General features: G+C 43.7%; 1 protein-coding gene across 1 annotated transcript; it reads left to right on the forward strand.

Moving 5' to 3' along the window:
* The first annotated feature begins 25,143 nt into the window (after positions 1-25,143).
* Positions 25,144-54,087, forward strand: LOC147701340 (mucin-6-like). Its single transcript, XM_086930047.1, has 4 exons — positions 25,144-25,240; positions 30,311-30,368; positions 34,358-34,393; positions 53,264-54,087. Exons 2-4 carry the CDS (start codon positions 30,329-30,331, stop codon positions 53,956-53,958), a joined length of 771 nt encoding a protein of 256 aa, XP_086786173.1. The 5' UTR covers positions 25,144-25,240; positions 30,311-30,328; the 3' UTR covers positions 53,959-54,087.
* The last annotated feature ends 18,002 nt before the right edge of the window (positions 54,088-72,089 follow it).

Raw genomic sequence — 72,089 nt, forward strand, 5'->3', positions numbered from 1 at the left:
ATCGGTAGAATTCGGTAATTAAAAATCGGTAAATCTATTTTACCTACATCTGGGCCTAGATGTATTCTGGAAGCCGCATGTCTCGCACCAAAAGAGATACATTTGGACAAAGAACTACATGTACATTTATAAAATCTTTTTAATTAGAGATGAGAGTTACCTTCCCCTTCCTTTCTGGAACATGTAGAAGTGACTGTGAATATATGATTAGGTATATTCGAGTTTATATTTAGGTGTTCTTTTTGCTTGTCCTTTAAGAATCCTTGCCTGTAATTGGTAAATGTCCCTTCTTCGTCTCTCATTATCATTTGTTATTTTCTCCCCTGTGCAGTGCCTAACATCACTCCACTTTTGTCTTAATGAGTTCGCTCTTGAAGACTTCTTTTTTTTCATTTTTCTCATCCACACATTGTTGCCTGCTTTCCTTGTGTCTTTTGAGATCACTTTATTTTTTTGCATTTTTTGACAACGTTTGAGATTTGAAAGGGATTATGGGTAACAGTAACTGGTGAGAACCACACAAGTCACCTCATTCTGGTTTCCCCTGGGTGTCTTGTTTTCAAATATGTATAGGTCTTTCACGTTTCCCTATGTCCTGGCTAAGCTAGGGTTCAAAATCCACAGCTGGGCACTTTGCATAAAAAATTGTAAGTTTTCACTGTAAAAACATTATGCATCCACGTTGAGTTTGGGCCATTTCCTGCCGCAGGAACAAGGCCAACCCACTTATGATTCCAGAACTTTCCATTACAGAAATTTGAGGGAAATATGTTTTTTTGATAAATTTTGAGATTTGCAATGGATTCTGGGTAACAGAACCTAGTGAGAGCCACACAAGTCATCCCATCCTGGCTTCCCTTTGGTGTCTAGTTTAAAAAAAGTGTATAGGTTTGCTAGGTTTTCCTAGGTTCCAGCTGAGCTAGGGATCAAAATCCACAGCTAGGAGCATTGCAAAAAAAGGGTCTATTTTCAATGGAAGAATTTGATGTGTCCATATTGCATTTTGGCCGTTTTGTGTTGTGGACACTAGGCCCACCCACACAACTGGGGTAGTGTTTTTATCAGTAGACTTAGGGGAAGACAGAATAGTGAAACAAATGTTGTTACGAATTGACTTTCTTTGCATTTATGCCTTCCAAATGTAGGGCAATTTGTAAAAAAAGGAAGTCATTTTGAAAATTGACCTCTAATTCACATGCTTGTATGGGTACCCACAATTTTGTAGATTTGCCAAAAAAACTCTTCTTATAAACTCTATATTTTGTTACCATCTCAAAAATATATTGGTTTTCATGGTGCCTATTTTTCACACTTTATATTTTACCAAATTAAATGTGATACACCTGCTACACAATGAAAAGCCAATGCATGACACAGCCATGTTATTGGCTCTCGGTTCCACGGGTTCTTGTTGAACCTACAAGTCCTATATATCAACACAACCGGAAGGATTCAGCAGATGTAACAGCATATTGCTTTAAAGATTCTGTCATATTTGAAAGATGTTATAGGTGAAAACGTTGACATAAATGGTTGGGTTTTTTAAAACTCAATTTCAATATTTTCTATTTTAACTGTTAGTTTCTATAAAAAAATCCTTGAAGGATCTATACAATTGACACCTTGCTGAATTCAGAATTGTGTCTATTTTTCAGAAATGTATAGCTTTCCAGGATCCATTTTATTTGCATACCCATTTCTACCACTAACTGAAAGGAAGTTGAAAGCACAAAAAAATAGGAAAAATAGGCTATGGCCTACTAAAATGCCAAAACTGTATAGAAAATGTAGATGTTCTGACAAAAGTATGCCTGTTCCTGAAACCTGAGAAGGTGGTAATTTCAGCAGCACAAACTCTTTCTTGACGCCATTTGCAGGGAAAAACTAGACACTTTATTCATCTGCAATGTGTCCCTATTAAAAAAAACAACTAAATGTTGCTGTATTTTGGCTAATTTCTGAGTTCCCTCCAGGTGAATCTATAAACTCTGGGTACCTTTCAAATCATCAGCGTGTTAGAAAAAAAGGGCACACATTTGATGTTGATACCTTATGTGGACAAAACGTTACAGGACCTAAGCACAAACTACCCCAAATAGCCAGAAAAAGGCTTTGCTCTGGGTTCGGGGGGGGGGGGGGGGGTCGCAGTGAAGAAGTTAATGAAATATACCTATAAATGCTTAAACCTCAAGTGTGAACTACTCTTCATTTTCATACATTAAATGACAGAGTGTCACACAAATTAATAACATCTCCCTTGCATAACTAATTAACGGTATGTTATGGGCCTTTTGCTGGATTTCAAGCTTATTGTTTTCATACTACAAGGTAATAAGCAGCATAACTGTGTTGTCATATAGAGACACAAAGTCAAAATATGCCCTGTTCTGTGCCTTCCATGAGGATATATTACACAAGAAAAACACTTTTGGCCTGTGTGTTAGCTTTACCTGATGCCCTATTTTAGGGCTTTTTTCTCCCAAAGCCACCCGTGTAACAAACACAGTGTTATATTGAATCAGGTGACCTCTGACCCTGCTTAAGGTCCGAGTCACTCACCTACTGCCGATCTGACTGTGGTCTGATTTTTGTTTTTTGTCTCCCTCCTGCCTGCTTGTATTCTGTATTTTGTTTTTCAGTCTGCCAAAAGCCGTTGTAGCCCACCTGCCCCCGCCACCCCCCTTTCTCTGCTCTCTTCGACCTGTTGTTTCACGCCACTGTCCCCGTGGCCACGTCTCCTCGCGGCCCTGCTCCCACCTCCCAGCTGCTCCTCCCTACCTCCACTCCTCATAAGTCAGCCGCTGCCTGACGGTAGGGGTTACCTCTGACTCTGCTTAAGGGCTGAGTGGTTCCCCTGCCGCCGCTCTGACTGTGGTCTGATTTCTGTTTTTTGTCTCCCTCCTGCCTGCTTATATTCTGTATTTTGTTTTTCAGGCTGCCGAAAGCCATTGTAGCCCACCTGCCCCACCAACCCCCCTTTCTCTTCTCTCTTCGACCTGTTGTTTCCCACCGCTGTCCCCATGACCACGCCCCCTCACCACCTGCTCCCGCCTCCCAGCTGCTCCTCCCTCCTATGCCGACAACACCCAGCTCATCCTCTCCCTCACCAAGGACCCGCACTCCGCCAAAACCAACCTCCAAGAAGGAATGAAGGCCATCGCCGATTGGATGAGGAACAGCCGTCTGAAACTAAACTCAGACAAGGTGGAGGTCCTCATCCTAGGTTCCACCCCCTCTGCTTGGTATGACTCCTGGTGGCCGACCGCACCGGAAGCAGCTCCAACTCCCACAAACCACGCATGCAACCTAGGATTCATCCTTGACTCTTCCCTCTCCATGTCGAAGCAGGTCAACCCCACCTCCTCCTCCTGCTACAACCCCCTCAGCATGCTTCGCAGGATCTACAAGTAGATCCCGACCGAAACAAGAAGAACAGTGACCCAAGCCTTCATCAGCAGCAGACTAGACTACGGCAATGCACTCTATGCAGGAATCCCAGTCAAACACCTGCGACGACTACAACGCATTCAGAACGCCTCAGCCCGACTGATCTTCAACGTCCTCCGCCGCAGCCACATCTCCCACCACCTCAGAGACCTGCACTAAGGGTGGGCGTAAAATCCGTTTCACGGGCGAATTCACGGGCAAATTTGCGGATTTTCCGCGATTTCGCGATCCGCGAATCTCGCGAAATCGCGGTAAAATCCGCGAATCAGCGGGCACGAATTTTCAGCCAAGCAAGGGTTGCAGCAGCAGGTGCAAAAGTTGAAGCTAATTTCTTGTAACCTTTTACAAAAGGGTTACAAACAAATTAACTTCAACTTGGACACCTGCTGCTAATTGCTTCCTGGTGCCTCGTTGCCTACTTGCAACTATTCTCTGACCCTGCTCTGACCCTTGAAGCAGGGTCAGAGAATAGTTACAAGTAGGCAACGAGGCACCTGTCCAAGGAATTAAACCTCATCAAGACGCACTTACAGATATAAAAAACAGGAAGAAGGGAGAGGATGGCAAATACACCCATTTTGAGTTGTCAGGAGGGGTTAAACTAAAAGAGACCTTTACAGCACAATTTTCATATGCATTTTGCTAAAAATAAAAAGCTATATGTTCTGTAGGGCGAACTCAGGAATCTGGCCCTTCAGAGATCCGGCCTCTCTTTCTTTCTCTCGTTCTCTCTCTCCCTCTCTCTTTCCCTCTCTTTCTCTCTCTATCTATCTATCTATCTATCTATCTATCTATCTATCTATCTATCTATCTATCTATCTATCTATCTATCTATCTATCTATCTATCTATCTATCTATCTATCTATCTATCTATCTATCTATCTATCTACCTCTCCCATAAACGACTGCATGGGTAACTTTGCTATGCAAGCGGCTCGCGAAGACGCAAAAAGCCCCGCGAACAAGCAAAAAACCCCGCGAACACGCAAAAAACACCGCGAACACGCAAAAAAACAAAAATCCACAAATTCGCACAAATTCGCTTAACCTGCACTGGCTACCCATCAACAAGAGGATCACCTTCAAACTCCTCACCCACGCACACAAAGCACTCCACATTACCGGACCAGCATACCTGAACGACAGAATCAACTTCTACATCCCCGCCCGCCAGCTCTGCTCTGCCAGCCTAGCCCTTGCCACCGTCCCGCACACCCAACGAATGACCTCCGGCGGCAGATCCTTCTCCTTCCTCGAACACCCTCCCCATTCATCTACGGCAGACACAGGACCTGTTCACATTCAGAAGGCTCCTCAAGACCTGGCTCTTCAAGCAGAAGAAGCAGCGCCTTGAGACCCTCACGGGTAAGTAGCGCGCTTTACAAATTCACTGATTGATATATCTAAGTTTACCTGCCAGAACCAAGTGGTTGTTTGAAACCAACTGGTATATTGATTGAACAGCAGTTACTGCAACAGACTGAAGGGTTGATTTAAATATTGTTACTCCCTTTTCTTCCTCATATGCTTTTTATTATGTTTTGTGTGATACTTTGTGAACATTTGAAAACTGCTTTATAGCTACATGCAGACAGAGGAGAGCTGGTGATGTAATGGCTACAGCTGCCGACCTTGGAGTGGGGGAGCTAGGTTTGAGTTTCGGCTTCAGCTCAACATTATTGGGTTCAGGGTAAAGCACTTATTTTTTCCTCATATTTAAAAAAATAAATGTGTCCTTGTGCCTGCAATGTGGGTGGGGGTTGTGTTGTTCATAGAAATTGTAGAATGCCAAGAACATAATGTGGGCTCTTGTCCATGTGCTCTTCTCCTCCACTCATGCTGCAAATGTTTTGTGGGTTCTAGAGATTTGATTTGGTGTATGTCCCTTTATTTTGTGCAACACACAATATTCATTCATTTAAAACTTTATTTCAGTCTCCAAACCGTGAAAGTGCAAAGGACATTAAATACATTTTTTTAATAGTTACATAAAATAATTTCTTTAGAAATCGTAAATCAGTTCATGAAGACCTTTTACAAGAAATGTAGACCATATCAAAACTATACAATTTAAAAGCTTCGAAAATGATTGGGGGAGGTAAAAACAACAAAAGCCACTGGTGTCGTAGCATTCATGGCCGTAGGACCCACTGTGCTATCTAATCTTTCCATATGCACATACAGAGACCCGGGCCTAATTCCCAGAAGTACTCTGAGATGAAAGTCTAACTTTACGAATTTCAGTATTCACAAAGGGCTGTTACGAGTTCTAAAGTTAGACTTTTGGTCTAAATTGAGACGAAGTCTAACTTAGACCAAAAGTTTAACTTTACCAGTAATAAAGTTAGACTTTTTGTTAGACCAAGGGCCCAATGTAGGTGGCTCATTACCGGTCCGTAAACCCGAAATTTGTTAAATTTCAGGCTTACCGACCGCTATTGAGCCATATTTGAGAGATATTTGGTTGCTTTGCACTTTGCACTTTTCCTTTCCTGAGGCGGAAAGCCGGGAAAGTAGGCCTGCAAGCTGTCACTCTTTGATTTTAAAAACTGCTTTTAATGTATCTTTATTTGCTCTCTTGATCCCTGGCACTTACCCCTCTACTTTGTTTTAGCTGGGTGATTCCCGAGCAGCCGATTACTTGCTACTGCGGGTTACTCGGGGGAGGGGGGGTGAGCCCCCATATTGCTGCGAGGTCCATCTGACCCTCCCACCCTCTCCCTGTTTCCGGTATAAATGTCTGGCATATCCCGTCCACGCCCACATGGGCCCAGGGGTCACAATCCCTGGTCAATTTCCATAGTCTAGACTTAGCTATGATGCAGAGCAATTGCACGCTTTAAGACCTCTACCTGAGCAGGTGGCCACTACCTTCAATTTGTTGGATCAGTTCCCTCAGTCATGCCCTCATTGCGCATTTTTCTTGGATATTCCGCAACTATGTAGCCGCTTTGCCCCTCGGATTACCTCTGTTAATTTACCCCAGTTTACGTTTTTAGTTTAATTTGTCGCTCACTTCATAAACACAAACACGAGATTTTTGACATACTCGTGGATGAACTGCCGGATGCACTATTCCTTATGGAGACTTGGCTTCATGAGGGCTCCAGTCCCGATATTGCGGAAGCATTGCCTGCTAGTTATGCCATAGTTAGGTGTGATCGATCAAAGAAAACTGGGGGTGGCATTAAAAATTATATTTAAAAATGTCTTTCAATGTCAACTTGACCAAGTTATTATAGGCAATAGCGAGGCAGCATCTTTTAAGATTACTCTTCATTCCAGGATCACCCTTAGTGGGTTATTGGTGTATCGCCCTCCCGGCCCTGTGAATGCCTGGACGGCTTTACTCTCTGACTACATAGTTTCAGTTCTTACTACATCTAGTAACTTTATGGTAGTCGGGGACTTTAATATCCACTTGGAGGATCTTAAGAATAGTGTTAGCAGCAATCTTATTGCTGACTTAGAATCCATGAACATCATTCTTCAGAATCAGGGCCCCACTCGCTGTGGCGGTCATTTTCTTGACCCCATTTTTTCTAACATCTCTCAGTTACATTGCTCACCAGCCTTGCCTATTCTTTGGTCTGACCATTACTTAATCAAATTTTCTTATTGTGCCACCGGAGCTATGCCTCAATATAGTGCCCCAATTAGTGTCAATAAAAGAGACTGGAAAAAGTTGGATATTACTTCTCTTAACAAGTCACTTGCTAAACATCTTCCTACTGACCTGCCTAACTCCATGGAGATAGAAACTGCGGCGAGTATTGTCAACTTATGGCTCTTTGAAGCCATTGATACCTGTCTTCCGGCTGTTTCTAAGGAAGTGAAACCTCACAAAACCCCTGCCCCTTGGTATAATGTGTCTTTAAAAACCAATAGGTCTCGTTGCAAAAAATTGGAACGCGTTTGGAGAAGGGAGTACTGTCCAACGGCGGGCCTTACCTATAAAAGTGAACTGAAACGCTACCACAAAGCCTGCGCTTTGGCCAGGGCCAACTACGCATCCACCATTATATCTGAAGTGGTCAACAAGTCCAAAGTACTTTTCAAGGTGGTTAAAAACCTCGCTGGCTCGGAGACTATAGCCAAGCCTCCTCCTTTATCGAACACCGAGTGTGATGCACTTGCTCAATTTTTTATCTCCAAAATTGACACCATATACAAGGATATTTCCGTTCAAAGAAACACCAAATCTTCTATTAGTCTTGGAGAATTTACCGACCTGTTGTCCCCACCCTCTGCCTCACTTCTGTCCTGGCCCACCCTTCATCCCTCTACTCTTCGTGTACTTTTGGGGAAAGTCAAATCGGGCTCTCCTTGCGATCCCTTGCCCATCCCAGTTCTGTGTCTTTTGGACACTCCTCAGCTTTCTATGATTTGCACTTTACTTAATCAATCCCTTAGCACTGCTACTGTCCCTGGTTGTTGGAAGCACGCTATGGTTACCCCCCCTATTAAAAAAACCTAAGGCAGACCCCAAGGTCCCTTCCAACTTCCGTCCCATTTCCCTGTTGCCTGTGTTTTCCAAAATTTTGGAAAGACACATTCACCAGCACTTGTCCCAGTTTGTGACTACCCATAACCTTGTACATTTTTCCCAGTACGGTTTCCGTCCCGGTTTTTCTACCGAGATCACCCTTTTGGGGGTCACAGAAAACCTGCGTTTTCTATTGGATCGTGGTGACACCGTTGCACTGATATTGCTTGATCTCAGTGCAGCATTTGACACTGTGTCCCACAAGATTCTTCTTGGTTCCCTTGCAGCCATTGGGATTGATGGTAAAGCCCTGCAGTGGTTAACATCTTTTCTGACGGACCGGACTTTTCAAATCATTTCACATTTGTCTAAATGTAAAACCTATCTTTCTCCTCACGGTGTTCCCCTGGGTTCTATCCTTAGTCCTCTTCTTTTTAATCTTTATGTTGCCCCCTTGGCCCTTATTGCACAACGGTCTGGGTGACTTTATTTACTTATGCCGATGATTCCCAAATTGTTTTTTCCCTCTCCCAATTGGACCCTACTTCGACCTCCCCCCTGCAGGTCGGCCTCAGTGAAATATCTGACTGGATGAACCTCAACCTACTCAAACTTAACGGGAGTAAGACTGAGGTTTTGGTGCTTGGGAATAAACCTGAACTCTGGAATCTCAGGCATTGGCCAGATGTGATGGGTCCACTTCCCACCCCTTCAGAGCATGTGCAAAACTTAGGTGTTATCATTGACAACACATTGTCTATGAAATGTCAAGCCAACAAGGTGGTGGCTACTTGTTTCACCATTCTGCGGTGGCTCCGAAAAATATTCTGGATGCTTCCATCAGTTACGCAGAAGTCTGTTGGGAATGCCTTGGTGACCTCTAGGATGGGCTATGATAACATTCTCTACCTGGGGTCCACCAGGGCGGTCGAACGTCGACTTCAATTGGGGCAAAATGCGGCCGAGCGCCTCCTTTGCGGCTGTCGTAAAATGGACCATATCACCACACGCCTCCGCGAGCTTCATTGGCTCAGAGTCAAAAGTCGCGTGAAGTTTAAAGCTTTATGCTTCATGCATGAGATCAGAGCGGGGGTTGCACCTGTGTACCTTCAGTCTCTTGTCAAGAGTAATACTCCCCCGCGCATTCTTCGCTCTTCTTCTCAGCATCTCTTTTCCGTACCGAAGTACTGACTCTCGAAAATCAGAGGTGGTGCCTTTGCAAACTTGGGGCCAAGACTCTGGAATTCTCTCCCCCTCGAGATTCGAGTGGAGAACTGTCATGCACGCTTCCGCCGAGCCGTTAAAACCTGGCTCTTTAATCAATAATCCTGACTGGTGAGTGCAGGGTTGCTTCTGCCTTTCTTGCGCTGGGAAACCCTTACGGGTAGCTGTCACGCTTTATAAAATCAAGAAATAAAATATAATAAAATATATTTGCTATGTAGGTGATGATTCAGTAAATACTGAATCGGTATTTACTGATTCTCTATTTACTGAATCAATATTTACCAATTCGGTATTTACCAAATCGGTAAATGGCATGTAAGAAGCACATTTAAGAGTGCTTATGTGCTTTAAAGATTCGTTATTTACCACCAACTATAAGTTGGTCGTAAATACCGAATGCCTTTGAAAATGCAAATCTGTGCATTTTCAGCTGCCATGTGACAGACATACATGCCCTTAGGGCGTGTATGTGTGCCACATGTGCACACAAGCACGATTCAGGGGTGCAACAGGGTGTCAAAGTGACACCCTGCCACCCTTCAATGTGTTCCCCCTTTTACCGAATCAGTATTTGCCACTGGATTCAAGCAAGCCGGGCTGAAGACGGCTAGAATGCCAGAAAACGGTCCTCGGAAGCTTGTTTCCGGTCCAGGGAAGACATGGCTTGGCAGTTCGGGCTGGACTGTTCCCATGAGGCACAGGGTCAGACTGATTTTCATATAGCCATGTCTGAACTGGGGTGGCAGAGTGGGCTAAAGAACGGTGATGGATTAAACCCAGATCTTTTGATTGGGTGTGAGTGTTTGATTGATTCAGATACTCCCTCCATCACCACCCCTTTTTCTACCGCTTTTGGCCGCCATAAGCGTGGCAGGGTATGCTCAGACGTGAGTCCCTTGCTCACTTTGCCACTGGATTCAAGCAAGCCGGGCTGAAGACGGCTGGAATGCCAGAAACCGGTCCTCGGAAGCTTGTTTCCGGTCCAGGGAAGACATGGCTAGGCAGTTCGGGCTGGACTGTTCCCATGAGGCACAGGGTCAGACTGATTTGCATATAGTCCTGTCTGAACTGTGGAGTACCAGGTTTTTATGGACCCGGCGGTGCCAGGGGAACACACCTGAAAACTCCGAGTCCTTCCTGTTTCAGACTACAGAAACACAGAGTCTTCTTGGTGAAGTCAATGATCGTATTTATTGGCTGCAGTCAGTAACAGGTATCCTAGAAGTACAACGGCATGTATGTTCTCAGGAGACTGCTCGAAATTACAAAGCCAGCCTTCTCTTTTTATACAAAATAATAAGCTTCAGGCAAGCATTCCTTATTTTACAGTTGACCATACACATATTTTCACTACAAAGGAAAAGCAGAGTCATGATGACAAGCCCACATTTCTGTTCGTCCAGCTCATAATTAATTACCCGGAAAGGTCCAGTATTTCCATCAGATATCGACGGACCCCTAATAAAATCGGGCACCTCCTCCTCGTAAAGCAAGTCATAAAGCAAGAAACAGGGACAGGTGTGTGCAAGATTAGGCATGGTTTGTGTGCGATGAAAGGTTTATGATATGTTGTGCCTTTATACGAATCTAGCTCGGCCGCTGGGAAAGGACCTGGCCGAACAGGTTTGGCTCCGGGCAGTGGAGTCAGCTTGCCCAGGTCACAGAGGAGTCAACAAAGGTGTACGTGTCCTTCAGATCGAATTCGGCCTTAGTCATTTGGCTATGTGAGGGCAATCACAAAATGGCTGCTGCTCACAAAATGGAACCCGTGGGTTCAGGAAGAAAACTTTGATTTCAGGGTGACTCCGTCACTCGAACACGACGAAAATGTTTATACATAGTAGTTAAGTCATTACCGGTCTGCTGATATCAAAATCGTCACGATAGGACGATGTTTTATGACACAAGTTCAGTGGTTCGGTACCACAGACACCCGAGTCCAGAATTTTCAGTACCACAACTGGGGTGGCAGAGTGGGCTAAAGAACGGTGATGGATTAAACCCAGATCTTTTGACTGGGTGTGAGTGTTTGAATGATTCAGATGCTCCATCCATCACCACCCACTTTTGTACCACATGTGCACACAAGCACGATTCAGGGGTGCCACAGGGTGTCAAAGTGACACCCTGCCACCCTTCAATGTGTTCCCCCTTTTACCGAATCGGTATTTACCGATTCCGTAATTCACATTCATTCCTATGGGCCTCCAGTGCCATAGGAATGAATGGGAATTACCGAATTGGTAAATACCGATTTGGTATTTACCAAATCTTACCGATTCGGTAATACTTACCAAATAAATACCTACATCCCATTTACCGATTCTAAAATACCGAATCGGTAAAATTCTGTATTTTAGAATCGTAAATCTCCATTACCTACATCTGGCCCCAAAAGTCTAACTTTAGTAGTAGTAAAGTTAGACTTTTGGTCTAAGTTAGACTTTTGGTCTAAACTTAGACCAAAATTCTAACTTTAGAACTCGTAAATACTCTTTGTGAATACCGAAAGTCATAAAGTTAGGCTTTTGTCCCAAATTAATTCTGTGAATTTATGGTGCTTGGTGGACAAAATAAATCATACCTTTGGAGCTGATAAGTGAAGTGTCAAAGTGGGCCTTGAGGTTTTTCTTCTGATTCCCAACTTTGGCCTAGTAATGCGACTGAACAGGCAAACAATGGTCTTCTGTCAGATTTAGGAATGCGCAAGGCTGCACCATGCTCTCTCGTTCCTAGCTGCTTGCAAATAGGTGTTAGCCATCTTCCACTTGGGCAGGAATATGGTTGGCAAGCAAAGAGAACATGGGCGGTTGATTCATTGGGAGCTGATCAGTTTCAGCAACACTTAGATTGGGCTGTGTTGCACGACCAGGAGTTTGTAAATGAATTCAGAGGGAGTGTGCCAAGCCTAGACTGAATGCATAATTTGCTATCAGTTAGTAACTGAAGTAGGTCAAGGTGCCCTTCCAGTGAGCTAGTTATTTTGAAATCAACAAATTCTGCAGTTAGCCTACCCATCTTGGTATTCCTAATTTCATTCTGGGCTACCCAATCCCAATACATAGCTATATGTCAAGGTTTTCTGGGTCTATTCAACCACAGGAGTTCAGGCGGTGCAGGGGGCGAAGGCGTGCAGCCACTTGGTCCTTTAATTATTTGCATGGGGTACGAAGAGTATTTCAGGTGTATTCTACTGTTGGTGCTGACACCCTGCTACATTGTCACACCACTACAAACCATATAATTACACTACACACAACACAGTTCACCTCCAGATAATGACACTACACATAATTATACTACAACCTACATTTCACACAACATATTTATACTGCACATATATCTACGAAATTCCAAGACATATACTTTACAGTCCACATAAACAATTTCCACTTCACAACATGCCACATAATTCCACACCATATAATACTACTCCACACTATGCCACATAATACCACTGCAAACTCTGCCACATAATTCAACACCACACAAATCAATGCCACACAATTCTGCACCACACAACATAATTACACTCCACATAATACCATTAAGCACCACATAATTACACTACACATGATTACACTCTACTCAATACAACATAAATACACCCCACATAAATGCACTCTATGCCACATACCAGCAATACTCATAAATGCACTGTACACCATGGCATGTAATTCAAATAAACTTAATGTCACTAAACACCATAACATTCCACACCACACAATTCAACTCCACTTATTTCAAATACACAACACATAATTCCACACCAAACCACATATAACAAATACACAACACAATTCAACAACACACAACATAAGTCCAATACACACTGCATATTTCCTCATCATGCCAAAAAATTTAACACACCACATAAATTAAATCCACAACATGCCACTAAACAACACACAATACAATTCCACATAATTATGCATAATTGCCTGCATAACACACATTCTCACTGTACATAATTGCAATATACTTAGTACAATTTAATTTCTATCCACACAATTCCACGCCACACAAATTGAACAGCTTTTCCCAAATGTTGTTCATTGTAAAGTTTCCAAAACACACTAGTAGTTTTCTGCATTATCCTCCCTAACGTGAGAATGCCGGGATCACTTCTCAGTGAGCTGACAGTCACCCAATGACAATATGCGCATTCTTCAGAAGTCAGACTAAGACATCCTTAGATCTGAGCTCAGTGCTATAAATTGGTGGCGATAGTGGCTGTCATTTAGAGTGCTTAGAATTGACAGAAGTGAGAAATTTAGCACTATGCATACCATACGCCTCATTTTCATAGGTGCTTGTCTATAGCCACATTCATTTAGCAAGGATATGACTTAAATAGTGGCCGGTTGCTTGGATGTAGCCTTATGGTTAATGCTGTTGACCTTGAAACTGAGGACCCGGGTTCGAGTCTCGGCAACGACGCTCGACATTCTGTGATTCTGGGCAAATCATTGAATCTTCCCATGCCTAACAAAAAAAGAATGTGTTTAAGGGAGCACTGTAATACAAGGAATGACCATATTGGTCGTACAATTAGTATTTGAGCTCCACAGTTCTGGCAAGAGTCCTGATAATAGCGCTTGAGAAATCTACGACCAATGAATTGGGTACGGTAATGTTGGGTAATTAAAATACAAGGAGGCTCATTCAAATCATCAAAAATATATATATATATATATATCGTAATGCCTCGTTTGGATTTAACAATACCACAAGATTTATGATAAGCCCATCATAGTGACTCAGAAAGGTTACATGGAAGTAGCTGTAGTACTACGTCTCCTGAGGACGAACTCAGGTAGTGTTAGGGAAGATTATAGCATAGGAAATTAAAACACAGAAGTTCTCAAACCGGCACTCCCATGTGCCGAGGAACAGGACAAGTGGCTTCGGTTAGGAACGGCCCTAATAGAGAGAGCCAAGTGCAGTGACTGGTTCCAACGCTGCCTCAATAATTCAGGACCACATGCCGTTAAGAGGCCCTCTATGCGAAGAAGGGGCACCCCGTGGAGACACATGAGGGTAGAGGAGCTAGTGAGCACTTATTCCCTTTTTATATTCTGTGTTAACTGTAATTCATAAGTCCCAAACCGATATAGCACGGTATAAAAGGGGCCGGCACAGGAGGGAAGCAAGGAAACCAGGAGGTAGCTGGTAAAACGGTAAGAGTTCCCAGACTTTAAAATATATGTTGGGAGGTGCCACAATACGGTAAATGATATCAGACTAATGTTCTCCAGCTTGTACAAGTTGATCAATTTTACGGTGTATGGCCATTGGGTTAAGGACCGTGCAAGAGGATTTGGTTTAATCCCAGAATCACACAGAACCATTAGAGGTTACATCGCTGAGGGAAGAGTGAAATGGCAAAAACCTTTGCCCAGTCATACCGGCAACATAGCGCTGGTGAGGACACTTGCCAGTTGCCAGCATAAGCTAAGCACGATTTCAACAATGCTGAAGATGAGCTAAGCTACGCGGTGCACGCTACAGTGATACTGCTGGAGGGTAGATTAAGGTTTTCAGTCTACAGCTAAAGCCTCAGAGAGGTGAAAACGAGAGAAAGGGGGTACCACTAGGCCATTGTGTTAAAGGACTAGGAGCAAGGTAAACTCGCATTATAGTGTCACTCAGAGAGAATAAGCTCCTCCGCTTTGACATGCCTTGACTACAAAGGGCCTCGGGTCTAGGGCCAGTAAGCCCAGCCAGACACAATGGGTGCTGCTGGGAAGCAAGCACCAGGCTCCAGACATTAGACAGCAGTATTTCTCGAGGACGGGTTAAGATACCCTGCCCCCCCCTATGATCTGGGGGGAGTAAGAGCAACCAGGACAGGGGTCCAGTCAACAAATAGCACACCAGGATCCGATGGCGGTAGTCTAAGTTAGTCTGGGCTGAATAGAAGAGTATGGTGCCACAGGAGAAGTCAAGTGACCTGAAGACCTCCGGTTTGTGGGCAAGATGGAGTACAACTGTCAGAGGAAGGCAGGCATGTACTCTGGAGCAACCTGTGGGGTGTCATGGCTCTAGCAGGTTGCAGATAAAAAGGTAAGAGTAAGGAGGGGGGTGCGGCAGGAAGACGTAAGCCTCCCTGATGGCGTGGCGGAGAGCTACAGGGATATTGGTTGGTAAGGAGGCACACCGAAGGGCAGTGTGACGGAATAGGACCACTCACCTTCGGATGCCTCACGGCGGGGCGATTTGACCTTCAAAGAGGGGGTAGCAGATGGAGACGGCGCTCGCAGCCCAGCCCACTCCAGATGGCAGGGCACAAAAAAATCCAACAAGGTAGCGAGTCGTGGCCTGACTCCGGGGACAGAAGCTACCCCAGCGCAAAGAGAGCGCAAATCCAACTGTACAAAGAGATGACCCAGAAAGGAAAAGAAACAAGACAAGCATCCAAATGAGCTAACCAACGTACTGTCAGTCCAATTTGCAAATTGGTGATGTACATATGATTTATGACAGATATTACTCATGACAAATGCATATGATTTATGATGCAAATATGACAGTTATACGACAATGATTTATGTCCACGGCATGCAAATAATGCCAAAGTATATCCATGTATTCCTAATAAAAGTGCGGCCAACCAATGACCACTACAAACACAAATGCATGTTGGCATGTTCATTCGAAAGAATACAGTGGGGAAATGTAGCATGTACTCTGGAGTGGGAACAGTGCGGGGGTTATACCCCTCTGCACAGCACCGCATAATACAAGCCTGTGCACAGAGCCTCCGTCATGGAGACCCTCACTCACACCTGATCGTTGGCAGAGACAGGGCAGTATTGTATTATGTCTCTTTCCTACATTGAGCAGTGTCTGGCGAATGTCATTAGCTTTATTTGACATGTCAGGATAATTTTCTAGGGTCCAGGATGGCTATAGCAGCTATGCACTCCTTGTAAGAAATATTGCAGCCATCTTTACCATTCAATCCGTTTAGCTGAATAGAGATGACATAATATGTTATTGACCCAGAAGAATAAAGTTATAATTCTGGATTCCCCACTTGATGTATGCCATTGGGTGATCCTGTGCAAGCCACATTATTCCTTTATGCCCTGTTTCATGGGTAGGATTCGAAACCCTTCCAAAGGTGTAGAATCAGCTATACTTGTGGACAATGAACTTGGTCCTTCCATGGGAGAGGCAGCACAAGAACACTGTACTTCTCGGGGAGTCCAGGGCAGCTCAGTGAAGGAATGTAGTTGTGCAGGTTGGTAAAAAAGGAAATATTCACATAGCATAATGTTTCAGTACCCAATCAGATAGAAATATGTGCTGCTAAGTAATGTATCCATGGTGGGTATATATAGTGCACCCCCCTTGAAATGGGCGTATGTAAGTTTAAAAAAGCCTGCCTGTGCCTTACCTGATGAACTGCCTGACTTCCGTGAGTTCACAAGTCAAGTCCGGCTACTGCCCTACTCCAGACATGAACCATTGAACCATTGAACTGGCTGCTGCAGGCATGACAATAATGCTAATCGGATTCAGACACTGCCTGACTCGAGTGACGTAGTGTAAGGTGGCTTCCTGCTACCATCCACACCGATTGGTCCTGCATGCGGGGGAAGAAGCCATAGGTTGAGTTTGCTTAGAAAGATTCCTTGGCTTCACGGATGCCACACCCTTTCACAACTCGCCACAGGGGTTGGTCTGATTGACGTGGAGAGTTAGCGATCCCGGACTTGTATTTAAATTGCCCAGGGCTAACTTTACCTCCATACCATCAAGAGGTGGAGACTGTGCCTTGCAGCTAGCTCTTTGCCAAGCTGATGACAACACAGTCTTCGGGGCTGTGAGGTTGTCAGCCGACAAATACTTAGGCTTCTTTGGGCCTGCTCATGTGTCACGTGAGTGACATTGTCGACAATAGTCACTGGACAATGGTGGCAGTGCCGGTGAGTGGGGCAGGCAGTGCCCCGTGTTCTAATAGTGAGAAGACTAAAATAAAGCGTGTATTTTTTTCTGAAAACAAATATGAACATTGCCATTGCTTATTGTGGAATGTGATGGGGCTTAGCCTCGACGCCCTCAGAGAGAAACCACCCCTGTATGTATGCAAATAGTATTGGCAATAATAGTGCTGTGATGCAGGCTCTGGATCAGAACAGTGGTCAAGCAATACTGCACCCGAACACGGAACTCAGAGGAAATTGGCCAAGTCTTTTTGGTAACTACGTGGAATTCTGTGGAGTGGAACTCAATGAGCTCCACCAAGGCCTAAATCATTCAAATTCAGCACTAACCAACAGGAGGTGGAATTAAAATGCCCTACAAAGAAGTGGAAAATCAACAAAATGTTGCCTGCAAAACTGTTGTATATATTATGTTTTGCCCTTGTGGCAATTAGTACATAGGATCTACCATCTGCCCTGTAAAAAAGTGCATATTTGGGCACATGAGTGCAATCACTAATGATGACAGAAACTATAGTACTGCCAGACATTTTATTAAAACACATGAAGGGGATTGGAAAAAAAAGTACAGTACTTTGCCATTGATTTGACACCCAAAAAAGTAACAGGAGGCAATGGAACATTATTTCTTAGAAGATTAGAGTCTAGGGGCCGGATGTAGGTCGTTCGGTAACGGCCGAAAATCTGTATTTTCGGCCGTTACCGACCGAGATTCACAAAATGGTATGTAGGGCCACATATTTTACAGATTCGGTAAATTTACCGATCGGTAAATTTACCGAATCTGTAAAATACCGAATCGGTATTTTTACCGATTCGGTAACAATGAGATGTAGGTGGGACTCTTCTGAGTCCCACAAGCCTTACAGAATTGGTATTTTACCATGAAATCCAACTTCATGGTAAAATACCGATTCCGGTGTGCATGCACATGTGTGCATGCACACCTGTGCCATATGACAGGCAGACCTGCCCTAAGGGCAGGTATGCCTGCCACATGGCCCCCGAATCTTTTTTGGGGGTGCTAGAGGGTGTCAAAGTGACACCCCCTGCACCCTTGTCAAAATCGATATTTACCGATTCCGTAAATACAGACCGGTAATGCCCCATTCATTCCTAAGCCCATAGGAATGAATGGGGCATTACCGGTTGGTATTTACCGAATCGGTAAATACAGATATTTACTGATTCGGTAAAAGGAACATCTGGATGTTCCTACATATCCACCCCTTAGATTTACCGATTTTTAATTACCGAATCGGTAGAATTCGGTAATTAAAAATCGGTAAATCTATTTTACCTACATCTGGGCCTAGATGTATTCTGGAAGCCGCATGTCTCGCACCAAAAGAGATAAATTTGGACGAAGAACTACATGTACATTTATAAAATCTTTTTAATTAGAGATGAGAGTTACCTTCCCCTTCCTTTCTGGAAAATGTAGAAGTGACTGTGAATATATGATTAGGTATATTCGAGTTTTGATTGTTTATATTTAGGTGTTCTTTTTGCTTGTCCTTTAAGAATCCTTGCCTGTAATTGGTAAATGTCCCTTCTTCGTCTCTTATTATCATTTGTTATTTTCTCTCCTGTGCAGTGCCTAACATCACTCCACTTTTGTCTTAATGAGTTCGCTTTTGAAGACTTCTTTTTTTTCATTTTTCTCATCCACACATTGTTGCCTGCTTTCCTTGTGTCTTTTGAGATCACTTTATTTTTTGCATTTTTTGACAACGTTTGAGATTTGAAAGGGATTATGGGTAACAGTAACTGGTGAGAACCACACAAGTCACCTCATTCTGGTTTCCCCTGGGTGTCTTGTTTTCAAAAATGTATAGGTCTTTCACGTTTCCCTATGTCCTGGCTGAGCTAGGGTTCAAAATCCACAGCTGGGCACTTTGCATAAAAAATTGTAAGTTTTCACTGTAAAAACATTGTGCATCCAGGTTGAGTTTGGGCCATTTCCTGCCGCAGGAACAAGGCCAACCCACTTATGATTCCAGAACTTTCCATTACAGAAATTTGAGGGAAATATGTTTTTTTGATCAATTTTGAGATTTGCATTGGATTCTGGGTAACATAACCTAGTAAGAGCCACACAAGTCATCCCATCCTGGCTTCCCTTTGGTGTCTAGTTTAAAAAAAGTGTATAGGTTTGCTAGGTTTTCCTAGGTTCCAGCTGAGCTAGGGATCAAAATCCACAGCTAGGAGCATTGCAAAAAAAGGGTCTATTTTCAATGGAAGAATTTAATGTGTTCATATTGCGTTTTTGAATGATTTGTGTTGTGAACACTAGGCCCACCCACACAACTGGGGTAGTGTTTTTATCAGTAGACTTAGGGGAAGACAGAATAGTGAAACAAATGTTGTTACAAATTGACTTTCTTTGCATTTATGCCTTCCAAATGTAGGGCAATTTGTAAAAAAAGGAAGTCATTTTGAAAATTGACCTCTAATTCACATGCTTGTATGGGTACCCACAATTTTGTAGATTTGCCAAAAAAAACTCTTCTTATAAACTCTATATTTTGTTACCATCTCAAAAATATATTGGTTTTCATGGTGCCTATTTTTCACACTTTATATTTTACGAAATTATATGTGATACACCTGCTACACAATGAAAAGCCAATGCATGACGCAGCTATGTTATTGGCTCTCGGTTCCACGGGTTCTTGTTGAACCTAAAAGTCCTATATATCACCACAACCGGAAGGATTCAGCAGATGTAACAGCATATTGCTTTAAAGATTCTGTCATATTTGAAAGAAGTTATAGGTGAAAACGTTGACATAAATGGTTGGGTTTTTTAAAACTCAATTTCAATATTTTCTATTTTTAACTGTTAGTTTCTATAAAAAAATCCTTGAAGGACCTATACAATTGACACCTTGCTGAATTCAGAATTGTGTCTATTTTTCAGAAATGTATAGCTTTCCAGGATCCATTTTATTTGCATACCCATTTCTACCACTAACTGAAAGGAAGTTGAAAGCACAAAAAAATAGGAAAAATAGGCTATGGCCTAGTAAAATGCAAAAACTGTATAGAAAATGTAGATGTTCTGACAAAAGTATGCCTGTTCCTGAAACCTGAGAAGGTGGTAATTTCAGCAGCACAAACTCTTTCTTGATGCCATTTGCAGGGAAAAACTAGACACTTTATTCATCTGCAATTTGTCCCTATTAAAAAAAACAACTAAATGTTGCTGTATTTTGGCTAATTTCTGAGTTCCCTCCAGGTGAATCTACAAACTCTGGGTACCTTTCAAATCATCAGCGTGTTAGAAAAAAAGGGCACACATTTGATGTTGATACCTTATGTGGACAAAACGTTACAGGACCTAAGCACAAACTACCCCAAATAGCCAGAAAAAGGCTTTGCTCTGGGTTCGGGGGGGAGGGGGGTTAGCAGTGAAGAAGTTAATGAAATATACCTATAAATGCTTAAACCTCAAGTGTGAACTACTCTTCATTTTCATACATTAAATGACAGTGTCACACAAATTAATAACATCTCCCTTGCATAACTAATTAACGGTATGTTATGGGCCTTTTGCTGGATTTCAAGCTTATTGTTTTCATACTACAAGGTAATAAGCAGCGTAACTGTGATGTCATATAGAGACACAAAGTCAAAATACGCCCATTTCTGTGCCTTCCGTGAGGATATATTACACAAGAAAAACACTTTTGGCTTTGTGTTCGCTTTACCGAGGATATATTATGCAAGAAAAACACTTTTGGCTTGTGTGTTAGCTTTACCTGATGCCCTATTTTAGGGCTTTTTTCGAACAAAGCCACCCGTGTAACAAACACAGTGTTATATTGAACCATCTAAGTCTACCTGCCAGAACCAAGGGGTTGTTTGAAACCAACTGTTATATTGATTGGACAGCAGCTACAGCAACAGACTGAAGGGTTGATTTAAATAGTGTTACTCCCTATTCTTCCTCCTATTCATTTTATTATGTTTTGTGTGATACTTTGTGAACATTTGAAAACTGCTTTATAGCTACATGCAAAGAGAGGAGAGCTGGTGATATAATGGCTACAGCTGCTGACCTTGGACTGGGGGAGCCAGGTTTGAGTTTCGGCTTCAGCTCAACATTATTGGGTTCAGGGTAAAGCCCTTATTATGTCCTCATGTTTAAAAAAAAAAATGTGTCCTTGTGCCTGCAATGTTGGTGAGGGTTGTGTTGTCCATAGAAATTGACGAATGCCAGGAACATAATGTGGGCTCTTGTCCATGTGCTCTTCTCCTCCACTCATGCTGCAAATGTTTTAGGGGTTCTAGAGATTTGATTTGGTGTATGTCCCTTTATTTTGGGCAACACACAATATTCATTCATTTAAAACTTTATTTCAGTCTCCGAACCGTGAACGTGCAAAGGACAGTAAATACATTATTTACATAGTTACGTAAAATAATTTCTTTAGAAATCGTAAGTCAGTTCATGAAGATCTTTTACAAGAAATGTAGACCATATCAAAACTATACAAGTTAAAAGCATCACAAATGATTGGGGGAGGTAAAAACAACCAAAGCCACTGGTGTCGTAGCATTCATGGCAGTAGGACCCACTGTGCTATCTAATCTTTCCATATGCACATACAGAGTCCCGGGCCTGATAGTCTGAGATGAAAGTCTAACTTTACGAATTACAGTATTCACAAAGGGCATGACGAGTTGTAAAGTTAGAATTTTGGTCTAAATTGAGACGAAGTCTAACTTAGACCAAATGTATCACTTTACTACTAATAAAGTTAGACTTTTGATCTAAGTTTAGACCAAGGGTCCGATATAGATGGCTAATTACCGGTCAGTAAACCCGAAAATCTGTAAATTTCAGGCTTACCGACCGTATTGAGCCATTTGCTATGTAGGTGATGATTCGGTAAATACCAAATCAGTATTTACCGATTCTGTATTTTCCAAATCATTATTTACCGATTCAGTAAATGGCATGTAGGAAGCAGATTTAAAAGTGCTTATGTGCTTTAAGGATTAGTTATTTACCACCAACTATAAGTTGGTGCTAAATCCCGAATGCCTTTGAAAATGCAAATCTGTGCATTTTCAACTGTTCCATGTGGCAGACATACACGTGCACGCAAGCACGATTCAGGATGTGCAACAGGGTGTCAAAGTGACACCCTGCCACCCTTCAATGTGTTCCCCCTTTTACCGAATCGGTATTTACCGATTCAGTAATTCACATTCACTCTTATGGGCCTCCAGGCCCAAAGGAATGAATGGGAAGGTGAATACCGATTCGGTATTTAACAAATCGTACCAACTCAGTAATACTTACTGAATAAATACCTACATCCCATTTACCAATTCTAAAATACCAACTCGGTAAAATTTGGTATTTCAGAATCGGTAAATCTTCATTACCTACATCTGGCCCCAAAAGTCTAACTTTAGTAGTAGTAAAATTAGACTTTTGGTCTAAGTTAGACTTTGGGTGTAAATTTAGATCAAAATTCTAACCTTAGAACTCGTAAATGCTCTTTGTGAATACCGAAAGTCACAAAGTTAGACTTTCGTCTCAAATTACTTCTGTGAATCTTTGGTGCTTGGTGGACCTAAAATAAATCACTGATAAGTGAAGTGTCAAAGTTGGCCTTGAGGTTTTTCTTCTGATTCCCCAACTTTGGCCTAGTAATGCGACTGCACAGGCAAACAATGGTCTTACGTCAGATTTAAGAATGTGCAAGGCTGCACCATGCTCTCTAGTTCCTAGCTACTTGCAAATAGGCGTTAGCCATCTTCCACTTGGGCGGGAATATGGTTGGCAAGCAAAGAGAACATGGGCGGTTGATTCATTGGGAGCTGATCAGTTTAGGCAACACTTAGATTGGGCTGTGTTGCACGACCAGGAGTTTGTAAGTGAATTCAGAAGGAGTGTGCCAAGCCTAAACTGAATGCGCAATTTTCTATCAGTTAGTAACTGTAGTAGGTCAAGGTGCCCTTCCAGTGAGCTAGTCATTTTGAAATCAACAAATTCTGCAGTTAGCCAACCCATCTTGGTATTCCTGATTTCATTCTGGCCTACCCAATCCCAGTACATGGCTATATGTTAAGGTTTTCTGGGTCTATTCAACCGCGGGAGTTCAGACGGTGCAGGGGGTGTAGGTGTGCAGCCACTTGGTCTTTTAATGAATTGCGTGGGGCACGAAGAGTATTTCTTGGTTCTGACACTCTGCTACATATTCACACCACTACAAACCATATAATTGCACTACACACAACACAGTTCACCTCCAGATAATGACACTACACGTAATTGTACTACAACCTACATTTCACACAACAGATTTATACTGCACATATATCCATGAAAATACAAGACATATACATTACAGTCCACATAAACAATTTCCACTGCACAACATGCCACATAATTCCACACCGTATGATTCTACTCCACACTATGCCACATAATACGACTGCAAACTCTGCCACATAATTCCACACCACACAAAGCAATGCCACACAATTCTGCACCACACAACATAATTACACTCCACATAATACCATTAAGCACCACATAATTACACTACACATGATTACACTCTACTCAATACAACATAAATACACCCCACATAAATGCACTCTATGCCACATACCAGCAATACACATAAATGCACTATACACCATGGTATGTAATTCAAATAAGCTTAATGGCACTAAACACCATAACATTCCACACCACAGAATTCAACTCTACACATCTCAAATACACACCACATAATTCCACACTAAACCACATATTACAAATACACAAAACAATTCAACAACACACCACATAAGTCCAATACACACTGCATATTTTCTCATCATGCCACAAAATTTAACACAACACATAAATTAAATATGCAACATGCCACTACACAACACACAGTACCATTCCACATAATTATGTATAATTGCCTGCAAAACACACATTCTCACTGTACATAATTCCAATATACTTAGTAAAATGTAATTTCTATCCACACAATTCCACGCCACACAATTTCACAACAAACAATTCCAATACAACACATCTCTCCCCTGCACTCCTACTAACACTGGCATCTCTACCCCACACAGCCACTGCCCCTGTCATCTTTCTCTCTTACACTCCCACTACCCACTCTCATCTCACAATGCCAATGTCCCCTCTCATGCCTCCCTCCCAGTACCTGTTTCCTCTGTATATTGCCTGCTCACACATGCTACCTTCCTGTACCTTCTCACACTGTCCCCTAGTCCATCTCTCAGCCCCACTTGGTTCCCTTTCCAATTGCCCTTCTATCTCTCTAATGCACTATTCACACCTCTCTAATGTGGTTAACTTCAGGTCTTGAAGCACAGTTTCTATCCCATGACTTTTAAAAGTGTTTATCCCTCTTACCCACATTCTCCTGCTCTTCTTAGGGTGACTTCTGAGTACACAAACCTCCCTCTTTATGTGTCTATGGCCTGCTCCCTCTGTCTTTCTATCTTTTTCACACACTATTTCTGTTCCTCTGTCCCAAATCCAATAACCACTTTCTACACAATCTACATATCACTAATTTTTCCTTTCTATTTGCTGCAGGTCTATTCACCATGCCACATAATTCCACTATACAAATACACACCACACATTTCCAAAACTAAAAATTCCAATACAACCCACAAAAATAAACTCCACAACACATACATTCACCACACTCAAAAACAAAACACATTGCTAACATCATTATCATTTACAGCAACAATAGCTCCTAATCTCACTAATGTGAGCCCCATTGAACTGCAAATGTTTGTTTACAATGTTCCTTGTAAACAGACATTTCCTAATTCTTTCACTGGAGAAGAAAGATATGTGAGGGAGCAAGGGAATAAGAAAGATAAAATATGAGCAGCAGGCTCAGTGACTCAGAGCTGGGTAAATTAATAAAAACAACAAATGGGTGCCTCCCTCTATCTTAGCGTGAGAACATTTTATCACACCCTGTGAGCCATGAATATGAAGTACTCTCATCATGCCCCAGGTGCATTAAGTGGTATTTAAAGCCCAGCGCTTTGGAAGAGTGCTCAATCCCAGAAGAGCGGCGAAGGAGCATATTTGTGCCACACAACTGAGAGCAGGTAGGTTTCCTTTCATAATACTTTTACTGCTATAAAGATGGAAGGTTTTATCAATTGTACACATTTGTTTCTCACTTTCAGGACAAAATGAAGCAACATGCCTACAACTTGAATGATTTCACCACAAATGTTTTCCCGCTTCTGCCTTATTTTAGCTTCCCCTTAAAACTCCATGTCAATACTTCCATTTGATTCGCCTTCTAGTTTCTTCAGCTGTCTTTTTAAAACTCCAAGATCATTTCCTTTCCTCAATGCCAAGTCTTCATGTTCCATGTCTCCTCTACATGCATCTCTCATCATGCTCCTTATCCATCTGCTATATCTTCACCATTTCTTCTGTGTCTCCTCACTACTACCTTCAACCACTTACATATCTTTCTTCGCCAGACTGCTTTATTCATAATTATCCAGGCATCTTCTCCTGCAGGGTAGTTTATACTCCCCAACTATATTCACCCTGCAAATCTCAATCACCTTTATCTTTCTTTACTGACTATGCTGTGTTTGTCTCTTCCCAAAGTTCTCTCACAACCGTCTTCTCTCCACTCCACATCTGTATCAGCTTTATTGCCTTCTCTTGCAGTATTTACTTCATCCACGTTTTCTCACTCTTCACCTACTCATATTTCAGAAGACTTGGCCAGAGCAATCTTAGCAGTTAAATATAAGTGACCTTCCTTCTCATTCTTTCCAAAATCTAGGATTCTAAATTTCATAACACATTTTAATCCAAACATACTTGTAAGTTTCACTTAATGAGATGCATTGTCTAATCTTGTTTTACCACACCACTGCAGTCCACCTCTTTTATTTCTACCTGACTTCATCTTCCAGCTGCTTTATACTATCACCACTACTTTCTTCATCCATGTTACATTGGAAAATCATCTCTCAATTAAAAGTTCCCTCTTACCTTTAAAGTCATAGAGGGGGGGTTACTAAGAATTCACACAACACAGTGCAGCAAGGCAAGTTGCTGCACTGTCTTTCGTAAATGGGAAATATATTTGATGCTATTCATCTATATCCCAGCGCAGGCAAACTTGTGACTGGCTAGCACTAGTACAGACAACCTTTCTCCATGCTGCAAGAGGGCTGGCATTATGGGCAGAACTGTTTATCTTCAGGCAGTTATACCTTCCTGCACAAAAACATTCCAAAGAAGCATATTCCTCTTTCCATGCTTGATGCATCATGCATTTAAAAAAGGAAAAAATCAGAAGACATAAACATATTTTCCTCATTATGTCTCTCTGTGGTAGGTGCACTGATTTCATGCAATTCCAGCTGTACAAACATTAGTGAATCAGGAATTACATTAAATCCATGGGTGGAAGCGCACGAACAACCATGCTCCATCCATGCCTCCCCTGCCAGAAAAAAAGTTACGTTGATCACCAACAGAAGGATATTACAAAAATGAATTGTTGGAATGTGGTTTATTAGTAGGGGTAAGTAACTATCTACCACTAGTAATAAGGCCACAATCATAATATAAGGTCCAGTCAAAGTCTCAATAAATCATTCTGTTGCTCGACCCTTGGTAGCTGGCTACGAGCAGGCTAGTTTAACTTAGGAGTCAGTTTTGTAAAGCATTTAAAAGCACCAATACATTAAATAAGTAAGACACACACAACAAAAATCCAACCTCAATTTATAACAATAGGAAATATGTTTATGATTAAAATGACCAATGTAGGGAACCGGAGATATGAATGTTTAAACAATAAACACTTCCTAGTGCCTAAAAGCTGAAAGTGCCAACTTTGCACATCTTGTCTCGCTAGACCCGGGCAAAGTCAAAGTTTCAGACCAACCGCGACGGAGTTCGGGTCAGATACAATAAGCGGTAGGCCCCGCTCAAGTTTTTACCTTCTGACTTTAGTCACTTTTTTGGAGTTTTTTCTCTGGAGAGCCAGTCAGGCTCAAGTTGACGTCAGCGGCTTGGCTCAGTGCAAGGGCTCAGTGAAATCCTCGAAGCCTTGCGCTCCTGGAGCTTTGAGTGGGATGGAGCTGAAATCCAGGCTGGGTCATGGTTCAACGTCAGCGGCTTAACTCTTTCTTTTTGCCCAAAATTCTCCAAAGTTCTCTAAACATATGGATCTACTTCCAGAAGGACTTTGGGATTCCAAAGGGCCTACAACACTTTTCAATGCCCCAGGTCAAATGCTTGAAAGTCTTGCTGAAGGTGGTCAGCTGAGTTCTCCTTGCTGGAGATGATGCACGTGGAGCTCTTATCCTGTTGCTTTCAGAGAGTCTACTCGGTCTCTTTTTAAAGCAATGCAAAGTACTTATGGCTGTAGTTCCCAAAGTGCGCAGGAGGTGCTGTCATTCAGAGTGCAGTCAACTTAGTGCAGGCCAGGGTTCTAGCACGGCAGCCCTTCTTCTTCTTGCAGTTTCAGACAGGGATCTCAGTTGCTGGGCAGCTCTCCCATATTCATCCAGTGATCTTAGATGACAAGCAGGGGGAACCCCTGACCAATGGGGTACAGGGTGACACTCAGATGTATGACATCTTCATCCAAAGTGTGGCACATTCTGGTCCCAGAAAGCACTATTCTTTCAAAATCCAAGATGGATAAACTCTCTGCTGAAGGTTAGGATCTGGCTAAGCGAACCTACTGACATGGCTAAGTTTCCCTGACATTCCCCTTCTAGTCCCGCTGCAAATTCAATTACTACCTGTCTGGGGGTGCAGGATGTGGGGTGAACCTGTGCTTTGGCCATGTCATTCCCTCCAAGACAACCAGTTTGGCTACCCGGCCCCCTTCCTGCCTTTTGCTCTGCAGCTTGCAAATATCCTACCACAAAATGTCCTTTCTCTCTATGCAGGCCACTTCACTTCTCATCAGAGCAGTTTGGCTCAGCCTGCCCAAGGCTGATCAATCAGGGGAAGTTATTGGAAGGTTGGATTTTAGCACAACAGAAAAGCAAGTTCTATAACTTCTTTTCTGTGATAGTTATAATAAATCTAAACCTTGGCAAGTTTTTGGATTTATAATATAATTTCCATACTTTGACCTTTGTTTTAGCTCACTTCTATCAATAGTTACACTTCATTAAATTATTCCCATGTCAGCTGATGGAGCCATTGCGCTACAATGGTTCAAATGGCATATAAAATATCTATTATAATGTATGTGCTTATACTTATAAGGCACCCCATCCCTGGGACACCTAGGGGAGACCTTTGGAATAATGTATGTGTAAAAATAAGGTAGTTTAAGACTTGCATAGTACCTTTAATTCTAAACTCTAATTTGCACATAATGTAATTATTTAAAGCAGCCTGCAAAGTAAGGCTGCCTTTAAAATGACAGAAGGCTACACAGCAGGGCAGACTTAAGTACATTGCATGTGCTGGGCCTCTATACCTACATGCCCTACTGTATACTATAGAAGTACAGGTAGGTTGTAAGTACAAAATGCATTAATACATAATTACCATGTACTTTTAATCAGATCACAGGCTCAGGGTCTGGTTAGCCGAGCCCATGGCACAATCAGAGTCAGAAAAACAGCAGCTAGTAGTTAGGATGGGAAACAGCATTTACAGCGTGGAGGGAACCACGAGTTCCATTATCACACAAGTATTACCATCCTTGCATTCATAACACATTTGCCTAGAAAACTCATATGAGTGGTAAAGACAGTCATTGCTCTAGATTTAGAGCGTTAGGCAGGGGGTAGGAGGTGTTGGAGACTTGGAAGGACTACCTCCAATTAATTCCTGCAAATGGAAGGAACAGGAAGGATCGGGAAGTGGCTTGGTGATTCGGCCGGGGGCTGCGTTTCATGGATCGATGCGGGGGACTTGTGTCGTGACTTGTGTTAGGGCTGGTTTTAGGGCCCAGGGTTGGGGGGACGCTGGTGTGTTTTTTAAGGCTGGGGTCGTGGTCATTAGTAGGGCTGGGGGCTGGTTTATAGCACTCAGGGCAGGGATCTGGGGCGCATATAGGGTTGAGTTTGGTTTCGGTTTTAGGACTGAAGGCTGGTTTCAGGGCCCAGGGAGGGGGTTGGGGTTTTTAGGGCGGGGACCTGGGTCATTTTTAGGCCTAGGTAAGGGGTTATAGGGCTCGAGCGGGGGCTAGGGTTTACTCCTTATCACACATATGCCTGTACAAGTCATACCTTTATAACTAAATTACTTGTAAAGGCATGCTTGGTAAAGGCATGTGTGGTAAGGATGAAGTTGTGGTAAAGACAGCGTTGTTAAGGCATGAATATAATCACATGTGTGGTTCTGTCATACAACCAGTCAATCTTGTGGCAAGCAGTGGGGAAGGGGCACTTAAAAAAAGCCCTGGTTTCCATAGGAATCAGAAGATGAATACTGTGTTTTAAGTAGAACACTTATAAGGCATGAGGAACAATATATTGCAGGGAATATGCTTGATTTAAATGTTTAAATAAGTCATTCGTATTTTTACAATGTAATGAAAAAACTGTCAATATGTTTACCTGTAATAAAGCACACACAATCTTCTGAAACAAAAAAGCTACGAAGAAGCAAATACACATTTCATAGTGTTAGTAAACGAAATACATCAAAGAACACTCACTGTCTCCGAATTGCAAACTGCCCAGCATGTCACTCCAGCAATCTTACAAAAGGAGTACTTGAGCCACAACACCAAAACCGAAAGGGAACACACATTGTACAATTTCATCATCCACAAAATGGGATGGACTAGATAGATACCAATAAATGGCACGCATGGAAAACACATGAAATGGTACGATTCAAAGAAACTTTCCATGTACTTATTGTACTTTTTTACATTTTATGATATGAGGAGCTAAAAGGTTAAAGCTATCTCTAGCCAGACCTAAACAGGACACCCCTGGAGGAGAGAAATTGCTGGAACAGTAGGATGCATACACATCCAGTACTATAGTACAATAATGCACTAAACGCAATCTGTTTTAAAACTGCAAGAGTGAGAGTCAAGGGAGAGATGGGAAGTTGCAATCATGAGTGAAAAGCTGCATAGTGAGCTACATCAAGTGACCGACACAATAAAATCCCCAACATACCGAACGTCCTAAACTTTCTTCTCTCTCTTGCAGGACAGCTTGATTTTCAAAATGGCGAATAGAAGTTGTTTCCTCCTTGTGCTGGTAACAGGTGAGTTAACACCACATTGACAGGCAGATCCTAGAGAAATACGTCAATGAACCAATTAGTATTTGGAGCATGTTTACTCCCATCCTTTGCTCCTCGTGAGTTGTCAGAGGGGCGTAAAAACTAAAATATCAACAAAGGACACAGGGCCAGATGAATCAATGCATTTTGCGATCGCAAATGGGCCGATTCACAGAATCGGCCCGTTTGCGAATGCAAAAATGCGTTTTCAAATGTATCAAGCGTCAAGAAATCGGAATATGAATAATCGCATTTATTTACTACTACCTAAATTGCAAATGCATTTAGGGAATCGCAAATTGTGATTCCCTAAATGATATTCCTGTAGCCATCGCTATTTGCGACATTCCCTTAAGGAATCGCAAATTACGATTTACTTGAAAAATGCACTTTTTGGCATTTTTCAAAGTGCATTGTGGCACACATCTATGTCCTTAGGGAATGTTTGTGCACCACATGTGCACACATGCACATTTCAGGGGTACAACAGGGTGTCCTTTAGGAACCCTTGAACCCTTGAAATTGTGTGCACAATTTGCGAGTACCTATTGGTTGCTCCCACATTGCGCACAGAATTCACATTCCTTCCTCTTGGCCCATAGGAATGAAACGTATTTGCGACTCGCAATTTGTGAGTGGCAAATACGGAATGCGTAGAAATCACAAAAATTCTTGTGATTCCTATCTACATCGCTCTTTAATAGCGATTCTTTAAAAGTAGCTATTAAGGACTAGCTATCTGCTACAATGATACATCTGCCTCACAACCTCTTAAATGGGCTTAATTTAGAATAACTAAACATTTTGCATAATTGAAATTATGCCTACGTTTACAGATTAGGGTAGAAAAGAAGTTGTGATGTCAGAGACAAGCCAGTTCATTGAGGATATATTTTTTTCTGTAATTTACAGTTTTCACATTGTCTCATATTTTTTTACAATGGTAAAGTCAATGTCACTTTGCACATATGCAATAACCACCTTAGGTTAGTTACCATTTTCAGTTAAGGTTTTCAACAGCTTGATCCAAAGAGATGGCCAGTTGTGTATAGTGGAAAGATGAGAACAGGATCCTTCTCTTAGACAGGCCCGTCTGACTTTAAGAACTATGTGCAGACCTGGGACGAAGAGAGAATGGTCCTAATTTGAGAGCAAAAAGTGAATGTCTTTTGAAGATAAATGAGAATTTCCTTGTTGACCCCATAATGGGATAGAAAAGGGCTTTGTAGAGGATACATTTTTGTTACTGACAGCAAAATACAGTTAGCCTATTGATGGGAAATATGTTCTCATAGTTCTGAATGTCTGGAAGGATATGTGATCAGGTTAAGACTATGAAGTTCAGTATTATGTTGTAAATTCCCAGTAAGACCAGACATTATGGTATTTCCAGTGAGTCACATCATTATAGATTGTGACTGGCAGCTTATGCATACTGGTGTACTTACAACAGAGTATCAAACAGAGGGAACAACTCAGGTACATGATTCAGAATTGCTTGTAGTTAAGCAGCTGGGGTGGAGAGTCCTGTTGTGTGGGGCAGAAGTGATAAAAGGGTGAATCTTTTAATACAGAAGGGTTTGGAGCAGTTCTGAGATTGCTTACATTGAATGTGATAATGGCTTTATGGTGAAAAAAAATTTAATGGGATAGTGTGTTAGTGGAAGAAGTCCCTGGATTGCACGGATATCATTAAATTGCCTACAACATAGTTTCCACCCTCCCTATTCATTTTGGTGCTCTCGACTCCAAAAAACGATGGGGCATATTAGCAAGAACCACGTTAAAATTATTGCCATTCCTGCCGCTAAAACGGCGATAATGGACTTGCTAATATGCGTTATAGAATTCCAATTGAGGCCCAGGTTAGATGTGTAGGACATCTAACCTGGGCTTCTATTGGAATTCTTTATTTATTTATTTATTTATTTATTTATTTATTTATTTATTTATTTATTTAATTTATTTTAAAGGTTTTATACAGTGCTGGCTAGACCCAGAGGTATCAGAGCGCTTTACATGAGAATCAGATCATAGTTACAGGTTACATTGTTAAAAAAGTTACACAGTTATTAGAGCATGGCAACATAGTTACTTGTAAGGTGAAGAGAAATAATAAGCACAAATACGTAAGGGGAAACGCAGAGAAGGGGAGAGATTCTCTGAGTACTCTGATTGATTCATTCATTCATTGATTTAACTTATTGGGTGCTATTGAAGTGACCTCAATATCCTCAATGTCAAGAGTGCTCCCAACAGGGTGCTATTTATGTGGAGAACACATCAAAGTGCTTGAAACAAGTGTAGTAGCTGTTGTAGGCTGCTTGAAAGCCTACATTGTTAACCCCTATGGGTTGGAGCAGGAGACTGTCCTGCTGCAGTGCAGGGGTGTGTGACAGTATTGCAACAGTTCAATGATGTCACTAGCAGGACTAGCACCCAGGGAATGGCTAATAAGCACAGTTTTCCAATGGTATCACTGTCTGCCTGCAAAGCACCTGCTGATCACAGTGGATGTGGTGACCTGGTGCTTTCAATAGACACCATGGATAAATTTTTTTCTTGGCGAGCATCCCCGATGGAGAGTTTGAAAGCCCACAAGCAACCAGGAAAAAAAACTAAATAAAAACGAGGTGAAAGTGGATGAAAAAAGGGGTGGGGATGCTCACCTTAACACAGGGCCACATCCCATTCCCAGAAAGGAGGAAATAAAAGCGTTCTGCTGCCTTGGGACGGAGATTGAGGGAGTTGGCCCCAATCTGCCCACTGGGGGGTAGAAAGCCCACTAGACACCAGGCATTTAAAAAAAAAATTGAATGGTGGTTGTCCTCTTTCAAGCCAGAAGATGACAATGCAGTCTTCCTAGCCCCATAGAGGCAGATAAGAGATTTTCCCGGATTCGGCGTTTTGTCAGAAATCTGCCCAAGAAGACCACAGAGATGTCATACTGATGCTCAAAAATTGGTGGGATATCTCATCTTGGCCCTGGGCCATCCCACCACCCCAAAAGGTAGTAGGAAATACAGTCTTTTTGCCCCTCCACCCCTATGAGAAGATTGGGATTTGCCTCAATACGCCAGCACTGGGATACGGGGTAGGATGTCAGGGGTGTCAAAGTAGTGCCTAAACAAAGAAAAGAACGAGGGCTTCCTAACCAGGCAATACTCCCATATTTGAAGAGAAAATAGAGCCTTTCTAGTCCCTGAAGGGCAGATAGCAGGTTTGTCCTGATTGGGGAGGGTTTCATCTAATCTGCCCCTGATGGGGTAGAAGGCCACCTAGACACTAGGGATTTTACATTTGGACAAAATAAATGGATGGGGACATCTCAACCTGACATTAGGCCATACCCCTATCCCAAAAGGGGCAATGGAGTATTTTCCCCCCAAAGAGGCATATGAAGGTTTGCTCTCAATTTGCCCCCAAGGGCCAGAAAGCCCACTAGAAATCAAAGATGTTAACATGGAGCCAAACCACAAAAAAGGTTAGGGCAGCTACCTTGACATTGGGCCATATCCGCTCTACAGAAGGGGCAATAACGTCTTTCTGCCCCCGGGGGCATATAGGAGTTTTGTCCTAATTGGGAGAATTTGGCCTAATCTGCCCCCGAGTGGACAGAAAAGTCACTATAAATGGTGAATTTAGGCCATACTCCAACCCAAAACAGTTGTTCTGCTCCCCCCAGGAAGCCGATGGGGGTTTGCCCCCTTTTTCCCTTGGGAAAAAGAAAGTCAATGAGACAACTTGGAGTTCAAAATGTCTCCAAAACAATCAAAACGATGGGGGTAGTCCACCATGTCATCGGTTAATACCCTTAACCACAAGCGACATTAAAGTGACCCATCACCCTTTTAAAACACATTAAAGTGACTAGAAATGCAGGCATAGGAAGAATGTAATATTAATATATAATTTTGCAATAAGAGCAGGTTACAATGCCTATCTTGTTTAATTATTTTCTCTCTCTCTAGTGCTAACAACAGTGCTATGGATTGGAAACTGTCAAGGTGAGAAAAGTTATACATTTTTGTTCTCTTACTTATATTTCAAGGTACAAGGTTTGCTTTGCACATTTTGATTAAATTTTTTTACTTTCTATTTTACTGTCTGTATATATTCACCTATTTGTGAGAATTATAAAGTGGCAGACTTGGTATCAAAACAATGGAATTTTGTCAAAGGAAATATTTTAGATTACTAATTTAATTTGAGAACAGGGTAGACATAGAATGAAATGCAGGGATGTGTAGATGATGCATGCTTTTCGGACGTGTATTCTTTTCTACACAGTACCACAGGATGTTGGAATTGATAAGTTTGCAGATGATGCAGGTCATTTTGAATGTTACATGCCGTTACATCTAGAGTTACGCAAAGGACATTGCCATTTTGTGTGTTCGTTTGTATAATAGAGTGTTGACATAAATGCATATTATTTACAAACATCTTTGATGCAATGTGATTCCATATCAAGCACACTTCAGTGTCAACTTTATGCTATCCACCAATCCGTTGTTGCAACAGGTATGGGCAAGGCCAGTGACCGTTAAGCTGACCTGACGTTGGATTTTGTTGTGAACGCGTTTTACCTCACAGAACTGGGTCATTTAGTGCTAGGTGGTCTTTTGGGTGTGAAATGGTGTCTTGAAGATAAGTTTAAAGTCAATGTGAAACCCAGGTGAGTAAAGGATAGATAGTAGCTAGCTTCCTCTTTAAGGTCACTGTTGTACTGTTTTTGTTTTATTGAGTTTCAGTACACATGTTTTTTCTGGGAATCACTTTGAAGAAGATTTAGGACAGCTATGCTTAGATATTTCGATACTGCCAAGTGATGGGTAATTAATCATCGCTACTTATGTTTTTGCTGCTTAGCAGCACTCCAAAGGGCTCCATGTAGATAAAGAGGAGTGTGCTTCTAGGAGTATGGAATGTAAAAAGTGTGACATCTGGAGGAGCCAATTTGGACAAACTAGTTTATGTTCTTCATATAAGAGATACATCACTGAATAAGGAGTCTGACAAAACTACTTGAGATTTGGATGTTGAGTAGGGCTTGGTAATTAAATGTGGTTGATGAAGAAAAACATTTTTGGGAATTATCTTTATCTGGATTGTTAGATTTTTTTAGTTGTGCAGGACAATAGGTCATGAAGTTGTTATGAGAAGATAGCTTGGTGTAATAAAGCATTGGGTATTTCCAGTAGGGAGTGACAAAGACCCCTCAGAGGTTGACTGCTGCGAAGAGACACTTGCTTCTGTTTGGGACTCTGCTGATGATGAATTTAGTCTCTGAGATGAGCTGCCTGTGCATGGTTCCGAGATTCCTCCATGTTTTCTGATCTGTCCTCACCTGTGTTTACCTCAATTTTTCCATTGTCATACGGGCTGCACTTGATGTTGTTGAGCTTCTGACTGTACCTTGAAACAGTGAGTTTTGTTTTCACAGCTGTAGATTGAATGCAACAATGGCATCTGCTATGGTCAGGGCTGAGTGTTAGCAGGCATTCCACATCTGTAGTAGGGTCAGAAATGAGAGCCAGTAACGTCAGGTTGGAGAGCACTACAACAGGTGGGATGTTTTACAAGGATTTTGCAATTATTATTGCTGGTAAATACAGTTATTAAGCAGGTCAAACTGGAGGTTTGCTATCATCCTCGATATGAATTTGGATAATGCATATGATATTTGTCAGAGTGATGCAGACGAGGTTCAAGATGTTCATCCTGGCTTTAGCAGGCAATGATGAGCAGGGAGATTCAAGTGCTAGTCATTAGATCAAAGGAGTCTTAGTTGATGCTTTGCCAGGAAGATGAGGTTTCTAGTGAAGATGTTTTTGAAGCGGGTGGATACTATTACGAATAGGGCACAAACATCTAAGTAGAATTATAAGTTACCACTGAAATGTCAAAGGCTAAATTGACACATGAATTGTCATGTTCACTTTAGAGTGCGAAGTGACTAAATAAAAGTTTGAAAGTGTTAAAAACTGGTGTTGTTTGAGGGTGCATGACCATGAAGTGTGGTGAATGACTCCAATTCGCCAACCTGCTCTGTAAGTGCTGGGTGCTGCAGTCCTAAGGCCCCAGAATATAAAGGACATAGAGAGTAGATGGGGTGAGTGAGATGTTATTCAGCTTATTTCCAGTGATGTTGTCAACCAAAACATGCATGAATACAGAGAATGCATTCATTATCAAGAGCGTACTGTGCACTGAATGCACCTGTTGTGAATGGTCATTAGTGAGATGTGAATGGTTTGTGCTGAATAGGATGGGTAGGTCTTATTTTGTAATGGATGCAAATACATGAAATGTTGAAGATTGTGCAGTAAGCTGTCAAAATCAGGCACAGGATGAAGCTATAAAAAGATCCTGAGGTCTAAGCAGAAAGCACAGTTGCTCTATCCCTTCGTCATAACATAAAATTTGACTATGAATGCACACTAGAATCAATGAGGTGAGCCAAGACAGAGCCTAATAATCATATTTAAAGAACAATACATGAGTTTAATGATATCAAATGCCAACTTTTTAACTAGGCGTTATCTGGATTTTTTCAACCTTAATGCAGCATCATGTCGCTAACAGCGATATTTTAGAGTGGTCCTTTCTGTTTGCGGTCAGTGAAACTACATGCATTTTTATAATTTCTCAGTTTCTCTACAAATGCACACGCAAACTCCATCACCATGCACTGCTTATGAACTCACTTATGACTTCACATGACATTACTCATGAAATGTTCTATGATATAATTAAGTATATCACAGGTGACATCTGAAATTACATAATTAATGACATTACTTTGCACGGCACATACACAAGTTATAGTTACATATATCTGCTAAATTTTAATTGATGTTTTTAGGATAAAATGCAACGTTTCAACTTACATTAATCCCTAACTATGTCAGTTTAACCTTTGTTTTTTTTAGTGAATATATATGTATATAAAAATGCGAAAACATTCTTGTTGAATGTTTGCCAGTGGTTGAAAAGCTTGTTGTAAGAAATTGGGTTACCAGTTGAGGGGGGTGGGGGGTGAAACCCTTCTCAAGCAGCAACCACAATGTTTCTCACGGTGAATGTGGAAATTAGTATCCTGGGTGGCTGAGGAGTGCACCAAGGTCAGACTGGAAATACCACTCTAATTGAGGGTAAGGTACGTATGCACTAAAAGTTAACCTGTGCACACCATATGGTAACTTGATTCAGAGCAGTCAGGCTTATTTAAAAAGGCAATGTGTAGAGTATTTGTGCAACACACATACACAGTAACACAATGAATACACCACAAAAAGACTCCATCGAAGTTTAGGAAAATAGGTTACTATATTGTAAACAAAACAAGACCAAAACAACACAAATTTAATGTATAGAAGTTGAGATATTGAATGTTAAACAAATAATTACAGTAAAGTGCCTAGAAGCAAGTAGCACTAAAAGGTCACATTAGGTCTCCCTGGATCAAGACCAAGTCAAAGTTTGGGCCGACGGTGATGGAGCGCTGGCCTGCTACAAGACCCACACAGGCCCCGGTGAGCAAAGTACCGTTCCTGGTCTCAAACAACAAGATGCGTTTATGTCGAGACCTGCAAGATGAGTCAATCCTCTCAATGCACATCATCGTGCATCAACACCCTGCGCATGCTCCGAAAGATCTTCCGATGGATCCCCACCGAAACCAGGAAGACGGTCACCCAGGCACTCCTCACCAGCAGACTGGACTATGGAAACACCCTCTACGCCGGTACCACAGCCAAACTTCAGAAAAGACTCCAACGCATCCAGAACCCCTCCGCACAACTTGTCCTGGACATCCCCCTACACAGCCACATCTCCGGCCACCTGAGAAACCTGCACTGGCTCCCCATCAGCAAGAGGATCACGTTCAGACTCCTCACCCACGCACACAAGGCTCTCCACGACCTTGGCCCCAAGTACCTCAACAACTGCCTGACCTTCTACACGCCCACCCACCAGCTACGATCGACCAGCCATGCCCTTGCCGCCATTCCACGCATCCACAGAACCACCGCTGGAGGAAGATCCTTCTCCTACCTGGCTGCCAAGTCATGGAACTCCCTCCCCATCCACCTTCTACTAACCCAGGACCATCTCTCCTTCAGGAAGCAACTCAAGACCTGGCTTTTCGAGCAGTAACGTACCCCTCTCCCCAGCGCCTTGAGACCCTTCCGGGTGAGTAGCCCGCTATACAAATGCGACTGATTGATTGATATATTGAATGCTGAGAGGCTATACTTCAGTTCTGAAGCCGGATACCGGTGTCGGGAGGTGTGAAGAGATGTGCCAGATTCAACCACACAGGGGATGTATCCATCTCACCAAGCTACAGCGGCGGTATCACGTTGTTCGAAGCATCGATCTTTGGAGGCAAAATGCTGGGTCCGTGGCTTGCGCAATTGGACTCCTGCAACTGGGTCGCACGCAGAAAGGAGATGGGTCGAAACCAGTGTTACAAGCATCTGGGCTACTTCCAGTGAGACAGGCACAGGAGCAGGGATAGAAACCTTGAAAGCCCCAAGTCTCAAGCAACAGGAGGCAAGCCAACAAGCTCTTGGAGATTACTTGGAGTGAAGAGTGAACGCAAAATCCAGCTCTCATTCAGCAGAGTCATAGAGCAGCAGTCAGCAGGACAACAAACAGAAAAGCAGGCTTTTCAGATTGGCAGTTGAGTTGAGTCCTTTAAGCAGTACAGCAGTTCTTCTGGCAGAGCTTCCAGTGGTCACTGGTATGCTAGTGACTCCGTCACTAGCCCCTATCCGCACTACCTTTGGCGGAGATCCGTCCGCCTGTTTGTAAACCAGAATAAAGATAAGAATTATCAGACTTTCCAGTTTCAGTAGATACTTTTCTTTTTATTGTTCTTTTCTTGTTTTCAAAAGTTTTTTTGTTTTTGCTTGTTTCAAAAAAGAATTTTACATGATGATTTCCTTTTTACAGATTATTCATTCTCTGTTTAGAAGAACATCATACATTGTGCAGCAAAATGCTATCTTTTTTTGTCCAGGGACAAGAAAAACAAGAAACAAGAAAAGAACAATAAAAAGAAAAGTATCTACTGAAACTGGAAAGTCTGATAATTCTTATCTTTATTCTGGTTTACAAACAGGCGGACGGATCTCCGCCAAAGGTAGTGCGGATAGGGGCTAGTGACGGAGTCACTAGCATACCAGTGATTGAATCAACAAGGAGACTGGACACTCCTTCCCTCCCAGCACACCACAACCCAAACAAAGCAAAAACCTTTTTCTACGGATAATAAGAGTTAAGAAAAAAACGGAGTGCACTTCACAACCACCCTATATCGTAAGAGCTTCCAGTGGTGTCAGATGTTGGGGGGTCAGAGACTCAATAGTGTCTTTAATCGGGTGTTGACTACAAAGCATCTCTATTAAATGCACAGGTATCCCTTCTAAACCAGTCCAGCCTATCTGTGGGGGTAATCACTCCTTTGTGTGGGGGAAGGAAAATGCCTATTCAAGTGAACTGTTTGCCCCTCCCTTCCATCCCGCCCAGGAATTGCCATCTGAATGCATATCTTGTAGATGGGCACTCAGACGCACCTACTCTTTCTGGGTTGTGACTGTCTAAAGTGAATACACAAACGTTATCTGTCACTCAGCCCAGACGTGTATTGGAGACATACTGAAAAGCATAAAGAGTTAAAAGCACAGAGAAATGTCTACTTTTTAAAAGTGGTGTTTCTTAAATAGTAATGTCAAATCCAACTTTACCAGTTAGGAGGGTGTTTCATTACCATTCCAAACATATGAAACATGAAAAAGCTACCCCTCTCTGGTCAGGAATTGCAGCTTAAAAGTGTATTAAGGAATTCCCAATGCTAGGCAGTTAGAGGGGTAGGCCTCACAGTAGTGAAAAATGAATTTAGCTGATGTCACCACCAGGTCACGCAAAACTTCAAAAATGCATGTTCTACCTTATTAGTTACTCAGCACTCTGCCCTTGGGGCTACTTGGGGCATGACTGAAGGTTGACACATGTAATAAGAAGGGTTTTAAGGTTTGACAAGTAGTTTTAAATGCCAAGTCGAAGTGGCAGTAAACTGCACACACAGGTCCTGTAATGGCAGACCTGACACAGGTTTGAAAGGCTACTTGTGTAGATGACACAATTAGTGCTGCAGTCCCACTATGTGACTTACAGGCTCTGGATAAGTTATACCACTTAACAAGGGACTAACTTATAAATCAAATATGCCTATCAGGTAAACACCAATGTCACAATGTTTAAGGGAGAAGCACATGCATTGTAGCATTGGTTAGCAGTGCAAAGTGTTCATAGTCCTAAAGCCAACAGAACGAGTTTGGCAAAAAGAGAAGTGGGAAGACAAAAAGCCCAAATTAACCTCTGCTCAACCCTCTGGTAGCATGGTACAGAGCAGACAGTCTTGGCTCAGAGGAAATTTGCAAAGTATTTGTGCATCTCTTCCAACAGTAACACAGTGAAAACTCTCCACAAAAGTAGCCTACAAGACCAAAACAAGACACAACAAAAGTCCAACTAGTAGAACAGTAGATATTTGATTTAGATTTTGGTAAACAAAAGCGCCAAAAGTCGTTAAGTGCCAACTGTGGATATCTAGTCATGCTGGACCAGGACTAAGGACCTGATTTAGATCTCAGCTGATGGGTTACTCCATCACAATGGTGACAGATATCCCATCTGCCAAAATATAAATCCCATTATATCCTATGGGTTTATATTTGGGTGGAAGGGATATCTGTCATCGTTGTGACAGAGTAACCCGCCTGCCAAGATCTAAATCAGGCCCTAAGTCACAAGTTCATCCCATCTGAAATATAGTGTGTGCATGCTACAAAGACCCAGTTAGACCATCTAACAGATTATGTAAATCCTAGTTTGTGGAACTTTGTAAAGATCCATGTTGAAGATGCATCATGCAGCTGAAGTGATGCGCAGGTTCTGAGATGTGGCAAGGCTGCAGTGCGAGGTCACGCATCATCATCATCAAGGATACCTTCAACTAGGGCTTGCAATGCAAAATCCTGACTAGAAGTTGCCCTGTGCAGTCTGGGTGATGCATCATTTCTGAGGAACTATGAGGCTGCAATGCAGAGTCGGGCTTCATTGTGGAGGCTGCAGTTGATGACGGATGCAAGGGCCTGCACTGATGATGCATTGCCTTGCAGTGGTTCTTATGCACCAACAGGCTACGATGTGGGTCTTATTGATGGTTCTAATCCATGCAGTAGAGGTTAAGTGTTCGTTCTACCTGTGGTTGCGCAGTGCGCACAGCAGATGAGAAAAGTATACAAATAAGTGATAGATGGAATGGTTGAATTAAGCTCAGCCACTGTTAATTACTTAGGGCAGCATTCCAATCCATTGTTCTTTTGCATAGTCTGCCCCTCAGTTTGGACCTAGCTATGTGCAAATCAGGCCTGACCCAGCGCCTGGTTTGCTTGTGTTATGTTCAGGGAGGACCTGACTTTGCAGATCAGGATGGATAATTCACATTGGAGCAGAATCAAGAGTGATTTGCATATAGCTGGGTCAAAGCTGAGGTGGCAAGTTCTGCAAAATAATGCTGAATTGTTTTGCAGCCCGAGTCATTACCAATGGCTTAGATGAATTCAAACATTCTATCCATCACTGTTTTGTACACTAATTGTGTTGCCCTAAGTGAGAGAGGTATGCCCAGACATGGATCCCGTGCACAGTGTGTCACTGGAACCATGCTGCTCCTGGCTGATTAGTCCATAGCTAGGGTGAAGCCGGTTCTGTGTTCTATGCGTTCCAGTTTGGGGAGGCATGGCTTGGCAATTTGGGCTAGACTGTTCTCCTCAGAGCAGGGTCAAGACTGATATTAATTTTGCTGAGTCCAAACTGAGGTGGCATGATGTGCAAATTAACGATGAATTGGGATGCATCTGAGTGATTACCAGTGGCTGATTTTAATTTGAGCATTCCATCCATCACTGTTTTATATACTTATTATTTTGGCCTAAGTGGGATGGGTATGCCCAGACGTGTGTCTGGTGTGACCAGAGTCACTGGAACAAAGTTATACCCAGCTGATTAGACGATAACTAGGTCAAAATTGGTACTAGATTGCCTGTGTTCTGGGTCGGGGAGGACCTGGATTGCCAGTTCTGGATGGACTGTTCCCACTGGAGCAGGGTCAAGACAGATTTGCATAAAGCTGAGCTCAAACTAAGGTGGCATAGTGTGCAAAATGACAGTGGATTGGGATACAACCCCAAGTTATTGCCAGTGGTTGGGATTAATTCAAGAATTCCAACCAGCACTGTACTGAATGCTAATTGTGTCTCCCTTAGTGGGGCAGGGATGGCCATTGTGTCACTGGAACCAATATATACTCGGCTGACGCACCCATACCTAGGAAGAAACTGGTCCTGGGTTGCTCGTGTTCCAGTTCAGGGAGGACCTGGCTTGGCAGTTCAGGCTGGAATGAACCCATTAGAGCAGGGTCAAGACTAATTTGCATATAACTGGGTTCAAACTGAAGTGGTATGGTGTGCAAAATAACAATGGATTGGGATGTGGTCCCAAGTGATTACCAGTGGCTGAGATTTATTCAAGCATTCAATCCATCTGTTCTGTGTACTAATTGTGCAACAGAGGAGATGCATGGGTTCCACTGGATCCCCAGAGGCTTGCAGAGCACTATAGTCCCACTTCCAGGGCTGGAGTGGCACCACTTGGAAGTGTAGACTTACAGATGGCAGAGTCCAGGTGCAAGTTTGTTGGAAGCATGTTATGTCCCTGAGGGTTAAACCAGGAGGCCAGCCACCTAGCCCTTGAAGTCAATCTGGGTTCTGGGGTCAAGAGATGCAGCTCCAGTCCTTCTCACCCAGGTGAGAGGACAGCAGGTCTGCACAGAAAGGCAGTAGCACAGCATTGTAGTAGCCCCGCAGACACTACTTTGGCAGAGTGGCAGTCTTTCAGGAGCTCACCAGCCCTTCTTCCTGGCAGAATATCTACAGGCTTAGAAGTGTACTGAAGTAGTGGTGTCTAAGATCCAATTTTTACACCCAGTTGTGTCTTACAAGTGGGGAAGAAACTTCTAGAGGTTTCCGTGTGAATTCCCCAAGCATCCTAACCTCCCTGTCCTAGCATCAGACTAACTACATGGGGTATACAGCCCTTTGTGTGGAAGCAGGACACTACCTATTCAAGTCTAAGTAAGGCTCTGCCTAGCATCTTCCTACCTTCCTGCCAGTGATGGCCAATCTAGGCACATCTGATGTCCCTTTTTGTGTCCGTCTTTCCAGAAGGAATACATAAATCTGAACTATCAGCTACACCCAGTCATGTGACCCAGGTACAAGCTACTTGCACTAAATGCAGCGGCGGCTGGCACTGATTGGAAGCAAGGGGGGAGCCAGGTGGGGGGCGGATACAGATGTTAGGGGGTGGGAGGTGGGAGGAAGGGGGGAGCAGGAATAAAGGAAACAACAAAAACTTACCTTCTTGCCACTTCCTTGCCTCCGTAGTCCTCCCTCTCTCAGACTCAACAGGAAGCACAACCAGGCTCCCAGTTAGCCAATAATAATGCTGCCTTAGCATCATTGTGATTGGTCTGAGTGCTGTGCTTTGGTGCTCAGACGCTGACAAGGGACCTGGGCATGTTCTCCACATAGGCCTGCAAAGAGAACATGCAAAGTGTGCAAGACTGTTTTGGACACAAGCAGTCACCTCGCACTTAGAAGGGTGCTACTACTCCTCCCCTGCCCCCCCCCTCCCCTCGTGCAAAGCTGTGGGCAGAAGTAGGAGAAAATAACATGATAATAATGGAATTTATTATCATTTTATTTTCCCTCTGTTTCACTGCAAAACAGCAGTGGGGCAATGCTCCTCCACCTAAGCCCCACCAGCACTTTGCACAACACTGAAAACAGTTGAAAGGTTATCACATGAATGCCAGACTGGTGCAGGAAAATGACCCCACTGGCCACCTCGCAGCATGCCACTGGGCACAAACCAGGCTCTGACATAGCCTATTACACCAGATTTCTACCCTGCACTCTCTGGTCAGTCTTGGAGCCACACAGCCAAACCTCCAACTTGAGCCCCCTTTTCCTGACATCCTCCAAGCGAACTTATCCCCAACACCTGCAACCCAACAACTCCAACATTTGAAATGCTTTGAAGAACATTCATGATATGAGGGTGGCCCTAAAAACTATTGGTGCTCCTGACAAACCCCTGGCATAACCTTACAAACCAATGGCCTCCAGACTCTCCTTGTTCTTCCCTAGTCTCTCGGCAAACCTTCCAGCATCCTGAGACCTAGTTTCCCCCACCAACTGTTCGTAACCTCACAACAACTTTCCCATGAATGCCACAACTGCCAGTTTGTCTGCAATTCTCACCCAAGACAAACACATGTCTGTTAAAATCCAATATGAACTGGACCATGTCCTACAGATGCTAAGCATTCTGCTCAAGCTCTTTTTGTTGACTCAGCTAGGTGCCCTACCACCAGCTGTACCTTGCTGTGCCGACTACAGATCACAACTCTTGTGGCATGGACATCTTGCAGCTGTCTGCTTTCTTGGCCAAACCACTGAATCTCCACCACTGTGAATGAGACAAGGCATCTGCAATGTCATTGTCTACTCCTGGAACACGCTGCTCCCTGAATGATATAGGATGCTACAAGCTACCCAACACAAAACACACATCAGATTTAAAACCTGTGGATCACTGGCAGACTGCCCGTTCACAACCTAAACGAAACACACTTGTGCACCCTGAACAACACCTTCCAGTATGCCAACTCCGCTGCCCACTACATGAGGTCAACCACCAAAAGGAAAGAGTTAAAAACAAGTGATGCTTCTCCCAAGGCCTTACATTGCTTCTACCAGTCTCCCATGCACCAGCACCGCTGCCAATAGAAGTCAAAGCCCACACCCTCTGCCACATCAGAGAATTTTTGCGCATCCTAGTCCATATCCTCCTGCATCGCCCACAGAATCCCATTAAAGGAATTCAAGCAAAAACTCCACAGTCTGAGACCCTCCTTGACCCCTGCTAACAAGCACACATGGTGATGTGGTAATGAGATGCCCCACAGAGTCAGAACAAGCCTTCTGGAAAATGTCGTCCCTGATCTGACCACCCTGCAAGTGAAGGTCAAGTGCCCCAAAAACACTTGCATCTCCCTCACTTTCACCTTCTCCTTTGCTAACGTGTCAGCCATCACAACCTGCAATGCCTCCTTCTTGTCCTGCAGTAAACTAGATTCCATTCTATCAAATTAATTTTGTATCTCAGGAATGGCACAACAGCACTTGGGCCTTTGTCTATTTGGGTGCTAGAGGAACACCCAAATCACCCAATAGCTCCTCGAAACTTACCAGAAGCCACAGGCAGTCAGTCAAGCCAGGTGCCCCCACAAAGAAGAAATAATCTAGGTAATGGGTCACTAATTTGTGACCCGTGTGCCATGTAAAAAACTATTGCAAAATGTATATCACATATTTAAATAGTGCACATGATATGGAGCAACCCATTGGCATTGACTTGTTCATGTACCAAGTCCCTTCGAATTGCATTTCCAATAGCTAAAAATCATATGGTTGTATTGGAAGAAGCCGAAAAGCTGACTTTATGTTGCACTTTGCCATCTTTGCTCACGGGCGAGCCGCCGCCACTAGTGACAAGGCCATTGAGAAATATGACATTGACGCCATGTCCTCAGAAATTAAATCATTAACCAATCCATCCTCTGGCAAGTATAGGTGCTGGAGCAACCAAAGATTACCTTGTTCTTTCTTAGCCACCACATCAATTGGTGACACAATCAAATGTTCCATTGGCCAGTTGTCAAAAGGGTCTGCCATCCTCCCTTCCAAGACCTTCTCTTCCAATTTATTCTGCACTGCATGTCTGTGCTCCCTTGAGGACCGGCCCATCTCCAAAACCTTTAGGCCTCATACCCTAGTTGAAAACCCAATCTAAACCCATCCTGCAATACTCTTGCGTCTTCTTGCTGGCTATAAATTTCCAGCCAGTACTTCAACCGGTCCACTTTAAACAGAATGCGAGCTTTTCACACCAGGGGCCTGTGCCCCCTTACCGCCTCTGTTGCCAAAGGACTGCTACTGCCGATTTGCCCCTTGACTGCTGCCCGAAACAATGGATGAGGGGTGTATGCCCGAGCACTTGGAGTACTCATGCCGGAACTTGCAGTATTGCCAAGTACATAGCCCTTTGTTGAACAGGAACCCACTGCCCTGCTCTGCCCCTTTGCTGCCGAACCCCTTCTTCCCCAGGTGGGCCACCCAGAAATGACCGATAGACTAGTGGCAAATTACTGGCTGTGAAAATCTTCTTCCCCGACTTCCTACCACCATGTTGTACTGCCAAATATCAGAGTCCAACTCCCTCCACTTTGCTTCAGGGTCCGGACCAACCGTGCCCTCAATTGCTCGGTGTATTGAGCTCAGGTGTAACCTCCCCGGGTAATCTAAGCCTTATGGATCACGTCCATATATTTGAACATGACCACACCATGCGCCGAATACTTCTCACAGCACACGCAGGCACAAATCAAGAACACTGAAGTCCAATTCTCTATTGTCAGGGACACCCAAGGTCTCTCTGCCAGTTCCTACTCTTCTTCTTTAAATCCTTCCTTTATGTGCCTCTCCGTATGTAATAACTTGAGCATTTCAACATATTCCCTGTGTCATATTTTCTCTTTAGTTGCCAACATCAAATACACCCATATATGGCAACCATTTTATCTTGAGCTCCTTGCTCCGCAGCCCTTCCTACTTCTCCTCTTTACTTTCTATTCTCTCTCCTCTGCCTCCACAATACAGCTACCTCCACAACCTACAGACTCCCCTCCTTGCCTCCGTACCTACTTCTACGTCTGCTACAAACCTGCCCTTACATAGCTGGTCTCCTGTCCCCTAATCAACTCCATGTCCCACCTGTGGACACCAGTTCTGGACACACCCTGGCATCCTGGCCCTTACTTGGATCTAAGGTTGGTGCCTATACAGCTGCTTGCCACCTCGACAGTGGCCTCCTGGAGCCCATTACCATAATCTGTTCGGCCACACTTGTCTGCAACACATTAGACAAGAACATATTAGACAGACCCCCCCCTCCTGTGCACCCACCTGTGCCTCCACACGCTCTTCACTATCCAGCACCTCACCTTCTTTGACGATGTCCTCCTCCTAACGCACCAGTGACATATCTAAAGTGTCATCCAACCCAGCCAGGGTGTGCACTCACAATGCGCCCAACTTGCATGTTGTGTGGGCTGACACAGGGCGTCCAAGAGGACCAGAGAAGCCCCACTATACTGCTGTGCTGACACCATCTGTCTGTCCGATGTGCCATTGGAACTGGAGGCTGTCCCAGACCTTGCTGCTGGTGGAGCTGATGAGTTCTTACTGGATCTACTTATGCCAGCTGCGACGGAGTCTGCGAAGACATCCGGCAAACCACACTGGGTCCTTCCATCTCTTCACCTCGGTTCACATGAGCCGCACTAAGCTCTACCAAGTCCAGAAACCAGCGATGCTCCAAACCCTGCAAGAAAGATGACAGGACTGGTGTACTGGTCCTCTACACATGTTTCGCACAGGCCTACTCAACCACAGGGACACAGGACCACTCATTGTGTTCCACGCCAAGAAAGATCAGCAGCCTCCTATTTAAAGCTCACATGGAGCATACGCGCAGCGGTTACGCGCAGTGGGCGCGCCATAGGTGCGCCGGAGGTTCGCCAGAGGTGAGCCCATCTTTGCCCATCCGTGACCATCCGGGGCCTGGGGCCAGAACCCCTGGCCAGAATGTGGTTTATTCAAGGGGCGACCTATTACAGCTTAACTTGGGTAAGTCCCTTCTGGATCCGGCTACCTTACATCGGCTGGGTTGCGAGGGTCTGCTAATTACACCTAGGAGTGTTAGAGGGCGACAGCGCACTCCCAACACACATACCCTGAGCTACGGTCTATTGAATACTCGCTCTTTGCAGAGCCATAGGTTAGAGGTCTTCACACTTCTGGAAGACGGGGAGTTAGATGTCCTCGCGCTTACTGAAACATGGCTGGAGGATTGCTCAGCGCCTGATCTAGTGGCGGCCCTTCCAGATAACTATCTGGCTATTCATTTTAACAGGGAGGGAGCCAAGAGAGGAGGAGGAGTAGCCCTTCTATATCAGTCATGCCTCCGTGCCGATAGGTTCCTCTCTGAAACCCTTGGAGGAGCTGAGGTTATGGGGGTTAAGCTTAGGAGGGGAGCGGTCTGTGTGGTGTTCTTGGTGGTTTATCGTCCACCCTGGGCGTCGTCTGACTTCCCCACTCTCTTTGTAAGATTGGTCCAGGACCTGTGTACAAGATATGATAAAATGGTGATCGTTGGGGACTTCAACTATCATTGGGAAAAATCCCCTAAAGAAGGACAAGCATTACAGATCGAGGAGGCGGTCTCCTCCTTAGGTCTTACCCAACAGGTCAAGGGGCCGACACATGAGAAAGGTCATGTGCTGGACTTAGTCTGGACCTCCATGCCAGCCCAGGGTATCAAGGAAATTCTTCCCTGTGCTTGGTCCGACCATTTTCTAATAAAGGGTAGACTCATATTGAGGGGCCCCCTGTCCAAACCTGGGGAGGGCTGGAAAACGGCCCGTAAATGGAGAAACCTTGATGGGGAAAAACTGGTCCATCTCCTAGAACACCACCCTTCAGCCAAAGAGCAGGATGCCAACGTTGATGCTCTATGCGGACACCTCCAGCATAAACTGGGGAGTGCCATTGATGTGGTGGCACCTCTTCGCAGGATGAAGAAGGTGGCGAGAGGAGCCGGGGCGCCTTGGTATAATGATTCCCTTAGGGAGATGAAACGCGGGGTGAGGAAGAAAGAACGGGTATGGCGTAAAAAGTACGACGCCATCTCCAAACAAGAATATGTTTCAGCCTTAGCCCAGTACAAACTAGCCATACAATCAAGGAAGGCTGCTTTCTTTGAGGAAAGAATAACTACTGCAAGAAATCCGCAAAAAGAAATTTTTCGGGTCCTGGTGGAGCTCAGAGTGAACAAGGAGCAAAGTCCCGAGTTCACCCAGGAGGACTGTCAGAGGTTCCAGGATTTCTTCGTAAAGAAGATATCCGATATCTTGGACGAAATTGCGGATACCGCACCCCTCGAATGTCCGCGCATACCCGACCTTACTGCCCCACTAAACATTCCACCTTTAGCTGAATTATCCCCTATTTCCATACAGGAATTACTTAAAATCATAGGCCGAGTTAAATCAGGTTCCTTGGTGGACCCTTGCCCTCCTGACATATTCAAGATGGCAATGCCAGGAATAGAGGAAGAGGTTTTGCACCTATTGAACACCTCTCTTTGTACAGGACAGATCCCTTTAGCTTTTAAAGAGGCTCGCCTGATCCCCTTACTGAAGAAACCTGAAGCAGACACAAAATGTCTGAAAAATTTCCGGCCCATCTCCCAGCTGCCTTTCCTGGCTAAGGTAATTGAGCAGCACGTGTTAGCTCTATTATCGGGCCATCTAGAGAGTAACAACCTGCTGGAGACCAATCAGGCAGGGTTCCGTGCTAATCACAGCACGGAACTAGTTATGCTATCCATTCTAGATGAGCTAAGGATGCGAGCTGATGTAAAAACACCGAGCGCCCTGGTACTACTGGATCTCTCCGCGGCGTTTGACACCGTGTGTCATAAACAGCTTCTGTCCCGGTTGAGATCCTTTGGCGTCGTGGGTACAGCACATGCATGGCTCACATCATTTCTGCAGGGTAGGACACAACGAGTGCAGCTGGGGGATCTACTTTCCACCCCTGCTCCGATCACCTGCGGGGTCCCACAGGGCTCTGCCTTGTCCCCCCTACTCTTCAACATCTACCTGCAGCCACTAATTGCTCTCCTGAACAGGATGGACTGCCTAGTGCACAACTATGCTGATGACACCCAGATAACCATCAGGCTGGATGATGGTCCTGGAGCATCCACTAGGTTACAGGACATATTGAAAACTACAGTCAATTGGATGTCCGAGAACTCCTTGAAAGTTAATCCGGATAAGACGGAAGTATTACCCATTTCCATCTCGGGTAACCCTTGGAGTGAGAAATTTTGGCCTAGGGAGCTGGGTGCACCACCAAAGCCGGCAGTTGCAGTCAAAAGCTTAGGCCTATATGTGGATAATAAATTATCCATGGAAAAACAAGTTGCCACCGTAGTAGGCACCAGTATAGGCCTCTTAAGACAACTAAGGAAGATCTCGGCCCTACTCTCATTCCCTACTTTGAGACACGTGGTCTCAGCCACAATTCTGGCTAGGCTGGACTACGGGAACTCCCTTTATTTAGGTTTGCCACAGCGGCTGCTGGACAAACTACAGGGAGTTATGAATGATGCAGCTAGGCTGATATTTAAAAAACCCAGGTCTGCCCATGCCTCTCCCCTGATGCAGGAGCTGCACTGGCTGCCAATTCGTCAGAGAATTGTCTTCAAAGGACTGTGTATCGCTCACAAGGCTCAGTATGGCAAAGCACCAAAATACCTGAAATCCCGACTATCCCCCTACATACCGGGTAGGACTTTGCGTTCGTCGGACGCCACTCTTCTGTCTCAGTCCCGCTTCAAATTGACCACGGTGGGGGGCCGTGCTTTTTCCAACACGCTCCCAGCTTTATGGAACAAATTGGATCCAGAGCTCAGGAAGGAAAGTAACTTACTTTCCTTCAGAAAAAAACTAAAAACTGTACTGTTTAAACAAGCATGGAGCAGATCTTAGGTGCACAGCTGGTTTCAAGTGAATGTAACATCTATCACGTAAATCTGGTCAGACAGCACTTAGAGACCCCTGTGGTTATAACGCGCCATATAAATTACATAAATAAATAAATAAATAAAGATCTGCCCCCCAGAATACCATACCAGCTTCCCTCACATTGCCCAACCCTGGCTCGCCACTGGTTACCCCAGCCACCTGTTCTACCACCTTCCCCTCATTTTCCTCCCCACTCTACTCCAATATGACTAACAAGGATGCGAGGCCCTGGGCCAGAGGGTGCCCCGCCACATCTAAACCATCCTGGCCAGGAGCTGTTCCCATCTAGCCCAGAACCCTGCCGCCTGCATCAATCAGGGCCCACTTCCCACTCCAAGAGTCCCCTGCCACCCTGCATGACCTCAGCCCCCTTTGGGGCCCTCTTGAGCCATTTCCAGCACCCCAGACAAGAATCTTGCTCCATGGAAGTGTGGGGCTAATCCTTGTCCGCCACTCCGGGCCTCTGCAAGGGCCCTATGAACTCAGGTCCCTCAAAATGATTTGCGTCTTCCCCCTCCCCCTGCCACCACTCTCTACCCCACTGCCAAGCTACCCATGGGAGGAGCTGCACTGGGCCTCCCGCATCACTCTTGTTTCTTTTGCAGCAGACCAATACACGCTGAGCACTTGTGGTCAGTCCGCTGCCAATGTATGTAGCCTTGTAGCTGCTGCCTCATGCACTACCTCCCTGCTGCCAACCACCTCATCCCCTAAGCTGTCATCCTCACTCCACAACCCCGCTTCCTGTCTCGGGCCAGCACCAACATTGCAGTGGGGCAGCTTGCCTTGTGTAAGAGCATCCCATGTACTCACCTTGGGCCTAGCAGCTGTCAGCCAAACTTTGAGGGCAGCAAACAGGCAAATACCACTGTGGCCACGTAGGTGGAGGCTGTGTAACGTATGCCCATTACCTGCAACCCGGTCCATATCTCAAGCTTGACAAAAGAGGCAGATGGCCTCCTCGATTTTTGCTTCCGCAGAGTCAATGGTTTCAGCCCTGGAATGAATTGAAAGCACAAAATGATCACCCTAAGGACTCTCTGCCACCAGTCACAAGTTAGCCTGTACCTAGAATGGTGGCAGGAGGTCCAATTACTACCCCTACAAATCCTTTGGGCTACTTTGGGTTACACACTCCCAAAATCCTTGGGGGCAGCCCTCCCTTTGGTTGGCTGCCTCCCATATCCCAATGTTGGGTACTTGAAGTAGTACTACAGGACTAGTATTTTACATACTCTTACACGCCTTTGTGAATTGGGTTCAGAACATTCAAATCCTTTTTTAGCAAAATTGAGAAAGGGGCACTGTCCTTTCCATTTGTACTGATTGTGTATTACATTACCTGAAAAATCATGTTGATCCCATTTTAGAGGTTTTGGGGTGAATTCACAAGCATGTAAGAGTACATAATGCAGGAGTATCACTTTTCATGTTATATAATCAATGCCTTTTTTTTATCTGCCCCAAACGCATTTGTGAGTATTTGAAGCAGCGTAGCACTACTACACATACTCAATTGTGCCTATTTGAATGGCATTATATTTTGGACTATAGAGGATTATGAAAAGTGTTTTATCTGTTCACCAAAAGTGTAACCATTATAAAGGAAACCACCAAAATTAAACCATTAATTTAGTTTATGCTTTAGTGTGACAGCGACCAAACAACACAGTCATTTGTGAGTATGTGAAGTAGTACCACAGATGCTCCTAAATGCTTTCATGAATGTGCCCATCAAATGTCCCCATCATGCATTGACTCTAAATCTGAGGGATATTTACAAAAATGCCTTTTGTTTTAAAATGTTCCGAATTTATTGGTAGACATGGTGCATTAGAACATTGTTTTAAAAAGTATTTTAATTAATATGTTGCAGTTACATATTAGGCGAACTGCTTATCAATTGTATAGAGAATTATTGTGACTATGTGTCGAAGTATTGCAATGGCCAATACGTGTGCAATAAATACTGATCGATTGATTAAGTGGAATATCATTTCCCTGCCATTTATTTTTTCAGAAACGTGTAAAGAACCCATGGAGTACTCAAAGTGTGTCCCCTCTTGCCGGAGGACCTGTGCCGATGTGGCCAAACTGATAGACGACATGCCCTGCCCTACAAATTGCACTCCTGGGTGTTCCTGCAAGCCTGGACATGTCTTAGATTACAACAACCAATGTATACCAGAGGAGAACTGCACCTGCCCCGAGAACGCTGTATATGGGTGTCATAAGTGCGAAAGAACCTGCGAAGAAGTAACCAGCATAGGAGGACCTCCAAAGGTGTGTCCGATGATTTGCCGCCTAGGATGTGAGTGCAAGACGGGGTGGGTCCTGGACGCGGGTAAATGTATCCCAGAGGCGCAGTGTCGCTGCCAGAAGAACTCCGAGTTTGTCCAAAAAGGCACTTGTCTGCAGACCTGTGAGGATTTGGCTAATATGACCCCATACGCATGCACAAAACCTGGAAGTCCGGGCTGTTACTGCAAACAGGGGTACGCCTTGAAGGGCACCGAATGTATCCCTAAGAAGGAATGCCCCTGCAAGAAAAATGCAAAGTATTCCGATTGCAACACTGCCTGCCCGCTCACCTGTACCAATTATCGCAATCCAACACAACCGTGCACAGAGAATTGTCTGATAGGGTGCGCCTGTGAGAAAGGTTACGTTAAGTCTGCTACTGGCGAGTGCGTGAAACCCGAACAGTGCCCCTAAGACCCATAAAGTGTGCGCAATGCTTCAGTGTATCTGTGAAGAGCGCGTCATTTATACTCGTGCTTCATTCGGCCAATAAAAAAACAAATTCATTTAATGTGAAATAAAAATATGGAATTGTTATAATAATGATGCATCGGTTTCATATTATCGATTACATGTAAATCTAAGTATGAGCGTGAAAAAAACACATCAATACAAAATTCCCATACGAGCATTGATGAACTTTATGATGTAAGAGGTGTTTATTATATATTAATATTTTAATATATATTAGGGATTAGGTAAAAATTTGACTTGATATATTAGAAACCCCATGAACCCTCAATCATTTAGAGGACAATACTCAATAATATCATTAATTAGAAACTGAAGTAAATATCCGGCATTAGGGGACTAAAATGAAAGTTGTGCAGAAACTGGTCATACCACTAAACAAGGTGACAGATGTGCGGGTCTCAGAAGGATCTAGTGGTTTCAATAGAAGGCTGGGGGAGGGAGGGAGGGGGGGGGCTGGGGTGGACACTAACCCATAGCTAGAAACTTTTGAAATGTTTCTATGACATATTCTGGCATGAGGCATTTGTAAAACAACGATTACCTTAACTACTGTTACTTCGACATGACAATCCACGTACTATAAAAAAAAACACAATTAATTCTCAAATTGGATGTGCTTGAAGTGAAAATAGTATAAGGGTAAGACAGGCCTCTACAACCCCTGTGATATGTGGTAGGCCCCGACCTTCCAGCCCCCCAATCCTTCAGGGGACCCCATTCAGCCTAAATCTAATCAATATGAACGGGATATGAAACATTTGGGGACTCTTATCATGTTTTGCAGGAGAGGCAGTCATCATTTTGCCTTATGCCACTGGGATTACATATTATTAAATTCAGAGTAATGGAGGATTTAATTCTCTTCCCTTCACCACTGATGACTGAAACAACAGAGCAGAGGCCAGCCATGTTTTAGAGAAGAGAAGATTAAAATTCACGGTGCATTCTACTTTCTGATTAAAATGTCTCTTTCTCTCCCTTACACAAGCACACTCATGAGTACATTTTTATTAAAATGGCATTCACATAACGATTTTCAAAACTAGGTCAAACAGACTGTTGTGGGGGCGCAAGAATGAATCAGATAGGATTGATAAGTTATATTACTTTTATTAATCTAGATAAAGGGCCCACAGGGAGCCAACAGAAGGGACGCACTCACTAACAAAGTGATCAAGGCATCTGCCCGGTGACAGCAATGACGTCACTTATATCATCTCCGAACATTCGGAGATGACAGTCATGACGTGTACACAATAGAAATGGAAAACATACCTAACATTTTATACGAAGTAAACTACAACATCTCCCTTTTCCCCAACAGAAACACAAGTAAGAATTCATATAATGATTACATTTTCATTCCATTACATAGTCCTCAAAGCGTTTGGGGACTCTGACCGCTCTCCCACATTTAGACTGAACACCTGAGGTACTAGGACACTCATTGTCCGTCATTGAAACACTGAGAGTCTTATCAGGCTCATTTGACTGTAGTGTCTCTGAACTATCGTTGTCATCAATCCTAGCACTAGACCTTGCCATAGAACCCCTTGCTCTCTCTCCTTTGTTCGCAGAAGATTTGTTGCCATCCTCAATAATAGAATAGCTTTTGTTGCCTGACACATTATCCCACTCAAGTATACTCTCGTCTAACTTTTTCTCTTGTCTCTTCTCCTTCCATGTTTCTTAATATGATCTTTTCCTGCCCCTTTTTCAATGTTACAATGTCATCCTTGCTCCACCATCCTTTTCCTTTAGCACAAACTGCCCCACCAGTAGTCTTGCTCACTTCCACAGACCTATAGGGTGCCAATTCACCATTGCCTAATTTGTGCTATTTGTAACCTGCGGTGGACACAGGAACTCATTGTTTCAGACTGGACTCCTTTTTCATGTTCAGACTTTGACCCAGAGCAAAAGAGAGAAAGGCACGAAAGGGAGAAAGATGTAAGAATTGAAATATAGGAAACCAGTGACATAAGGAGAAATAACCAGCAAGGATTCGATAAAGAAACACAAAAAGAACTGTGGTGAAAGAAAAAGGCATGAAGTGGGATCAAATGAGGTAGATGTGGTATTCGGCAAACCCAGCAAACAAAAGTTTCAGATGCGCACTCCTAAGAAAAAGTTTGTGTCCCTTCCCTTTTTTTTACAGGTTAAAGAGAACATTTAATAGGAAGTTCCCTCCCCTTTCACCATAGTAAGGCATACATATTCTAATCCTACTGCAGCCCTTGAGTTAAAATATAACTCTGCACTGTAGTTAGGGAGATGATGGGTGATCGTGGTGTAAAGGGCAGGGTACCTGGGGAGGGAGTTGACATGCGACGATAAGGGAGAATTAAATTTAAAAAGAAGAAAACCACTTACCTTGTGCTCGCAGTCATCGCCTACTCTGCAATGCAGCAAGCACAAGGTAAGTGCTGCTCTTTTTTTTATTTAAGTTTTCCTCATCATCATGTCGACTCCCTTCCCCCTTCCCCACCACCCCACTACTCTTACCTGCACAAGCTGCTCCAAGAAGAGAGATATTACAGCAGCCCTGATGACGATATGCCATAGCCTGAGTGAGTGACCAGGCCTTTTTATTCAGTATTATTGCTTGCATTTGGTGGTATAAGTTTCTTGTTCTGCTAATTATTTGTGGTCTAAGCAGCATCAGAAGACTGTATCCATATTGTAAATTGTCGAGCTACAGGGAAAGCATCTATTTAGCAGCTCTGTCTTTCTGTTCTTCAAATTTATTTGAGTTAGTAGCTGTCAGATGATCTATTTTAATTCTTGTTACCTGGGATAAATATGCATTTCTTGTTGATGCTTTCTAAGTTAGTGGTCAACATTGTTACCCTCTTGGGTTATGTTTATGCCAGAAGCCTTTATTTTTTCTGTTTTTCTACCTGCTGCTACATAAATCAATACAAATAAATTGGTAGCAATTTACCAAAGCATGCCTTGTGAAGTTATTGTCTCTGGAACTGCAGCCAGATATAGTTCTTTAATTGCATGATTGCTGGAAAAGGGCCATCCCTGAAGGTTCACCCAAACTGTGTTCATTCCTCATCCTCTGTTTGCTGAATTATTTTAGTTGGATTCAGGAGTCTGAGCACTTTACTACCGCTGACCAGTTCTAAAGGGCATGTGCTTCTCCCCTAAACATGGTCAAATTGGTGTCTTCACAATTGGCATATTTAATATAGTTGTAAGTCCCTTGTAAAGGAGGCCTATAAATTAAATGCTGATAGTGGGCCTGCAGCACTGATTGTACCCCTCAAACAAGTAGCCCATCAAGCATGTCCCAGTCTTGCCACTGAAGTGCCTGTGTGTGCCAAGCCATAAACTCCCCTTTTATTACACCTCTTGGTATCCCATAGGACAGGTTGCTGAGTAAGTAAAAGTTAGGCTGTACTTTTAAGTTGTGCATTTCCTGGTAGTGAAAAACACATTAATTCGTGTTTCACTGCTGTGAGGCCTACTCCGCTCATAGTTTAACATTAGGAATTCCTTAATTCACTTTTAAGCTGGAATTCTTGATTAGAAAGAAGAGGCTGTATCATGGTGTATATCTTTGGAATGGTAATAATTAATCCTTTTTACTGGTAAAGTTGGATGTAACGTTACTGTTTAAAAATTTCACTTCTATAAAGTAGACATTTCTCTGCCCTTACAGCCCTATGTGCCGGCAGTAAGTCTCCAATCAATGTCTATGGTGGGTGACAGCTACACTTTGTGCATTCCCTCTAGATAGCCACAGACATAGGAAGGTTAGGCATTATGATGGCTCCTCCTGGGAAGGAAGGGAGGGAGGCTCTGACACTTACACCTGAATAGGCAGTGTCTTCCCACCACACAAAGGTCTGATGACCCTTTCAGCTACTGTGGAGCCGGATTTGAGAAGAAAGGGCTTCTGTGCACTTCAAATACCCTTCTTTGAAGTCACCTCGACTTCAAAGGCATAACTGGGTATAAGTACTGGGTCTCTGACCCCACCAAATCATACACTTCTGGACCAGCAAAGAACCTCTGTCAGAAGAACTGCTGTACTGCTTCAAGGACTGACACTCTGCTGGACTGCTAGTCTGGCAAAACTGTGTTTCTGCTGTGCTGTACTGCCCTGGTGCCTGATGCTCTCTGACTCTGTTCAAGGAGAGCTGGGCTCTGCCCTGCTACCAAAGTGATCTCCAAGAGCTTGTTGTACTGGACTCCCTTTTCATGTTCAGACTTTGACCAGAGCAAAAGAGAGAAAGGCACTAAAGGGAGAACGATGTAAGAAGAGAACTATAGGAAACCAGTGACATAAGGAGAAAGCATTGACAAGAAATAACCTGCAAGGATTCGATAAAGAGACACAAAAAGAATGGTGGTGGGAGAAAAAGGCATACTTTGGGATCAGAATGAGGTTGTCGTGGTATTCGGCAAACCCAGCAAACAAATGTTTCAAATGCGGACTCCTAAGAAAAAGTTTGTGTCCCTTTACTTTATTTTTTACAGATTAAGGAGAACATTTAATAGGAAGCTCCCTCCCCTTTAACCATGATATTGCATACATATTCTAATCCTACTACAGCCCTTAAGTTAAAAAATATAACTCTGCATGTGGTTAGGGGGATGATAAGTGATAGTGGTGAAAAGGACAGAGTACTTACTGGAACAGGATAGCTGGAGGGGCCTGTGCAGGCAAGATTGGTGGGGCGGGAGTTGACAGCTGACGGCAAGGGAAAATTAAATTTAAAAAGAAGAAAACCACTTACCTTGTGCTCGCATCATTGCAGACTCTGCAATGCAGCAAGTACAAGGGCAGTGCTTTTCTTTTTTTTTAAATTTAATTTTCCCTCATCATGTTGACTCCCAGCCCCGTGCCCCACCACCCCCCTCCTGCAAGAGAGACATAACAGCAGCCATGATGACAATATTCCATAGCCTGAGTGAGTGACCAGGCCCTTTTATTCACTATTATTGCTTGTCTTTGGTGGACTAATGGCATAAGCTTCTTGTTCTGCTAATTATTTGTGGTCTAAGCAGCATCAGAAGTCTGTATGCATATTGTAAAATGTCGAGCTACAGGAAAACATCTATTTAGCAGTTCTGTCTTTCTGTTCTTTAAGTTTATTTGAGTTAGTAGCAGTCACGTGATCTATTTTAATACTTGTTACCAGGGATAAATATGCATTTATCGTTGAAGTTTTCTAAGTTAGTGGTCAACATTGTGACCATCTTGGGTTACGCAGGAAGCCTTTATTTTTTCTGTTTTTATTCCTGCTGCTACAGAAATCAATACAAATAAATTGGTATGCATATTACCAAAGCATGCCTTGTGAAGGTATTGTCTCTGGAACTGCAGCCAAGCATATTTCTTTAATTGTATGATTGCTTGAAAAGGTCCATCTCTGAAGGGTCACCCCAAACTTGTTTCATTCCTCATCCTGTTTTTGCTGAATTATTTTTATTGGCTTCAGGAGTCTGAGCACTTTACTACTGCTGACCAGTCCTAAAGGGCATGTGCTTCACCCTTAACATGGTAACATTGGTGTAAAACAATTGGCATATTTAATCTAGTTGTAAGCCACTTGTAAATTGGGCCAATAAATTAAATGCTAATAGTGGGCCTGCCTCACTGATTGTACCGCTCAAACAAGTAGTCTAGCAAACATGTCCCAGTCCTGCCACTGCAGTGCCTGTGTGTGCCAAGCCATAAACTCCCATTTTATCACACATAAGTCACCTCTAGGTATTCCATAGGACAGGTTGCTGTGTAAGTAAAAGTTAGGATGTACTTTTAAGTTGTGCATTTCCTGGTAGTGAAAAACACCTTAATTCGTGTTTCACTGCTGTGAGGCCTACGCAGCTCATAGTTTAACATTGGGAAGAAGAGGCTGTATCATGTTGTATATCTTTGGAATGTTAATGATTAATCCTTTTTACTGGGAAAGTTGGATATAACGTTACTATTTAAAAATGGCACTTTTATAAAGTAGACATTTCTCTGCTTACAGCCCTGTGTGCCTGCAGCCAGTCTCCAATCAATGTCTACGGTGGGTGACAGCTACACTTTGTGAATTCCCTTTAGATAGCCACAAACATAGGAAGGTTAGGCGTGTCTAAATACCCATCTGCATTATGATTGCTCCTCCTGGGCAGGATGGGAGGGAGGCTCTGACACTTACACCATCGGCAGTGTCTTCCCACCACATAATGGTCAGATTACCTTTTAGTTAGGCTGGAGCCAGGTCTGAGAAGAAAGGGCTTCTGTGCACTTCAAAGACCCTTCTTTGAAGTCACCTCCATTTCAAAAGCATATCTGGGTATAGGTACAGGGTCTCTGACCCCACCAAATCATACACTTCTGGACCAGCAAAGAACCTTTGTCAGAAGAACTGCTGTACTTCTTCAAGGACTGACACTCTACTGGACTGCTGGTCTGGAAGTACTGTGTTTCTCCTGTGCTGTGCTGCCCTGGTGCCTGACGGTCTCTGACCCTGTTTAGCGAGAGCTGCCCTGCAACCAAAGTCATCTCCAAGAGCTTGTTGGCTTGCCTGCTGTTGCTTGAGACTCAGGGCTATCACAGTCTCTACCCTTGCGCCTGTGGCTGATTCACTGGAAGTGGACTCAGATACTTGCACTAGAGAAATTGACACATCTCTAGTCTGCTGCAAGAAGAGCCAGCACATCAACACTGTTGCAGAAGAAGACTAGGCGAATCGCATTCAGAACCAATGCATCACTTCTAGGCCCAGACGCATTGGAACTACACATTGCCACCGCAGCAGTGTTGAAACATCGACGCATCCCCTTGACTGAGTGGGGGAACCTGAGGCATCGCATCATAAGCAACACCTCTTGGTTTCCAAGTTAGGTCTCTGGAACCAATGCATCGCCAACCCTGCGGGATAGACATTGACGCATTGCTCGATTGTGCCCCGCATCTCGCTGTTGAAACCAGAATCAAGGTACTCTGTTCACCAGGCCTGCATGCCTCCTGCCCTCGGCCTACACTCCATCGCGGTTGACTTGCACTTTTGAATTTGTCCGGGTCCAGTGCATCTTGGTAACCCCCCTAGGCTCCCTTTGCATTTAAGCACTAGAACACTTTTATATTTTTACATTTCTATCACAATGTCTATTTATTGGATCATTGTCAATTTGGCCTTGATTACCTTCTGTGTGTGTATTTGTGTTGCAAAAATACATTATACATTGAATTTTTAGATAAGTCTGACTGCTCTGTGTCATGCTACCAGAGGGTGAGCACAGGTTATCTTTTAGTATGTATCTGATTTATACTGACTAGGATTGTGGTTTTTGCTTAGACAGGGTGCATACCTTTGCCAATCGGAAACCCTGTTTCTAACATTGGTGCAAGGGTGGGAAAGGATTTGTGATTGTGCAATACCATATAGTAAATCATTGTTCTGAGTTACTATATGGTATTGCGGCGGCATGGGTATGTGCGGAATACACTGTCTGCATCCACTACCCGGATGCAGACAGTGTATTCCGCACATACCCGTGCCACCGCAGAGAAAAGCTCCACTACCTGGATGAACCTGCCCTTTACCAGCACCAGCGTTTATTTGCTCTCACCCCTACCTGAAGCGAGGATCGGCTCCTTCGGTGTCTCTTTTACCACACCAAGCTCCACACTGGCGCTCTTCCACACGAGGCAGCCCCAGTACAGCCCTGATGAGTCACCATCCGTACATGGTGTGACGAAACACGTGTCAGCTTTGATCTCTTGTTTGTACTGATTTTCTACGCAGAACCGGTAACACTTGTCGTTCAAAATCACACTGTTGAAGTACATTACTCCTCTTAAATAACTAATTCTTTCTGGTTCTCACCTGAGAACTATGTAACTTTATCGTGTGCACAGGACACTTGTTACATTGTACTTGACTAGAGATCCTCATCTCTCTCTACCCAGGGGCTTATTTCAGCTGGTTTTGTTCCCCTGACCTGTCTTGCACCGACCTGAATTACCTGACGAATTCTCACACACTGGGAACACGCCGAGCGCCAGACTTCCTGACACCTATCAAAACCATTCCCTATCTTCACAATATATCCAAATATGTATATGTCCCACAGAGCTGTTGATGTTCAATCATTTATTATCAAAAATTAAAAAAAAATTCTTATTTGTTTTTCATTAGTTTTATCAAGGTTTGTTTTTAAAAGACACACTTGTACATATAACAGGTAATGTGTACAAAAAAAGAACAAGAGCCCTACATTTATATTCAAAGAACAATAACTGTAACATTTTCAAAATAACAGAGATACAGGTCATGTGAAGAAAATACTACAATGAAATACACAATTACTATAAACATATACATAACATAAACAGTTAACACATTGAATACAAAAAGATTACAAGCAAACGAAAACACGGAGTGTGTGCGTCGACACACTTTTCGGAAGTACCAAATATTCATCATGATTGAGTAGTGGTCACTAGGGGCCATCTATATTAATGGTACTTTATCCAACAATAGCGGAACATCAGGGCTTTAAACAAAGAGAATTAAGTGTCTGTGGGGACAACCAAACAATAAAACATAAACAAATGTATATATGATGCTAATAAATTGGAGCAAAATCGCAAAATTAGTTTCTGAAGTCCGAAAGATGTGCAATACCAAGTTCAAAATACCAACACATAAAGTATAGAGGATAGTGATGTAAATGAACCCGAAAAAAGTGTGAAGTATATAGATTCAGTACTAGAGAAAAAAGATCAGAGGACAGAGTATGGAATGTCAAGTTCAACAAAAAATGAAGAATAGAGAAATCAATATTTGCATAATATCAAGGCAGGGCCTCGCCCGGACGGAACCAGGGGGCTATAGAGGGTCTTAATATGTTTTATAAAAGAATACAACCCCAGGGACTATTTTTAGGGGTTCTAAGAAGTCGAACAAAAGAATCCAAACCCTGAGACTCTCATATGGTGTTTAAAATTCCTGAAAACATGAAAAAAACATGGGATGACATCACTATCATCTATACTTTAGTTGCTGGTATTTTGAACTTGGTATTGTGCATCTTTTGGACTTCAGTAACTAATTTTGCTCCAATTGATTAGCATAATTTTATATAAATTTATATGTGTTTTATTGTTTGCTTGTCCCCACAGACACTTGATTCTCCTTGTTTAGAGCCCTGCTGTTCCGCTATTGTTGATTAAAGTACCATAAATATAGATTATACACAACAGAAATAAAGGGTATTAAGTATACAGGAAATAATGGCGCTCAAACAGTATTAGCCTGTATATCAAGTGGAAATTACAATAATCACTGGTGCTAGCAGGGAGGGGAGACCCCAAGAACCCCTCAATTTAAATGTGAGAATTCACATCTAAGAATTAAGAAAACAAAATCCCGCGCACACAGATTAGGTACAAACAAGTAGAATGCTACTATATATGATTCACAGTGACAAGTGTCCAACGTAGGTTCTTTGATGTATATTTCCTTTTATTAGATCGTCACACCAATGGGAATTCACAGCCAGCCGACACGTGTTTCGTTATAGGTCTATACAATTCTAGACGCTATAACTCTTCAGGGCTCAATGGCTGGATCCTTATCTGTAAGGGCCCCAGTCCGGTGATAATTCCAACCCGGCAGGGTAACCTATTAGTAGGAGGATGACGGCGTAGTAGTTCAGTTAAAACAGTTCAAAGCACACTGTTTAGAGGAGACGCCAACTTCCAGCATATCTATGCAAGCAACAAATCCATGTTCCCAATCGTGGAGTTAAAGAAATTCTTAACAGTATTTAACCCCTCATTCTATAATATCTCATACCTGTACTTCTGTGTTTTTATTCCGGAGTTGAGGAAATGTTAAGCAATATCACTACTTGGGTGATATAAGGTCATTGTTGACCGTAAATCTAATGAGAGTAAAATGCAAAAATGAGGGTTACAAGTTATGAAAGTTATCCCGGTAAGCAAATACAGAAATTGCCACCTCATTTAGAAGGAACACAAAGTTATTCAAGCCCCTCAATTGTTACTTAACACATCAGTCCTGATGTCTCGCTACAGTGCACCCAGTGCCGCAGTTGTGTCAAACTGCTCTGCACTTCTCAAACCAGTGCCATAATTATGGAACAAACACAATTTGGCGTGCCTTTCTTAGTACCAATTTAAGACAGTCTATCAAACGCAGCGGCACAGCTGTGTCAAACTGCTCTGAACTTCTCAAACCAGTGTCATAATTAGGGAAGAAACACAATTCAGAGTGCCTTCCTTAGTACCTATTTAATGCGCTCTATCAAACGCAATGCAATATGCCCAATCGTCATTAAGGTACTCCAGTATGCCCCTAGTTGAGGGGCAAAAATGATTTAATACAAGTGACCTTTCTTATAAATATATTCCAGGACATTATTAAATGACACCATCCAACTCTTATCCCAAACATTTTGCGGTACACATTGCATTACCTGTCATTGCTAGTGTATAATTAAGAAAATAAATTGTATATCACTATAGTTTAGGGGCAGGCATAAATTTGACAAGGAAAAACTCCCTTTTAGATAAACAAAAACACTCGCACTCCAATATGCAGTGGCACTGAGTCTCGCAATTTCAACTGGTATCTGGGGCATTTACGTACGCGCTCACCTCATTTAAATCTCGGTGTCGTTGGTATAATAGCTACACCTTTAACCAAAATGCATATGAATGTGTGCACAACATTTAAATCTCGTGTCATTGGCTTTTTAACAACACATAGAACATGGCCATTTAAGACCCACAACATCATGGGCATATAGTTCCTTTACAATACCAACCTAAAAAGTAGCAATGGGTCAGAAAAAGGGGTGAGTGTGTGTATCTAAACCATAAATGATGATCACTGGATGGCAAAATCTATAGCTGGGTCTCACAAAGTGCTTCCAGAGATCCCATCAGACTTCCACCCTGTACCGCCCTACATCATTTGGGAACTATCAGGATGCACATGGGAGATCAAGTGCCCAGTGACAGATCTGGCCAAACTCCACCAAATCTGCATTTGTTCCAAACAAGCAGTGATGTAATCAATATTGGATATCAGGGGGATGTATGAAAAAGCAGTGCTCAATATATTAAACTAAAAGTGAATAAAGTGCTCAATATAAAATTGAGTGAAAAGGAGGAAAATATGTTTAATGGACACCTCCTTTTTCTCAATATTAAAAACAGTGCAAAAGTGTAGCCTTAACAAATAACTACACAGATGGGAAGATGGTCGACATGTTTCTGCAGACTATTTACGTGCCCATGGGTCACCTTGCTGCTTCTTCAGGACCTGTTATGCTACTGCTAGGTATAATGACGTGAATCAAATTATAAAGACAGTGTGATAGATGAAGTGAATATCACCTGAAAATCTCCCAATTTGCAGGAGAATGTTGCCCCCCCCCTCACCTGGCCACAACTCAGGTAATTTGGAGCACCGCTCTGTCCGTCGGAGGTGTCCATTAAACATATTTTCCTCCTTTTCACTCAATTTTATATTGAGCACTTTATTCACTTTTGGTTTAATATATTGAGCACTGCTTTTTCATACATGTTGGTTGTACTGTGTAATAAACAGCAGATTGTTCTCGGATTCCATACTTTTCTTGTTATTCTTTAATGTGTCCCTATTAGCCGTCAGAGTCTGCTTTCTATTCAGTGCCTTAGCTCTTATCTCTGCCTTCTCTTGGTGTTAGACTCCTGCCCAACCCACACACTGCAGGAACCAGGATTAACCCAGTCCTCTTCCTCGACTCACCAGCCACTCACTAGATGGTACATAGGAGTAGGCTGTTGACCCAGAAAAGGGGGTGGAATAAATGTAGGCACCAAACCTTCCACCTTTGTAAAGCGTATTAGACGAACACCCTCTCCTCCTTCTGCACCTGCATAAACAGTGAGACAAAGAATACACCACACTATAATTTCTCAGTCCCCAGTCCTACCTCAGCATAGCACGACCATATCCAAATTACAACCATACATACACTTACCAGATACACATGCAGGGTTTGCTCGAGGAGGTAATTGTCCAAGTGAACACTATCCCAAGATAACTTCTCTCGGGATAGCAAGAGGTCAGGACTCGTCTAAGGTTTGGAAGGTTTGGGCGTGTGGGAAATACAGGGTAAAAAACACGCCTTTGATTCTGGCATGTACAAAAAAACCCTGTGTTTTAATAAACCGTGATAGGGTAAAAGGCAGTCCAATTGACGTGAAGATTCCAAGCTCCAAAAGCTCGAATGGCAATACCCAGCCGGGTTTCCACTCGCGGAACGACCTAAAACGTCACGTCCGCACAAAACGAGGCGAACCGATTACAAAATGGAAAGTACAGCGCGAGCCCGCGCGTACCAGGTCTTGCCTCACAGCGTCTCAAGTGTAAAACAGGGATTAAGGCGCTGATGACAAAGCGACTAAACAGGAGCCCCTGAATGTCGATAATAATAAAAAAAGGAAGGGCAAATGGGAACGGGAAGGAAAACAACACTTGCTAACTAACTGACTGGAAACTACAAGGGACGGGCACTAACCAAGGAAAAGGAGGGTTCAGGGAAGCACAAAAAGCGGAACTCTAGGACACAGGAAAAGGAGCAAAGGAGGGGAATACCACAATAATTCTCACTAGCCCGTGAGAATCAGCAACAGTCAACAGGATACCAGGAACCAGGATGCAGGAACCCACAGGTTAGCAATAACAAGCAACAACACTATGGTAGGACTCTTTTTTATACTGCTGGCGTGTCATGTTATGGTGAATACTATGGTCAGCAAAAGAGGACTGGGGACCGAATCCTAACAGTACCCCCCCCAATGATCCTCCCCACAGGTCGTGGCTTCCTGGGATGTTGTCTATGAAACAACCTCACTAAACGGGGCGCATGTACCCCTCCAGCTGGTTCCCATGTCCTGTCTTCCGGGGCATAACCCTTCCAATCTACCAGGTAATACAATCTCCCCCTCCGTCGTCTAGAATCAAGAATGGCCTGAACTTCGAATTCTTCCTCTCCATCCACCACTACTGGAGCGGGAGGGGGCAAGATCTGATCAGATGGAACAAATGGATTCAGCAATGAGGTGTGGAATACTGGATGGATCTTATAATCCGATGGCAATAACAGCTTCATCGCCACAGGGTTGACTACCTGTACAATTGGAAAAGGGCCTACATACCGGGGCTGTAGTTTGCGCGACCCCTGTAGTCTCAGGTTACGTGAAACCAACCATACTTGATCGCCCACCTTATAACCAGGGGCCGATACCCTATGGCGATCTGCCTGTACTTTCATAGCCGCCTTAGCTTCCTGTAACCTGCCCCTAGCCACTTCCCAGATGTCACCCAATCGTTTACACACTTCGTCAATTTTCGAAAAATTATCTCTCAACCATTAAATCAGCAAAAAGAACCTACTATGTAAACGCCATTAAAGAGGCCAGCCAAAAACAACAAACCCTCTTCTCCATAGTAAAATCTTTCACCAAACCAAAAGCTCTTCAACCAGAAATCCCCCCTTCCCAAGAACTGTGTGATAAGATCTCCGACTACTTTGAGGAAAAAATCAGCTCTATCCACACAAACTTCCCCCCTCCCCCTCCGGTGTACTCAATCTCGGAGCTAGACAAATCTCACCCGACCGCAAACAGCCTCAAACACTTCACCCCGGTGACCCTAACTCAGACCAGAGAAGCGATCCTTTCATGCAAATCTGGCTCCCCTTCTGACCCTTGTCCCCCCAAGATCCTCCACACCATCATTGAGGAAATCAACCCCATCATTAATGAAATAGTCAACCTCTCCCTCAAAACTGGCTCTGTCCCTCTCGCTTGGAAAAAGGGTGTGGTTAAAGCTCTTATGAAAAAGGCAAACAAACCCCCCTCTGATTTAACTAACCTGCGTCCCATCACCCTGCTACCTGCGCTGGGCAAAATAACAGAACAGTTAGTCCATAAAGAGCTCAAGTCCTTTCTTGATGCCCACAACCTACTTCACCCCCAGCAATCCGGTTTCCGGTCTAGACATTCTACCGAGACCGCCCTGATCGAGCTGACCGATACCATCAAAAACCTCCAAGATCAAAGGAAGAAGGCCATTCTGATCCTTCTTGACCTCACGGCAGCATTCAATACTATTTCCCACTCCATTCTGCTTAACAGACTTATGGACATCGGCGTTACTAACTCGGCCCTTGCCTGGATCAGTTCCTTCCTCAGTGATAGGTCTCAAACTGTCTCACTGGGCCCTTTCCAATCGAAAGAGAAAAAGATCTCCTGTGGAGTTCCCCAGGGCTCCATTCTTAGTCCCCTCCTTTTCAATATATATCTCATCCCCCTGCTTACACTTATAGAATCGTTTGGCATAACTGTCACGTCTTATGCTGACGATACTCAGCTTGTCATCCCTCTCGACGACAATTCCAACTCGGCCGAACTTAATCTCAAGCGCTGCCTCACAGCGGTCTTTCAATGGATGGACGCCAACCATCTCCGCTGCAACTCGAATAAAACCGAGATCTTGCCCATTGGAAAAAATGCATCTTTCTGTCCCGCCCTGTGGTGGCCTGATAACTCTGCTGCCCCACCTCAGACAGTTTCATCGGCCAGAAACCTCGGAGTTATTTTCGATTCCGATCTCTCTTTCGATACCCACGTCGCAACTGTAGCAGGTAAATGCTTCGGCATTATAAAATCCATGCGAAAGTTCTTTGACTTCCTCCCGCTCGACTCCAGAAAGACCATTGCGGTAGCCCTCATACTCTCTCGAGTGGACTATTGTAACGGCCTCCTGGCAGGGACCAAAAAGTCCACCCGACTAAAACTGCAAAGTGTCCTGCACACCGCTGCGCGGCTTGTCCTAAAACTCCCACGCAAATCTTCTATCTCCACTGCCCTCAAATCCCTACATTGGCTCCCCTTGCACAAGAGAATACTCTTTAAAATTCTCATTGTAGCCTTCCGAGCCTTCAACAAATCCGGCCCAGTCTACCTGTCGAGACGCTTCCCTCACTACACCCCGGGTCGCACTCTCAGATCTTCACAAGAAAACCTCATGACCCCCTCTAAATTCAACCTGAAGTCCAAAGGCGGAAAAACACTCAGTACCCTGGCTATTAGAGCCTGGAACAGTATGCCAAGGCATCTTAGACTTCAGACGCATGAGAAGCCGTTTAGGAAGCACCTCAAAACGTGGATTTTTAATCTCTCTGATGACTGGACTAAAGCAGCCATTTAGCCCCCTACCACCTTTCCAGTGATCTGGTCCCAGGTTTTACAGCGCCAAGATGCTCCCTTCGGAGCGAACGTTTGCACTCTAGAAATACCTATCCAATATCCAATATCCAATGGCTGGCATGTGCCCAGTGGGTTGGATAGCTAGGGCTCTAGGATGGTATCCCATAGAACAAAAGAATGGTGTCATTCCCAGGGCCGTGTGTATACTGTTGTTATATGCAAATTCTGCTATGGGTAATGCCATCACCCACTCGCATGACAGGGAAGTAGTCAAGCACCTCAGATATTGTTCCATTGTCTGGTTGGTGCGCTCTGTCTGCCCATCTGACTGGGGATGATACGCAGATGACAACCGTATCTCCATCTTGAGCACCAGACAGAGCTCCGTCCAGAAATGGGATACGAATTGCGCCCCCCTGTCTGAGATGACTGCTGTAGGTAACTCATGTAACCTTACGATCGAATTCAGAAACACCAAGGCCATTTCTTAGCTGTGGGGATCTTCTTAAGTGGTACGAAGTGGGCCATTTTGGTGAACAAGTCCACTACCACAAGAATGGCTGTGAAACCGGCCACCAAAGGAAGATCCGTGACAAAATCCATGCTGATGGTATGCCATGGGGAAGGGGGTACCATCAATGGCTGAAATAAACCAGAGGGCTTACTGTGTGAGGGCTTATTGATAGCACAAACAGGGCAAGCTGTCACATATTTCTGAATATCCTGTGCCACAGTCTCCCACCAGAACCACCTCAAGCACAACTCCTTCGTCTTCCCTATTCCGGGATGTGCAACCAAGGAGGAAGAGTGACACCACTCCACCACCTTTGCTCTCAACTCGGGTGGAACAAACAATCTATCCCCCTGATATAACAACCCCCCCCTGAACACCACCTGAGACAGCTGTAACCATGGGGCCAAATCCATTTGCTTCAACAGACCTTTCACCTTGGATGCAAACTCTTCTACCGAAGCCACTCCCACAATCCTCCTTCTATCGAGCATAGGTCTACTTTCTTTCCCTGATTTCACTTCCTCCGGATCGATATGTATCCTGGACAGTGCGTCTGATTTAATCTGCTGAGCAGCAGGTCTGTAGGTTAAAATGAAGTCGTACTCGTTGAAAAACAAGACCCACCGCATCTGTCTTGGTGTCAAGGTCCTGGCTGATCTAAAAAACTCAAGGTTCTTATGATCCGTGTATATCGTGATTGTGTGACGGGCCCCCCACAGGTAGTGACGCCATTCTTCAAAGGACAGTTTCACTGCCAACAACTCACGTTCCGCCACCGTGTAATTGCGTTCGGCAGGTAACAATGTCTTCGAAAAATATGCAATAGGATGCATATGCCCTGTGCCCTCCTCCTTCTGGGACAGTACCCCTCCTACTGCACCCGCGGACGCATCGGTCTCTACAAAAAAAGGAAACGCAGGATCAGGATGGGCCAATACCGGAGCAGTCGTAAAGGTCTTCAACAACAGACGAAATGCTCCTTGAGCTTCCTGAGACCACACAAAAGGGACACCCTTACGCAACAACCTGGTCATCGGTGCCACGATATCTGAAAACCGAGCTATAAAACACCGATAAAAGTTGGCGAACCCTAGGAGTACCTGTACGTGCTTAACCGAGGTTGGTACCGGCCAGTCCAGAATCGCCTGTATCTTCTTTGGATCCACCGTATCCCTTCCGCTGATATTAAGAATCCCAGAAATTCCACCTCCACTGCATCAAAGTGGCACTTTTCCAATTTGGCATAAAGCCGATGGTCCCGCAATTTCTGCAACACTTGCTGCACATGTGTATGGTGCTCTACAGTCGTCTCGGAAAAAATAAGGATATCATCCAGGTACACGATAACCGTCCTATCCAAGTACTCACTCAATACCTCGTTAATAAAGTACTGGAATGCCGCTGGCGCATTGCACAGACCAAACGGCATCACACAGTACTCGAACAGCCCGTGTTTAGTTTTAAAAGCCGTCTTCCACTCATCCCCGGGCCGCATACGGATCAGATGATACGCTCCGCGCAAGTCCAATTTCGTAAACACCGTGGCCTTGCGGAGTTGATCCAGTAACACGGGGATAAGTGGAAGAGGGTACCGGTTCTTAACGGTAGCCTTATTTAAAGTCCGATAGTCCACACAAGCCCTTAATGTGCCTTCCTTCTTCGGGATGAAGAAGATTGCCGAAGACACGGGAGAAGATGAAGGACGGATGAACCCTAATTCTAACATCTCATCCAGATAGTCTTTGAGATGTTTCTCCTCTGGCTCAGACAATGCATAGACACGGCTGCAGGGCAAAGGAACCCCCTCCACTAGATCGATTCTACAGTCAAAAGACCAATGTGGCGGCAAACTCTGAGCACAGCCTTTGTCAAAAACATCGGCATAACCCTCGTACTGCCTCGGAACTCCACTCTCCTCGATGGCTGCACAGTACAACGGAGGGACATTCTCACTGGCCACACTATAACAGTTCTTCAGACAATAATGCGAATCCAGAGTGACTAGACGCCTTACCCAATCTATCCTAGGATTGTGCTCCTGGAGCCAAGGCACCCCCAACACCAACCCGAAGGAAGGTGCATCGATCAAATCAAACACCACGCACTCCGAGTGTCCGTTGTCACATACCAACCGTAACGGCACCGTCTGTCTGGTGATACACCCAGAGGACAACTCGGTACCGTCTATCGCTCATACCAGCTCTGGTTGTTTCTTATACTGGCAGGGCACTCCTAGTTTTTCCGCTAGGGAAATGTCGATAAAATTGCCCGTGGCACCCGAATCCAACAGCACCGATACAGGCACCCTATTCT

Source organism: Lissotriton vulgaris, chromosome 7 (genome assembly GCF_964263255.1).
Source record: "Lissotriton vulgaris chromosome 7, aLisVul1.2, whole genome shotgun sequence".
In the NCBI taxonomy this organism is placed as follows: Eukaryota; Metazoa; Chordata; class Amphibia; order Caudata; family Salamandridae; genus Lissotriton; species Lissotriton vulgaris.

Bases quoted from the DNA above. Each gene is read 5' to 3' on its own strand.
- LOC147701340 (XM_086930047.1), top strand. From the start codon at position 30,329: ATGGCGAATAGAAGTTGTTTCCTCCTTGTGCTGGTAACAG. The intron at 30,369-34,357 runs GTGAGTTAACAC...CTCTCTCTCTAG, and splicing joins CCTCCTTGTGCTGGTAACAG to TGCTAACAACAGTGCTATGG. The intron at 34,394-53,263 runs GTGAGAAAAGTT...TTATTTTTTCAG, and splicing joins ATGGATTGGAAACTGTCAAG to AAACGTGTAAAGAACCCATG.